Source organism: Pinus tabuliformis, chromosome 8 (genome assembly GCF_031772625.1).
Source record: "Pinus tabuliformis cultivar Carrire ecotype Pingquan chromosome 8, CPIR1, whole genome shotgun sequence".
NCBI lineage: Eukaryota > Viridiplantae > Streptophyta > Pinopsida > Pinales > Pinaceae > Pinus > Pinus tabuliformis.
This window is the reverse complement of record NC_142294.1, coordinates 600868667-600940755: the sequence shown is the minus strand read 5'-3', so window position 1 is coordinate 600940755 and position 72089 is coordinate 600868667. Positions and strand designations below refer to the sequence as shown.

Genomic DNA, 72089 nt, shown 5'->3' with positions numbered 1-72089 from the left:
AGTTTCTGTGATCATAGAATCTTTTGACATTGTTTACTTGTTGGTTGTGGCTTCTATTGATATTCATCCTTGGAGTAAATTGAGTATGATTTACCTGATGAGTAGTTTTAGGCCTTTGCTGACGATTGACATATTGTTCACTTGTCTTTTCTGCATTAAGATAGCTTCTGGTGGAGGTTGACGACTTCTGTGATTGAGATGATTCTTCAGTATATCCAAGAACTGTCTTTATTAGAGGAGAACGTTGAACTTTGATAATTTCATTTAAAGTTTATGATCCTTTAGCAAATCTAAGATTGAGAGATTTTGTCTTCTCAAGATCTTTTCTTAGACCCACAATTTCACATTCTAGATTTTCATTGTGCTTCTCTCTTTTAGCAAGTTGGTGTGGCAAAGTATCTATGATCATATTCTTTTCTTCTAAACAGATTTTGAGTTTAGTGATTTCTTCAAGAAAATCTTCCTCTTCTAATGCATCCAGAAAATCATCATTGTATAGGCCATGAGAAGGCTATAATTTTGTTCAGTTTCATTTTCATCACTATTGGATAAACCATCACTATCTTGATGCATATAGTAACTCCTTCTATTCACAACTTGTTTTCTATTGCCTTTTGCATATTCCTTCCCTTTTTCATATTTATCTTTATGAGGACATTTGGCAGCATAGTGACCAACTTTACCACAAGCAAAGCATTTGAAAGGTAGCTTACCTCTGAATCTTCCAGAACCTAATTGAAGCTTCTTGACAAAATTTACCTCATCTTCTTCTTCTGAAATGTGTCCTGATTCATGGTGCTCTTCCTTTTCTTTTCCTTTTGTTTATGCTTTAAATGCAGCTTCTCTCATATTTGATGGACCTCCTTTTCTCATTTCAAAGGCAGTTAGGATTCCATGGAGTTGAGTCATTGTAATAGTTTGAAGATTCTATTTTTCTTCTATGGTAGACACTTTTGACTCAAATTTAGAAGACAAAGATCTCAAAATTTTCTTCACTAATGTAACTTCCTTTATCTCTTCACCCAGATTCTTCATACAATTAACAATCTCATCTATACATAAGAAGTAACTAACAACACTCTCATCACTATGCATCTTAAGAATTTTTTACTCAATTCTAAGAGTTTGAAGCTTAGCACATTTTACCTGAGAGACTCCTTCATAGCTTTGAATGATTTTGTACCATATTTCTTTGGCTGTCTTGAGTTGCATGAATTTGACAAATTCTAATTCTGACAGACTTCCCAATAATGTATTGACAGCTTTGGCATTGGTTTTGTATAACTTCTTACCTGCAGAGTCTATAGGAATTGTTGCTGGAAATTATTATCCTTCTTTTACAATTTCCCAAACATTTGCTCCAAGTGATTGTAGATAATCTCTGGTTCTTATTTTCCAATATACTAAGTTGCTCCCATTGAATATTTGTGGTCTGATGGATCCCATGCCTTCGTGATTATTCATCTTGAAATATCTTCCTTCAAGCGATCAAGCTTCTTCAGAAGGATATGCTCGATACCAATTGTTGGAAATAGTACTGAGAGGGGGGTGAATCAATATTATCTGATCAATAATTTTTCTTTTCTCAAACAAATTTATATACGCTACTTTTGTAAAGTGAACTAGCGTGTACACGCAACTATGCTTAGAGAAACCAGCATACACCTAGAAAACTTGTGATTTAGACAATTTATCATGTGTTGATCTTTAACCAGTACATAAGTAACTTATTAGACAGAGCAGTAAAAATAGAATAAACCATCACAGATAAGCAACACACATGAACACCAAGATTTAAGGTGGAAACCCAATGTGGGTGAAAACCACCTGCTGCTGTCATTTCTGTCTTCTTTTAATAATAAGAAAATCTATTTACAATCTTGTACTAGTGCAGACTCATACCAGTACACATGCACCCACTTACAGAAGGCTACAATGTTCTCTCATTTTCCAACTTCTACTGGAAGGGAGCTGCAACCCCCTAGCTCTTGTACTAGCCAATGTGATTACTAGTACGTAGGCACCATCCTACAGAAGGCTACGACCTTCTCTCTTCCTCCATGGACCACGTTTCATAAATTTTCAGACTGGATGCTCCTGGTACACAACAATACACATGAAGGCCTCGTTTCATCAAATTTTCATATTGGACCCTTCAGGAACTTTGAAACTCAAACTTCATTAACTAACAATCAGTTAATCTGAACAATCAGATCACTGTCACCGGAACACTGTATTGAACCCAGAAACCTACATCATCATTCAAAACCACCTGCAACCTAAAAAATCATGCATCAGAATGTATATGCTACTTTATTGAACCCAACTTGCATGTATATGCTACTTCCTGTAATCAAACTTGCGTATACCTTCAAGACTACTGAAACATAACATTTCTGAATCAAGTCTGTACCAACTAGTAGTATGTTGACCATCTACTATCTATTTACAGAGCTTTACATAGACATTAGCAGAGATCACCCTTCTCACTTATTCAATTAATCAATCAGATACCAAACTCCTTATGCATTCAGTTTTACATTCAGATCTAAGAAGACTTCATTGACAGACAACAGTAAAACAACAAAATTTATCAGATAGATCAGTCAGATCTAAAGAAGAGGATTTTCTTTTGTATACACTATTTTGAAAGTAGAACCTACGTGTACACACGCTTTTGTAGAGACGAACCAACGTACAGATCTGCAAATATTAACTCAAACTTCCCTGAACTTCCAGACTTCAGACCAACCCAAATCACAACATTTAAAGAATAAAACATGTGTACATAATCAAATCTAGCCCAACCAATATCAGATCATTCAATAATAAGTCATTTTAGGTCTCATGATCCTGATCCAACATTCAATTCAAGGTGCACAAAGTATTTCAGACCAAATCACAAACCTAGCCCCTGCAACATAAAATATACTTTAGATAGAAGTATTCCTTAGAAACCCATAGACTTGCATAATTTGGTTATGATCTTAGCCTCTTTATATAGCTTTAGGCCGTTTGTCAATACCTTGGACCAAAACCACTTAGGACCAATACCTTGGGTCAATACCTCCGAAAAAATACCTTGGACCAAATACCTCGGACCAAAACCTTGGTTTTCCAACATGTACGTGCTTTTCCTCCCGTGGAAGTGCGTGTATACGTATACACTCTTTTTGTTCTGTGGACCAGTGTGTATACGTTGTTTTGACTAAGTGGACCTGCATATACTTCTTAAACTACATTTCATCAACCTTTTCCTTTACCTTCTTTATTCTGATCAGTAGACCTTAGTTCCATCTTCCTGTTCTTCTGTACCACTGCCCTGTTACCTCTGAATATACATATTGTACTGTGAGTTTCCTTTTACCAAAAATGAATTGACCTGTGAGTGAGTTGCCATAAAGAACAACACTTGTATCATAATTCCAACAGTCACTTGTGTGTTTGTTTTCTTTCAGCTTTTGATTTGTAGATGTTGAGACTATATTGTGTTTATTTCATTATTTATATGTTTTAAATAACTTGTTCAGAATTAACAAGTAGAAGAAATAAACTAGAATATTACAAATTAAATTTCTAACGGATAGACTTAGAAATTTCAACAGAATGAAGTAGGAGAACTAAACAATCTCCTTGCTCAACAAAAAATTTCTTTCTGTCATAAATTGGACATTATCCAAGACTTGTGTCAATCAAGCGATTCACTGGTGAATCAATTGTCTGATTTGAGGACATACTATAGGGAATTCGAGGAGAAGATTTCTGATTTTATAGACTCATAGGATAGTACTGAGGGAAGATCGACTGATCTCCCTAAAATTGAAGAATAAAAGAAAAGAGATTGTTTTCCAGGAGTGGGAAATAAGACTCAAACATGCACAAATGAGTATCTTCAGTGCCAGAGACATTTCAAACAATATCATAGAATTAATCAGTGACAACCTATTATAGGCCAACCAGATTTCAGACTGCCTTGAGGATACTTTACCTGATTTAAAATTGTTGACTAAAACATGGAAACAATCATCAAAAAAGAAGGCTGAGAGGATAAAAAATTTGTCAATGGTTGACTTGGAATGCCATTGGAATTTCCTAGATAAATCGCATAGTCAGTGGTTGATGTTGAGGTGTCTCTCCAATGCAACCACTCATATGCTTCCAGCACTCAACGATGCATTATTCACTGCATGAATGTGCATACAACCTAATCATCCATATGAATTAAAGCCAATAATAGATACATATGAGCTTCAGTAGCACATGTAAGAGAACCCTTCATCTTGGTCATAGTCAAGTTGTTGGAACTGCAATCTATTATTTTTTTTACTTTATTTAAGTGTGGTTTGTTATCCACTTCAGTATTTTATGGAAATTTTCTATATTTGAATTTCAATTACAAACTATAAATCCCCTTCATTGTTATGAAGAAGGGGGTTCTAAATTTTTGCAAGAAAGCTTTTGGTTTGCACTACTATAGCTTGAAGGGATCTTAATAGAAAGAGGAACCACTACTATTTCACTTATTAGAAGAGTTAACATTTATCGAGTACTGCTATCTGTATACTAGTACTGTGTTTATGAGTTGAAGGGTTACCGCATTTGTGTTTATCATTTATGTTTTTGCAAGCAATTGAGCATTTATCATGATTAATGTGTTTAATTAAAATATTTATAGTATATGCATGAACAATGATATCTTAAATGTGCAATGTGTTTCAATGACTAATTTAATTAAATTAGTTATATATTTTTTTTGTAACCTCATGAATGATTTGATGATCTATATTATCATGTCAAAAGTGAGATCTTTCTAAAGTAACATATATAGAGAAAAATTTTCCCGGGATAAATATTATAAGTTTATTTATTATTTTCTGGGTTTTATTCACATAATTACCATCACACTTATATATTTCTCATCCATATTTATATATTTTATTAAGGGAAACTGGTCCCACAAACCTAGTCAGAGCCAACATTCAAAACCTAAAAGGAGCTGCCCTAAGTTCTTGACAGGGTGGTTTTCCTTGAGATTGAGGTAGAGAATTTCGAGCCATCAACATTTATGGTGCTAGAAGGAGGGCCTTTAGACTATGAATGGTAAGAAGATCCACTCTTAAACTAAAATGTCATTCTAAGAGCCAGTCTCCCTTAAAATCACCACCAACTTCTAGATCACATTCCAAATCTCCTAACCCATGGTTTGAAGTTGTTCAAAAAGCCACTAAAACATCTAGCACACTTCCAAAGTCAGTTGGCCAAACTTCCTCTCAGATACCAACCAAGCCTCTTGAATTTTAGTCTTTGATCCAAAAATTGGAAGAAATTTCTATTTCTAGAGAAAAATATGTCCAAAGCGATATATCTAAAGGAAGTGTTTCCTCATCCTTACAGTCTTCTGGTGTATTAACTAGATCCCAAAGTGAAAAACTTGGATTTAAACGTTTTGAATTTCCATTAACACTCATCAGAGAAAGAAAACTACTCTAGAAACTATTAGCGAGATCACATCGCCATCTCCCCCTCTTACTCCTTCTCTTGGTCCTTCCTCTTCCTCTACCTCTTTACCTTCTTCTAATCAACCTCTCATCCCATCAATTCACATTCCTCAAACAAAATTGTCTCGTGAAACTATAATCAATAGCACTATAGGAGAAAATTCTACTATGGCACAATATCCACCATCCCCCTCATCTTCTACTACTTCCTCTGCTCCTAGTACTCCTAGAATGTCCCAAAGACCAAGGAATAACCCTGGGGAAGTATAGATGGCTCCACCATTACCCCCTCTTCTCAAACACCCAAAGAGATGGCTTCCTAAGTTTAATCTTGATGATGGCCTCCCTGCCAAGGAACATCTTCACAATTTCATGTTAGCCATCAATCTAAATGGAGTCAGAAAAAAAGATCGTGTTATCAAACTTTTTTCCTACACTTTTGAAGGATTTGCAGGATCCTGGTATTTTTCTCTCCCTGCTAGGTTAATAACAAATTGGGATATGTTCAAAGAGAAATTTTTGTTGAAATTTTGTGATGACTAAACAACTACCACTTTGATTAATGACTTATCAAATATTAAGACCAATCCAAATGAAATAATCAAAGATTTTAATTCCAGATTCAACAAATTGTTGAATAAGATCTGAGACACTTATAGACTAGGGATCGATGTACAGATTGAATAGTATGCCTCTACTCTTCCTTCAAACATTTCTATGTTCATAGATAGAACCAAAAAAACAATATTGCTTGATAACATGAAATAAGCTCTAGATGTAGAAAAGAGAATCCTTGCTCTTGAAAAGAAAATAACCCTAGATGAAAGAAAGCAAACCAAAAAAGTTACTTTCAAGGATGAATCCAAGAAGAAAGCTCCCAAAGATCCTTTTGACTTAGAAGGATTACAAAAGGTTATGAAGACAATGTCTAATGAAATGGTAGAAATTAAAAAGAAAGTAGTTGAAACCTCCAAAATTCCATTTCAGCCTTTCAAAAGGACTCATCTATCATAGTCCCAACCACCTGCCATTATATCAAATGTCGAATCTGATCAAGAGGATGAAGAGGAAGAATGAGGTTTATCTACTAAAGAATCCCAAGAAGAAGAATTAGCAGAAGCACATGCTTTATGGGATTTCATCCTAACCAGTTTAGAAAATCAAGGAGAAGAAGAGTCCCTGTTTGGTCAATTTAGTGTGTGCTAAATTACTACATTAATTATCAATCCGGGAGTTGTAAACTGATGAAGTGTGGCACACTATATGTGCAAGATAGCCTCTTTCTTATGTTTTTGTCGTTTTTCAGTTTTTATTTTGTTTTGGGGGTTTTTATTTTCATTTATCTCCTAATGTGAATGGAATTCCTATTCCTGAGTCTATAGAAGGCAAGTATGGTTATAGATTTTAAGGCGGTTGTGTCCTCTATAATGGTTCCCAAAACTTAACACTTCAGAAGGTCTTAGAACATACTAGTGATAAAAGTAATACTTGAACAAGAATGAAAATGTGATGCTATTTAAAATAAGTAAATAATGAACTACTGATCATGAAACTATCATCTCTGCTGCTGTCTAAATACAGAAAAATGATTTAAGCTACTGCACTCAAAGAAATTAAAAATTGCAAGGAAAGTAAAACTAAAATCAAATCACAACATTCATAATCTGATTCCTCGCCAGTTAGTCTAGCTATGGCTTTTGGAGATAATCATCAATGACATGAGCAATCTGATATCTAATTGCAGAAAAGTAAAACTAAAATCAAATTACACATTCATAATTCGATCCCTCGACAGTAGTCCAGCTAGGGATTTCGAAGGTAACCGACAATGATATGAGCAATTTAATATCTAATTGCAGAAAAGTAAAACTAAAATCAAATTACACATTCATAATTCGATCCCTCACTAGTAGTCTAGCTATGGCTTTCGGAGGTAACAGTCAATGATGTGAGCAATTTAATATCTAATTGTAGAAAAGTAAAACTAAAATCAAATCACACATTCCTAATTCGATCCCTCGCCAGTTAGTCTAGCTATGGCTTTCGGAGGTAACCATCAATGATATGAGCAATTTAATATCTAAGCTAACTAATAAAGCAAGGAAACAAAACTGAAATCAACAAAACAAAACTAGAATTAAAAACTAGGAAAAGCAAAGTCAGCAAAGAATTAATCCCATGTCATTAGTCATTGTGAAAATTATATGTAGATGCCCGGGCTGCCTACTCTATCCTGAAACATACATGCATTGATCAGTGTTATACAAAGCTGTAAAATCATGAACAGAAGTGGAATGTTAATACCATGACAATTGAAATATACACAGGTGGAATATATGCAAATGGAAATAAGAAAACAATGCAGGAAACTTTACAGCAACAAGAGAAACAAAACCTCAGCGTACAGGGGCCCTTTGCACAGCCTCGGTCAACAGGCTATGAATCCAAGATTATGTTCACGTAATCATGTAGAAACAGAGTCTTCTCATATGTTTCTAACACAGTTACAACAATAAAACTAGTGTCACGGCATAGTGGGCTTGAACAGCAAAAATTACATTCACAAAGACTAAGACTATGCATTATAGAAACGTGTTATTTATAACAAAGTTTACATAACTATTTTCTTGTAGAACTGCGTGAACATGGGACACATAAAAGACAACGTCCATGGATTTAGTGTACTGGTTGTCAAAAATATTAAATCTATCAACTGTGGCTGTTAGATTCTCGTCATGGGTCAGTCTACAGGTGGCAACAGACCCTAGAGAGTTAGGAACGACCACGCATCCTTCAGAATCCTTCACGTGCTAGAAAACAGAGTCTGGTTGCCGTAGGACTCTTACGTAGGACCACCGTTTGACCACCGTTGACCACAACTTCCCTTGATGAATTCGGCTGAGCCAATAGGACTTGATCCATGTCTAGGTCATTTCTAACTTGCCCATGTGGCTTGTTTTTCCTAGTGACACCTGCAACATAGAGTTTAACAAAAACAACTGCGGAAAGTTGAATCAGCTACGGAAAGTGACTGGATTCCGCAGCTAATGAGCAAAATCTAGTTCAAACAACAAACACAAAAACATAGTTAGAAAACCACTTAAATGCTCTTTTAAAATCAATATGCAATGATATCTGTTAGCTTATGGAGTGCTGGTGAGGGAAAAAGTCTGGGAAAAATGTGTAGGAGCAATATAATTTCAAAGCTCTACATACCCCCACTGTGAAGGTGTTGCATTTCCCCATGCAACCAAAACTTTGATCATCCTCCTTCAGTTCATGTGTTCTGAGACCTCTACCAATACATCCAGCCTTCTTTTCTTCTTTCTTGGGACCACTACCATCCTCGGCTTCCTCATTAGACACCTGAACTTGAGGTTGATGAGAGCCCTGTTCAACCTTCTGTTCTTTCTCTTTAATTTTCTATTTTTCTTCTGCCATAGCCCAAGATGCAACATGGTGTTGTCATGAATGATCTTATCTAGCCTTCTTTGTTCCTTCAATGTTTCATTTTCATTTTTAATGTGTCTATTTAAGACCTCCAGCTCAAAAACTTCTTGTTTCAGTGATTGGATTTGAGCTTCTTGAGCTGTATTAGGCTGGGCAGATGAAGTGCCTGGGTCTCCGGCCGTTTTCTCCAAGGACTCTATATAATCATACATTTCTTGCTGGTTCGGGTCTATCTCAGGTGTGGTCTTTCTTGGGCTGACCCCAAAATCCTGTTGAGAAGGGTTGATTTCAAAATCTGGCCGAGAAGGACTCATGTCAAAATCTGGCTGAGAGATAGGAGTATGGTGGGGACCACGGCCAGGAGGGATTGCTGAAGGCTGCTCCGGTGTTTCCCCTCCTAAATCAATAAAGTGGGGTCCTTTAGTTTGTATTTTTCTCAACTTCCCCTTAAGTCTAGAACTTCTCCTTAAGTTTTGTGGGCTGGTGTCCTCTTTCTTCCCACTCTGTTTTTCTTTCCCTTTCTTCTTTGCTGCAGCTGACTGTTCCTGAAGGTAAACTAGTCTTTCAGACAGTATTTGGTGGTCCTCTTCTGAGGAAGGTTCTGGGGTTTGATGGACAACCTCAATACTTCTTTTCCCTTTTGATTTTCTTGGCTTCTTACCCTCAGTCTTTTCCTTCCTACTTTCAGATAGTCTTTCTTCCCTACTAGTTTCTTCAACTATGTTAGTAGGAGTACCTTGAATTTTATCACTTGTTCTCTTTCTTCTACTTCTCCTTAATGTGCTGCTTTTAGGGGTTTCTTGTGGCTCTTTAAAGAAATTTTTGACCAAAAACTGCTCCCATGTGTCCTTCTTTTCTTTTAATTGTTTTTCTATCAAGATTTTCACAAGGCTGTGGTGATACAAGTGGGGTTCTACGTCCCCTAGATTCTTTTGGACTGAGGTGGACATTTTCTTTAGGCTATTTAGCAAGAAATAGGGAAAATTAAGAGTTTGGTTCTCTAGAAAATTCATCAGCAACCGGGTGTGATACATGTACATTGACCCGAATCGTCCCTCACAGGTAATGGATTTCTGGATTATTAATAGTAAACTAGCCCATTTTTCTTGTAAAGCAGAGACAGGGATTCCTTTATTAAAGATGCTTACATCCATACCTGGATTTTGTAGGATAACCCTCCATGCTCTCTCATCAAAGCTCTTATTTTTGAACCACTGTTCTCCCTCTTGTGGAAGTTCGGTTGCAGCTGCTATGGATGCCTCCATGACTATGAATTTAAGGTCTCCAATCTCCGCTTCTACACCGTCAAAGGACCTCGCAAAAGTCTTCGTAACTTCCTTGTTGTAGCCTCTGAATTTTTGAATAAATTGTAACCACCGGGCCTTTCTTAGCATGCCTTTCACTTGTGGATACCCTTCCATAAATTTGGGCCCTTCCGGTTCTGCTCTCAACAGAGGACCCATTCTTTCCTCCTGTCTTAAACATGTCTGCATGGGTATTGGATGAACGGAAGTGAGACGACTGGGTTAGCGTGAAATGGACAGGATTTATGGAGAAAAACCAGTGACTGTAAATGGAAAACAGAGAATAGGTAGCAGGAGTGAGTTTATGGAATGGAGCAGAGGCTTATGTGAATAGGGTAGGAATGCAAACACGACTTCAATAGAATAGTAGGGGAGTAAAGTGAGCTCGGTAGAGTTTTAAACTGAATGTATATGAAGTAGACGTAAACATTCTCAAGAAATGGCTGCGGAATTTGTGCGGCGGAGAAAAATCATGATCAAATCAACCACGTCCCATAATTATAGGTGGAGTGTCAAAGTACAACCGAACACGAGTTAAATCTGGAGGCTTGATCATGAGGCCGTTTGAAAATAAATGCAAGGTTTGTGGAGGAATCATATAAAGGTCGTGGAATGGTTATGGGGCTATCAACGCCAATCATTGCATATAATGGAGCCATGGTTTCAAAACTATATAAAATGTGCTCTAAATGCTATTTGAAATAAATCTTACCCATACCTTGGAATTTTTGCCACTTTTCATCCATTAACCTTTGATCAGCTGCTCCTTGTTGATGCTCTTAGGTGCCTCATATCTTCAAAATAGGTCCTTGGTCATACCTGCATTTGATTTCATGATCATTTAACTAACATCTGACTGTCAGTTTTGAAAAACAGAGTGATGGCTGCGGAAACTGCTTCTGCTGTGGAAACTGCTTTTGCTGCGGAAACTGACACAACAATCATATGACTAAATGGAGATGGATAAATGATGACTGACTAAATGAAAATGGTCATGAAAAAAAAACTTTTATTGGCGGAATGAAACGAAATGGATGAAATGGAGTGGAATGAAATGAAGTGGAGTGAAATGAAATGAAGTGGAGTGGAATGAAGTGGAGTGTCACAAAACTGTGAAATGAGAGAGAGAATTTTTTTTTTTGGAAAATATAGGGCGTCAGGAGTTCCTGATTTTTGCCCTGTATTTTCTGTATAAGACTGCCAATCAGTGATTGGTTTTCAGGCTTATACATTTTTTTTTTTTTAGAAACAAAAAGGAACAGAGGCTAGGCTGGTGGAGAAGAAGGATTCTTCTTCACCAGCCTTATTGCAGAATTATCCTGAAATATTTTGACAAATTCCTCTTTTGAGAGTGGCTTATGATAGATCTTTAATCTATGGCCATTCACAATAAGAGGAGTTTGATGTTCATCAATAGTTTTGATTCTTACCGCTCCATTGCTAAAGATTTTGTCAATCTCATATGGCCCAAGCCAATGAGTCTGAAATTTTCCTTTAAAATCTTTAAACTTGGAATCAAATAGCAATGCCCAATCTCCTTCTTGAAACTTTTTCTCCTTGATGTATTTGTTATGCCACTTAGCTCTTTGATATTGAACTAGATCAATTTTAGGATTGCCTCTTGTCTGATCTCATCTAGCTCATTCAACTGCTCCATTCTATGCTTTTGGGCTTTTGATAGATCCATTCTCAACTGAACTGCCATCTTGAAAGTTTTGACTTGGAACTCAATGGGGAGCAGGACTTCTTTTCCATAAACAAGTTCATAGGGAGAATGTCCTGTTGTATTCCTCCATGTAGTTCTGTAGGCCCACAAGACTTCAGGAAGCCTTTCTGCCCAATCTCTTCTGTGTAGATGAACAGTTTTGGTGATGATGCCTTCAATAACTTTGTTTGTAGACTCCACTTGGCCATTTGCTTGCGGATGGTAAGGAGTAGATTTTCTGTGCTTGATTTTGTATTCTTCCATCAGCTTCTCCACCAGGTTGGATGTGAATTGACTTCCCTGATCTGTCACAATTTCTCTTGGAACACCAAAGTGAGTAAAAATATCCTCATAAAGAAAACTAACAACTGAATTTTCAGTAGCAGAAAATAATGCTTTGGCTTCTACCCATTTAGTGACATAATCAGTACATACCAATATATACTTTCTTTGTTTATATGGTGGATTAATAGGTCCAATGAAATCTAAAGCCCATTTTTCAAAGGGTTCGATGAGTACCTGTGGTTGCAATGGCATTTTGTTTGAAAGGGTAGGTTTCCCTACTCTTTGGCAACTATCACACCTTTTGACATATTGTTTTGCATCTTTGAAGAGGGATGGCCAAAAATATCCTAAAGAGAGGATTTTATAGGCTGTCCTTTTGTCAACAAAGTGTCCGCCGCATGGTTCATCATGACATGCTTTGAGGATATCAGGCATTTCATCTTCCCTAACACACCTTCTGATCACAAGATCTGGCCCTGTTTTAAACAATTCGTTAGAAATCCATTAATATTTTGAACTCTCATGAATAATCTTTCTTCCTTCACTAGGAAATAAATGTGGAGGTAGTTTCCCTGTAACCAAATAGTTAGCTATATCTGCATACCAAGGAGTCTTAGTAGTTACTGCAAATAAATATTCATCAGGAAACTTATCCTCTAAAGGAGAATCCTCTTTAGTATTATGAATCCTAGACAAGAAATCAGCTACTGTATTTTGTTTCCCTGGTCTATCCAACACAGTAATATTGAATTCCTGTAAAAGTAGGAGCCATCTTGTAACTCTGCCATTAGTAACAGGTTTGTTCATTAGATATCTAATCGCATAATGATCAGTATGAATAAAAGTTTCATAGCCTGTTATATAGTGTCTAAACTTATTGATTGCATGAACAACAGCTAAGAACTCTTTTTCAGTTACAGTATAGTTCAACTCAGTGGGAGTCAAATTTTTACTGGTATAGTAAATGGCATAAGGAACTAAATATTTTTGACCCAACACAGCTCCTAGAGCTGTATCTAAAGCATCTGTAGAAATATGGAAAGGGAGTTTCCAATTTGGTCCTCTAGAGATAGGCGCTTCATATATTCTTGTTTTCAAAGTTTCAAATGCTGATTGAAAATCAGGATCCCATTTGAATTCACAGTCTTTTGTAAGCAGTTTGAAGAGTGGAGATGCTATTTTAGTGAAGTTTTCTATAAATATTCTATAGTATCCAGTAAATCCTAGAAAACTTCTAACATCTTTTTGACAATTTGGAATAGGCAATTCGGAGATGACTTCAACTTTTGATCTATCAACTTTAATCCCATCCCCTGAAATATGATGTCCTAAAACAATACCTTCAGTAAACATCATAAAGAATTTTTCATGGCTTAATGAAAGGTTTGTCTCTTTACATCTTATAAGGACTTTTTCCAAATTTTCTAATGCCTCTTCAAACGAAATACCATAAACTGTAAAATCATCCATATAAACCTCTACACAATCATGGATTAGATCAGAAAAGATTCCTAGTACTACTCTTTGGAATGTTGCGGGTGCATTACATAATCCAAAAGGAAGCATTCGACAAGCAAAAGTTCCCCATGGACAGGTAAATGTGGTCTTGTCCTGATCCTCAGGTGCTACTTGAATTTGATTATAACTACTAAAACCATCCAGAAATGAAAAGTACTTTTTGCTTGCTAATGTATCTAATACTTGATCGATAAAGGGCAAAGGAAAGTGATACTTCAAGGTTGCTTTGTTCAATTCCCTGTAATCAATGCATACCCTCCATTTACCATTCTTTTTGGGTACTATAACCAAAGGATAAACCCATCGGCTATCTGAAATTGGATAAATGAAGTTTACATTGAGTAGTTTTTGGAGCTCTTCTTTCACTATCTCCCTAAGATTTGGATTCATCCTTCTCTGAGGTTGTCTGATTGGTCTAATGTTTTCCTCAATATAGATATGATGGATGCAAGTCTTAGGGTCAATACCTTTCATATCAGTATACTCCCATGCAAATGCAGTAGAATGTTTTTGCAAGATTTTGGTTAGCTCTCCCTGTTGTGATTTTTCCAAGTTTTTGTTGATATTCAATGTTTGACCTAGAAAAATCTCAATGGTAGAACTACCAAACTCTTCCATAGAGTAAAGAGACATTTGTCTTGATGATAAATACTCAATGTCAGAATCTAATTGAAATTGTGTGTGGTCATATTCTGAAGATGTTTCAAAATTTTCTAACGTGTTCAGAATTTGACTATCTTCACTGATTTCAGAAATGGTAAAGACAAGTTGTATAGTGTCCTCATCATCGACCCATTCATTGTCTCCTACTTCTGTAATTGCTTTTGCTGGAGGATACAAATTGAATTTCTTTATCGAACTACCATCAGAAATGTACATATCCCCAGATCTACAACTAATGAAAGCATCAGCTGTGGCTAGCCAAGGTCTTCCTAAGATGAGTGGGTGCCCTCCTAAATTACTCTTGGGAGTCAAAATCATGAAATCTACTAGATATTCCCAAGAATCTAAGGAGACTGAAATATCTTCTAATACACCATCTGGTTTGATTATTGATCTATCTGCAAGTTGCAGTAAGGTAGGTGTAAAAAGAAGATTAGGAAGTTTTAGCTGTTCCATAGTCTGTCTACTCATAATGTTGATAGTAGCCCGTAAGTCAATCAAAGTATTTGGAATTTCTATCCCATTTATATGTGTCTTGACAATTGGACTTCCTGGATCTACATATTTCTGCATGGTAATTTTTCCCATCATGATATCTGCAATTTTTCCTACCAAGTGAATTCTTCTTGTATCTCTTGGTTTCCTTCCTGGTCTTTTAAGACTCAACTCCTTTATTTTTTTTGCTAGAATAGGAATCTCTCTAATGGCTTGTAGCAATGGAATCTTGATACAGAAATTCTTTAATTCATCTAGGAAATCATAGTCAGGCAACAAGATTTGTTTTTCCACCCCTTTGTCAATTTGTAATCTTTCAGGGAAAGGAGGTGTAGACGAAGATGCAGGTTGCTCAACTATAGGAGTTGTGGGGGTTGACTCTTTTTCTTTTTCCTTTTGAATGGTTGGGTTTTGAAGAGATGCTTCTTCAGAACCTTTATTGGCTTTAAGAGAATCCTCCTCAGAGGTATCTTGCTCTTGAACATCTATAGAAGGTTTTTATAAAACTCTACCAGACCTGAGTTGTACATCATTGAGGGGAACAATCATATAGGTAGGAAATTGTTGTCCTTCTACCATGTAAGCATTCTGAGGATTTTTGTTGTTAGGATTTGGCAATGGCTGGGCTGGTAGTTGATTGGTCTTTTGTTGAAATGGAAGCAAGAGTTGAGAATTTGGATTTTGTTGGGAAGGTTGTTGTTGCGGAAATGGTGATGAAAGTTGTGGGTTTTGATTTGGAATTTGTGGATTTTGTTGATTTTGAAAAGATGGAGGATATTGATAAAATTGAGCAAATCTCCCATAAGGATTTTGCATCCCTTGTGCCCATGATTGGTATGGATTTTGAGATTGGGGCCAAGGTTGTTGCCAAGAATTCCAATTTGGTGGGAGCTAAAAGTTCATAGGATTGTTAAATCCTTGATTTTGTGGCCCCTGCCATGGTCTTCTTGAAACAAAACAAAGGGATTCTACTGAATTTGGATCTTCCTGAAAGACAGCTTTGAGCCCAGGAATTGAAGGACAATCCTTGGTCTCATGGCTTTCTGAGAAAATCACACATGTCTCTACAACTTTTGCATCCAAGGGACATTCCCTTAAAGCATGTTTCTTTCTACATTTTGGACAAAAGATGGCTAAGGCTTCGGCTTCTGCTTTCTGTTTTTTTTGTATTTTAAGGGTGTCTAGTTGTTCACTAAGGCTCCCTAAAATATCAGTTTTGAATTCATCAAGCATATTGCCAATCTCTGCCCTACTTACTGATCCAGTTGCAGATTTGTTTGCTCTAATAAGAGAAGGATCTCTAGGCCCTTTTCCAATTTTAGATTTTCCCCTTGAGAGATGGACACATAGTTCTGCTATGTCATGAAGTGGAAGTTGAGAAATATCTCCCTTCCCCATTATGTTTAAAATATCTATCCATTCATCTCTAATGGCTTTTAATAGAAGGGCTTTCAAGGTTTCCTCATCTAAATTACTCATTTTTGCTCTCTTTAAGTTGTATTGAAATCTTTCAAGTAGATCCTCCAAGTTTTCATCTTCTTTTTGCATCATCTTGAATACCTCATCCTTATGATTGGTGGGCGTACAATAATCCAAGTATCTATCCAAAAATGTTTGTTTCATATCATTCCAAGTTCTAATAGATTGAGTGACTAATCCCATGAACCATTTCAAAGCTGCTCCTTTCAATGTTGAAGGAAACAATTTGAGTTTTTGAGAGTCTTCCATATAATCATAGGTTCGGCACAAGACTTCAAACTCAAATAGAAATGTTTCAGGATCCTCACTTCGCAACCCATAAAAGTTTGGGAGGACAGATGGTGAAATATTTTTCATTGTTGTATGGGTCTCCTCATCGGCTATAGGAAATCCAAATGAGTTATCTCCATCCCTATTTCCCCCATTGTTACCTCTACCTCCTCCATTGTTTCCTCCTCCTCTACCTCTACCTCTACCCCCTCCTCCAAATCCGTTTACTACTTCCTCTGTCATGATAGTTTCCTCAAAGTTCTCAGAGTCCTCTGGTTCTTCTATTAATGGCGAATGAGGAGGAATTTCTCCCTCTTCTTCTTCAGGTGATTCTACTTCTTTGATTACAATATGTTCCCCCATAGAAGTGAAGAAAGGTTCTTTTCCTAGGTTAGATTTAATGGATAGTGTGGGAGAGTCTCCTAATTCAGCTGCTGCCCCTTGAATTCCAGGAATCCTAAGGCTGGGAGTGTGAGTTGGAGATGATGGAGGTGTATCTTGTCTATGCCTTGAAGTAGCTGGAGTTGTAAAAATCGAACTTTTGGCCCTAGCTATAAACCTTCCCCTAGAATCTCTTGCTCTATGCATGTCCTTTTTTTTTTATATTTTTATATTTTATTTTTCAAGTTGGGCTAATAATTCTCTTTCTGATCTTCCAGGTCACACTAGGTGCAAGAAGAGAGCATAATCAAGAAATTATTAAACTAACAACTCTCTTTTCTATTCCTCCAGATCACACTAGGTGCAAGAGGAGAGCATACTTCAAGAAGTTATCAATTTTTCCCTTTTTTTTTTTAAGAGATTGGCTACCTAGTTACACTTCCCCGGCAACAACGCCAAAATGTTTGGTCAATTTAGTGTGTGCTAAATTGCTACATTAATTATCAATCCGGGAGTTGTAAACTGATGAAGTGTGGCGCACTATATGTGCAAGATAGCCTCTTTCTTATGTTTTTGTCATTTTTCAGATTTTATTTTGTTTTGGGGGTTTTTATTTTCGTCTATCTCCTAATGTGAATGGAATTCCTATTCCTGAGTCTCTAGAAGGCAAGTATGGTTATAGATTTTAAGGCGGTTGTGTCCTCTATAATGGTTCCCAAAACTTAACACTTCAAAAGGTCTTAGAACATATTAGTGATGAAAGTAATACTTGAACAAGAATGAAAATGTGTTGCTATTTAAAATAAGTAAATAATGAACTACTGATCATGAAACTATCATCTTTGCTGCTGTCTAAATACATAAAAATGATTTAAGCTATTGCACTCAAAGAAATTAAAAATTGCAAGGAAAGTAAAACTAAAATCAAATCACAACATTCATAATCTGATTCCTCACCAGTTAGTCTAGCTATGGCTTTTAGAGATAATCATCAATGACATGAGCAATATGATATCTAATTATAGAAAAGTAAAACTAAAATCAAATTACACATTCATAATTCGATCCCTCGCCAGTAGTCCAGCTATGGCTTTCGGAGGTAACCGACAATGATATGAGCAATTTAATATCTAATTACAGAAAAGTAAAACTAAAATCAAATTACACATTCATAATTCGATCCCTCGCCAGTAGTCTAGCTATGGCTTTCGGAGGTAACCATCAATGATATGAGCAATTTAATATCTAATTGCAGAAAAGTAAAACTAAAATAAAATCACACATTCATAATTCAATCCCTCACCAGTTAGTCTAGCTATGGCTTTCAGAGGTAACCATCAATGATATGAGCAATTTAATATCTAAGCTAACTAATAAAGCAAGGAAACAAAACTGAAATCAACAAAACAGAACTGGAATTAAAAACTAGGAAAATCAATGTCAGCAGAGAATTAATCCCATGTCATTAGTCATTGTGAAAATTATATGCAAATGCCCGGGTTGCCTACTCTATCCTAAAACATACATGCACTGATCAGAGTTATACAAAGCTATAAAATCATGAACAGAAGTGGAATGTTAATACCATGACAATTGAAATATACACAGGTGGAATATATGCAAATAGAAATAAGAAAACAATGCAGGAAACTTTACAGCAACAAGAGAAACAAAACCTCAGCGTATAGGGGCCCTCTGCACAGCCTCGGTCAACAAGCTATCAATCCAAGATTATGTTCACGCAATCATGTAGAAACAGAGTCTTCTCATATATTTCATAACACAGTTACAACAATAAAACTAGTGTCACGGCACAGTGGGCTTGAACAACAAAAATTACATTCACAAAGACTAAGACTATGCATTATAGAAATGCGTTATTTATAACAAAGTTTACATAACTGTTTTCTTGTAGAACTGCGTGAACAGGGGACATGTAAAAGACAACGTCCATGGATTTAGCGTACTGGTTGTCAAAAATATTAAATCTATCAATTGTGGTTGTTAGATTCTCGTCATGGGTCAGTCTACAGGTGGCAACAGACCCTAGAGAGTTAGGAATGGCCACACATCCTTCAGAATCCTTCATGTGCTGGAAAACAGAGTCTGGCTGCCGTAGGACTCTTACGTAGGACCACCGTTTGACCATTGTTGACCACAACTTCCCTTGATGAATTCGGCTGAACCAATAGGACCTGATCCATGTCCAGGTCATTTCTAACTTGCCCATGTGGCTTGTTTTGCCTGGTGACACCTGCAACATAGAGTTTAACAAAAACAGCTGCGGAAAGTTGAATCAGCTGCGGAAAGTGACTGGATTCCGCAGCTAATGAGCAAAATCTAGTTCAAACAGAAAACACAAAAACATAGTCAGAAAACCACTTAAATGCTCTTTTAAAATCAATATGCAATGATATCTGATAGCTTATGGAGTGCTGGTGAGGGAAAAAGTCTGGGAAAAATGTGTAGGAGCGGTGTAATTTCAAAGCTCTACATTCCCTACTAGTAATTACTAGAAGTAAGGGACTTGCTAATTCATCTCTAGCAAATAAAAAACAGAAGTCCTTGGCTCTCCGTAATAAGGACAAAAGTGTGATTAAGAAGTCTTCTACTTCTTCTTCAGATTCTCTTCCAACTACTTCTAAATCTCCTTCTTCATCCAAGACTTTGATAATCTCCGACACTATGGAATATAATATTTTTGAAGACATGGAAAAGGTCAAAGCCAAGATTTCTCTTTATGAGGCTAGCAAATTAAAACAACAGCAGAAGCTTTTACTTAACGAATTGAATGCAACTCCTTCATCTCCATTACCTGTTGTTGTCACTGCAAAGGCCTCAAAAGGGAAGGGAAAACCTCCTAATGTCTCTTCAGATAAGATTGAATCATCAGATGCCATTTTGATAGGAGATAGATCAAATTCCCACACTCCTCCCTTTTTATTGACTTTTCAGATTTTTAAAAAGAATGTTCATAACTGTCTAGTGGATTTTGGCGCATCATCAAATGTCATGCCTTATGTGGTATGTCTTAAATTAAATATTTCACCACAAAAATATGTTGTTCAGATTGTTCAATTAGATCTCATAAAAGTCAAAGTTTTTGGAGAAATGAATTCTATTTTAATAAGATTAGCTTCCAATTCAAAGGTTTGTCAAATAATAGATATATTAGTTATAGACATTCCTGAATTCTATGGTCTTATTCTCAGCAGAGATTGGTCTGAAAAACTACATGGTTACTTCGGATTTGATTGATCACATATGTGGCTTCCCTACAATGGAGACCCCAATCAAATCCATGTTGATAGGAAAATACACATGAAACATTCAGTGACTGATTTTGATGAAGAGAATGAACCTTTAGTTTTTACAAACAATATTATTGGAAGTTACTCCTTTGAGTCTTTCTTTGGAAATTTTCAAGCACAAGAATCTCCCTTTTTAGTTGACTCTGTTTCATCTCAAATTGAAAATTTCTCTAAAACAGATTCTTCTAAGTGTATTAATATTGTAGAAAACCTTATAAATAAGCACGATAATTTATTTTGGACCCTTTATTTTGATGGATCCAAATCTAATGAAGGCGCAAGAGCTGGTTGCATTTTGGTTAATCCTTATGGAGAAAAAATTATGCTAGCTTACAAAATAGAGTTTGATTGTACCAATAATGTTGTCGAATATGAAGCATTGGTAAATGGCTTACATAAGGTTATTAGTCTTGATATCAAATACCTTAAAGGTTTTGGCGACTCAAAGATTGTTATCAAACACGTTAGAAATATCATCCATTGTGTTTATAGTCACCTTAAGCATTACCAATCTTCGTTCCAAGACCTCACTTTTCATTTCACTGCATTCATCAAAACTCCTATCCCAAGAATACAAAATGCTAGTGCTGACTTCCTAGCAAATGTTGCTTCCAAACTCATTCCACCTAAAGATTTTAGTCCAAATAGGTTTTCTATTGAATTATTTTTTCACCCCTACATTCTAGAAAACATTACTAATTAGCAAGTGTTTAATGATGACAATGACATTTTAAGTGTTCTGACATCTGAAGGGTCTTACTCTGATTATATTATTGATGAAGATGAGCATGACAAGCAGTTGAATAAGTATTCTGAGGAAAATTATTTACCTAAACCTGTAGTGAAATCAGAAGATTTATATGATTTGAAAGATAGGTTCAAAAGGGTAACTAATTGCAAGCTTCAAAGTTCAACTCCGAGTTTTGAATTGGTTAACTTAGGATTTGATAATAAGCCTCAAAACATTAATTTAGGCCTTGGGCTTTCACCGGATGAAAGATCTTATTTCATTCATTTGTTGAAAAGATACATGGATATATTTGCATGGAATTATGATGATCTGAAAACCTATGACACACCCATCATTCAACACACTAGTCTTATGCTTCCAGATGTCAAGCCAATTCAACAAAATCTTAGGAAGATCCACCCTAACTTGGAAGCTCAAATTAAAATTGAACTGAATAAGATTCTTAAAGCTAAAATCATTTTTCCAATTAGACATTCCAAGTGGGTCTCAAAGCTTGTGCCAGTTAGAAAGAACATAGAGATATTCATATTTGTATAGATTTTAGAAATTTAAACAAAGGCTGTGAAAAAATATAATTTTCTTTTACCTCCAATGGAACAAATTTTACAAACTCTTGCTAGTTCTAAATTAATGTCTTCTTTAGATGGTTTTTTAGGTTACAATCAGATTCTTGTACATCCCGATGATAGAATGAAAACCAAATTCAGGACTAAGCGGGGGACCAATGCTTATCAAAAAATGGCTCTCAAACTAATTAATGTTGGGGCTACTTTCCAAAGAGCTATGGATATAGCTTTCAGAGATTCAATCAATAAGACAGTTATAGTATATCTAGATGACATTAAAATTTATTCCAAACAAAGAGGTAATTATTTACATGATTTAAATCAACTCTTTGAAATATGTAGAAAGTTTGGAATCTCCCTAAATCCTAAAAAGTCAATTTTGCTCTTGGCGAAGGAAAACTTCTAGACTTTAGAGTGTCCAAAGAAGGAACATGCATAGATCCAGAAAAATTAAGGCGATATCTGAAATCTCCTTACCATACAACAACACATCCATGCAATCCTTCCTTGGGCAGATTAATTTTGTTAAAATATTTGTTCCATACTTGTCTCAAATTGTACTTCCCTTATAAGCTATGATTAAGAAGAAGTCAATTCTCAAATGGGGGCTGATCAAAGGAAAATAATTTGAGTCAACAAAATAGGCAATCATTGATGCCCCATTCATTATCAACCCCTATTTTTTCCAAACAATTCCTTCTTTATACTTTTGCTTCTAAACAATCCTATGCAAGAGTTTTGACTCAACCAAATGAATGACAAATTGAAGCTCCAATTTTCTTCTTTAGTTCCAATTTACAAGGAGATGAGCTAAATTATTTAGAGGTTGAGAAGCAAGCCTTCAAAATATTTAAGTCCATAAAGCATTTCAAGCCTTTCCTCTTGAAAACACATACAAATTTAATTGTTCCTTTCCCTACAGTTAGGAAATTTCTTATCCAGAAAGAATTAGGAGAGAAAATATAAAATTGGGTTACTGTCCTGCAAGAGTATGATCTAGATATCAAACCATCTAAAATAGTAAGAGGTTAAGGTTTTTGCAAATTGATAACTGGAGCTTATGGCAGTTCAACTTATGAAGATTCAAGTAATAATGTTCAAATCACAGAGGTATGTCCCATCGATACAAAATCTCAATATGTTGATCTATTTTTTTACATGAAAAATGGTTATGCTACATTGGACCTAAATTATAAGAAGAAGAGAGCTCTTATGATTTGTTAAGATGTATAGAAAATTCTGAAGATGAAAAGGTCTTTCAGGAGCTACATGATGGACCAGTTTTCGGACACTATGGTGGAGACACCACTACTCATAAAATTATGCATGTTGGATACTATTGATAGAATTTATTTAGTGACACTCATGCCTATGTCAGAAAATGTAAATTCTGCCAGACTGCTTCAGTAAGACAAAAGAAACCAATCTTACCTTTGCAACTAGTTAACATTGAGCAACATTTTGAACAATGGGGACTGGATATAATAGGTGATATTGTTCCTAACTCTTCCAAGCAACATAAATACATCTTGACTGCTACGGACTATTTCACCAAATGGGTTGAAGCAATACCCCTAAAGGTGGCTAATTATGAAAACATTATTGAATTTATTGATCAATTTATTGTTACCAAGTTTGGTCTTTCTCATGCACTTATTTTTTACAATTCATCTTGTTTTTTTCAGGAAACACCATTACTGAATTTTCTCTTAAAAGAGGTTTTAAACTTAAGTATTTTGAAAATTATTACCCTCAAGGAAATGGCTTAGTAGAGTCTATGAATAAAAACCTCATTAGAATAATCAAAATAACAGTTTACCAAAATCAAAGAAATTGACACAAAGCTCTAGTTTTTTCTTTATGGGTTGGCAAAATCACACAGAAGGTTTCTATAGGTACTTTTCCTTTTCAATTAGTGTATGGAAAAGAAGGTATTCTACCTCCTAATCTAGCTATTCCATCACTAGCCCTAGTGAAATCCATTGAAGAAAAACCTTCTTCTACCTTACAATTAAGAATGTCCCAAATTCTTAAGCTAGAGGAAGAAAGAGATAAAGCTATACAAGTCCATGCCCATCATCAACAATTGGTTAAATCTTCATTTGATGCAAGTTCAGTTGACAACAAAATTTTTGAAGTTGGCGATATAGTTCTGAAATAGGACAAAGCCCACGAAGAGAAAGGCGGACATACAAAATTCCAGAAATTATGGCTAGGCCCATTTCAAATCATTGAAAAGATAGGCCTATCAACCTTTATCCTCCAAGATTTACAGGGAAAGAGGGATGCTTTTCCCACTAATGGTCTAGTTTAAAAATAATATTTTTCTTAAGGATACCTAACCTCCTCTAAATATGTAAATAATCACATGTATATACCATTTTTTGTAGCTTTGGTAATGTTAGGGAATACACCTTTTCCTTGAAATTGGGGTCTCTCATCATTTACATGAAATTTGAATGATCAAAGAAGAGATATTCGAAAACTAATTATAACATTGAAGTTTAGTATTGCATCTATTACAAAGCTTTGAAATATTTATATCCATTAAATTGTAAATGTTTCATAACTCGAAAACTTTATAAAGTCTGGTTATCCTATTATTGGTCATGAAAAGGTTTTCTTTAAAAAGTAAATACTATTTTGAAGTTTTAGCATTTTTTGGCTTCAATTGTCATTCATTACTCTTAAGGAGTGATTATCCCTCCCCATCCACTAATTTTAATATTTTTAGAGTGTAATTCAAAAATATATAAAACTTGAAAGATAAGAGGTCTCAACATGAGCCGATGTACCATAATCATGGGAAACCAATGATATTGACATTATCAACACTGGTCACCAAACCATGATAATGGCTTTCAATTATATAACTATAAGACAAGAGGTCTCAACGTGATCCGACTTGTTCAATATCATTATAACCAATGTGTTAGAAAATTATATATTACAGAGCAATGGAACACATAAAATATATTGCAGAAATATAAACACAGAAAATACATAAAACAAGAGAGACACAGATATACGTGGTTGACTCAATTTGGGCTATGTCCATGGAGAAATAGCCAGTCCTTCCTTTTATATTATCCAGCAAAATGAAGAGATACAACCTACAAAAAATCCACTATAATTCCCTCTTCGCTCTCACACAATCTCCTCTCTCTTTCTCACTCAGAATACAAATCTACATATGCGCAATACAATTCCCTCATATATAGCGAGGGGTTTCCTTCTAGGGCAAAAAACCCTAAATTAAATGTAACTTCTAATGTCATATCTCCACCTAATGAATGACCCAGATTGACTATGAAATTACAACATTTTACAAGGTAATTTTACATCTATTTTTAGCTTCGAGGGTGTTGCCCCCGATCCCCCACTAGGGGGAGCTCCAAATAATTATCGTCGGCCCCCCTGGACCTCCCTGGAAGCGTAAATTTTATGGGCGGTGTTGCCGCCACAGTACGAATTGGGGTCAAATGCGACAATACCTCTGAATAAAGAAGATAATCTGGCTCCACACCGAACACTGTGAATGGCATTGTCCTCATTTGGTTACCAAGCTAGGACAATGACTTTCAAGTAAGATAAAAAACAAAATTCTAAAAGAAAAGATCAAATACTTCTAAGGATATTACTAAAAGTGGATGGGATACTGGTATATCTTTGGTTATATGGTAATCCTGTCGAGGCTATGGATGCCTGCTGGCAGCACTGGCTTTGCCAGTGACAAATAGGTTTATATTAAAAGCTAAGCTTCTATAGTTCTTGACTTTATCTTTATAACTAATTAAATGACCAACAAGGGTAATAGAAAATTTCATCAATAAACAAGTTATGGGATAATTCACAAAATGATGAGTTCTTTTATTCAGAGTAACCTTTATCAAACAAAGCTTCAAGTATTTTTATCTTTCTAAGTCTTTTTATTTAATAGTTTAAAACTTCATTTATTTTTATTAGAGATAACTGTTTTGCCCAGTGTGTTGCTAATTGTTGTACTACTAAACAACCTCCTCATTAATCTTAATAGTAGAACAAATAAATAATGGGAGACCTTTTAAATTTAGGATAAAATCATTTAAGTTTAAATAAAATAAGACAATATTAGTTTCACTTTTCCAAAAAACTTAACTAAATGAGAAATATCCCTTATTAGATCCTTCCTATCAGAGCTTAGGCCCATGAGGCATATTCACAAATATTGGCTTTTGCTTAAAATCCATTATCGATAGAAATTTATCGAGATATTTTAAATATTGTAACATGTCCCCTTAGGAAAATTTGTAATTAGACCTTACCCGATTAAATTTTTCATTTGTTTTAAGCCTAAAAGTAATAAAGTGCTTATTTTATGAATATAATAATAAAGGGTTGACCCCACAACACTGCCACGTAGCATTATCAAAGCTCATGAGGATCGAAATTTTTAATCTGAACCTCATATCACTGGTCTCCAATATTGTGATCCCCCAATCCTCCCATATACCTTTTCGCCCATCCTGCGATATCAGGGAAAATTTTAGGGGCTAATATTCGCAAGTGGGCTAATTTTCCATGCTTTCTCCAAAAAAAAAGATTCGTTAATTTCCATTTTTTCTAAAAATTATTCGTCTAAATTTTATAGTATAAAATTGTTTAACCTTAAAAATCACCAAAAATTTATATAGAAACTATATAAAATTATTAGAAATTTGAATACTTTTACAAAAACATTGCCAAACATTTTACAAATTAGATATTATGTACTAGTGAGATTCGCCAAGGTTTATAAACTTTAAAATAAATTTCCATCCTTAAAATTTTCCCTGGCCGATATACAACATCGCTGATATTGTGATAGTCACAAAGCTTTGATCCTCTGATATTCCAAATCCTTCGATCTCCGATAAACTCCCGCTACTCATATCAAATTTTTCATATTCGCACTTCCAATAAGCTGTTATCCTTTCACACCTCCGATATCAAAACTATGATACAGGATCTCCGATATCTCTTCCCGCTTATATTTTTAGCCCTTACACTCTAAAATCCTATCGGAGGATGAGAATATCGCATGTTTTAATGATACAACCATAAGATTTCTCTGATAAAACCCTCTGATATATTGTCGTGTACCAAAGCACATGTGAATCCACGTTTAGTCATTTAATGGTAAGATGTAATGCATTTATTGAAGTTATTAATGGTTTCATTATTGCGAAACGATATCATAATATTTTTCTCATAAAAAACACAGATTCATATGAAATTGGTTATTCTCTCTGTTGGCATTATGACGTAGGTCTGGCACTATGAAACAGGTGTTGTCCTTGATGGCAACTCACTCAGATGACAGCTCTTAGTTCAGGCTCTTAGAATGAAGGAAAAAGATATATACGCAGTTTCCCCTTAACCAAGCCGCGTATACACGCGAGATCATCGATCAAAAAGCGTGTATGCGTATGCACGCACTTTCATGCACGTAAAAGCGCATACATGTGGGAAAACTTATTTTTTAGTCCATGGTATTTGGTCCTTGGTATTTGGACCTATGGTTTTGGACCTTGGTATTGCGTCCGAAGTGTTGAACCCAGGTATTGGGTCCCTAGTATTGGTTCTAAATGGTTTTGGACCATGGTATTGAGTAAGGCCTAAGACTATAAAAGGGGAAGGAAATCTTTAGGCAAAGGCATTCACTCAAGTATTGAATATCTTATGAAGAGCAAGATCTAGAATTGGATTATGGTGCATAGTTGGATTTGAACCAAGGAGGTACCTGAGCACTAGAAGAAGGATAAGTCCTATGGATGGGTTAAGATCTTAAGGATTGAATAGTAGTATCTTTGTGTGATTTTGATCTGTTATATTTGGCGCATGACTTGATCTATAAATCTGATAATCTGGGTGTAACTGATGTCTAAATATTTGAAAGGGTGAATTATCTTTTATAGATCTGTATGCAGGTTCGGCACATCAGAGGCGCGTATACACGCTGGTTTAGTAAGTAAAAAATTGTGTATACGCTGGTTGGCCTTAATACAGAAGCGTATGCACGCAGGGTCTACATATTGAAGTAGCGTACATCTCATGAAATATGTTTTAGCTACTTCTATTTATTGCTGCAATGGTCTGGGTTTAGGATTGTTTTTTGGTTACTGTTAATGTATTCTGGTTACAGAATTCAGAGAAGTAATTATTCGATTCAGTTTTTGATTGGAGCAAAGGAGATTGATAGATGCAGATATATTTGATGATTGACTATTGTTATTGATGGATCCAGTATGAAAATTTGTGAAACATGGTCCCTGGAAGTAAAGAGAAGGTTGTAGCCTTCTGTAGGTCAGCACCTACGTACTAGTACCTTAGCTAGTACAAGAGATAAGGGGGTTGTAGCTCCCTTTCAGGAGAAGCTGGAGAATGAGAGAAGGTTGTAGCCTTCTGCAGGTAGCAACCTGCATACTGGTCTAAGACTGCACTAGTACAGAAACATTGTAAAAAGAAGTTTCTAATTAAAAGAAGATAGAGACGAATTGCAGTAGGTGGTTTTCACCCACATTGGGTTTCCACCTTATATCTTGTGTTCTTATGTGTGACTGCTTGTTCTGTTTTACTGTTCCTAGTTATTGTTTATATGGTTTGATGCACAGATTAATGATTAACATCTGAAGAATACTTTAAATTACAAGTTTGCTGGTTATACGCTAGTTTCCTTAACTGCAGTTGCGTAAATATGCAGTTTTTACTAACTGAAGTAGAGTATACTAATTTGATTGTAAAATGAAAAAAATTGACCTGATAATACTGATTCACCCCCCCTCTCAGTATTATTTCCAACAATTGGTATCAGAGCAGGTCCTTCAGAAGAAGCTTGATCGCTTGAAGGAAGATCTATCATCATGAGAAACTACAAAAAGGAGGCATCTATCAGGCCACCAATCTTTGATGGAAGCAACTTCGTCTATTGGAAGGTAAGAATCACAGCCTATCTTCATTCTCTTGGTACAGAAGTTTGGGATATCATGGAAATAGGATACACATTTCGATCAGCAACTCCTACAGATACGGCTGGTAAGAAGCAATATGAAACAACTGCAAAGGTTGTCAATACACTATTAGGGAGTTTATCTCAATTAGAATTCGTCAAGGTTATGCGGCTCAAAACTGCAAAAGAAATATGGGACAAGATCGTTCTGAGCTATGAAGGAGACCATCAGGTAAAACGTGCAAAACTACAAACTCTCAGAATTCAATATGAAAATCTCATAATGCACAATGATGAAAGTGTGGCTAATTATTTCTTACGTATAGATGAGATTGTTAATCATATGAAAAACTTAGGTGAAGAGATAAAAGAAGTTACTTTGTTGAAAAGGTTCTAAGATCTTCGTCTTCTAAGTTTGAATCAAAAGTTTCTGCCATAGAAGAAAAGCAAAATCTACAGAGCATTACCATGTCACAGCTGCACGGAATCCTAACTGCTTTCAAAATGAGAAAAGGGGGACCATCAGATATGAGAGAATCTGCATTCAAAGCCTCAGGAAAAGGAGAATACAATGAGTCAGGACATATGTCAGAAGGAGAGGAAGAATCAAACTTTATCAAGAACCTTCAATGGGGTTCTAGAAGATTCAGAGGTAAGATGCCTTTTAAATGCCTTGCTTGTGGAAGAGTTGGTCACTATGCAGCCAAGTGTCCTCATAAAGATAAGCTTGACAAAGGTAAGGAACCAGTTAGATGGAACAAAAAACATAATGTAAGTAAGAAGAGCTATTATACACATGAAGACAATGATGGATTTTCAAATAGTGATGAAGATGAACAATGTAATGATTATAGACTTTTGATGGCTTTTTAAGATGATGATTTCTTGGATGCTATAGATGAAGAAGGTCTTTATGAAGAAATTTCTAAACTCAAAGTTTGTTTAGAAGAAAAGAATATGATTATGGATACTCTGACATTCCAACTTGCTGAAAGGGAAAAACACAATGAAAAGTTAGAATGTGAAATTGTGGGACTTAGAAAAGATATTAAGAAAACAAAAGCTCTTAATCTTAGATTTGCTAAAGGATCTGAAACTTTAGATGAGATTATCAAAGTGCAACATTCTCCTCTAATCAAGACAGGTCTTGGATATATTGAAGAAGCATCTCAAGCACAGAAGTCATCCACCTTCAAAAGTTATCTTGATGCAGCAAGGAGAAGTGAATAGGGCGACAATCGACAACAAAGGCATAATGAAGATCACCAAGTAAATCAGGGACAATTTACTTCAAAAATGAACAGAGATCACCAAGTAAATCGGGGGCAATCTACTTCAAGGATGAATAGAAGCTACAACCAACCATAGGTAAATCATTCTCAATTTGCCTCAAGAATGGATGTCAATGGAAACTACAATCATTTGGTTGGTAGGTTTGATAATCACAGGAATTTCTTCAATGGCCAATGTTTCTCTTGTCATAACTTTGGACACAAAGCTACTCAATGTGTTGCCTACAAGACCATCATGACTAGAGAAGCTCAAAAACAAAGGAGTATGACTGGGATCATGAAAAGGACCTACAATAACTTTTCTGCTCTTGAAAATGAAATAGAATGTTCTATTTGTAACAACTTCGGTCATGAAGATTCTGAATGCAGGAGTAGGTTTTGGCAAACAACTCAGAAGGAGCAAGCTTCATTGAGTCCCAAAACATGGAGAAAGAAAGAACCGCAACCAGAAAGATGTGGTATAGCCTTATATGCGGAAGGATAGGAAAATCAGTGGTACATCGACAATGGATGCTCAAAACATATGACAAGTGATAAAGAAAAAATTCAGTCATATAGTGCCTTAGAAAAGGAAAGGAAGGTCTCATTTGGAAATGACACCCCTGCACTCATAAAAGGTAAAGGTTCTGTTCTTTTGAAAGAAAAGGTCAAAGCTGGAAATTTTATGTATGTTGATGGCTTAAAGCATAATCTATTGAGTGTCAGTCAAATGTGTGATCAAGGAAATGAGGTAATATTTTGATCAAATGGATGTATTGTTCGTGAGCTTGATACAGGAGAAACAGTGATCAAAGGCATAAGAACTCCAAATAATTTATACATACTCAAGGGAGGACAACAACAATGCTATCTAAGCAAGAATGATGAACATTGGCTATGGCACAGAAGATTGGGGCATCTAAGCTTCTCACAGATAAGGAAAGCATGCAAATATCAGGCGGTTCGTGATCTCCCTGACATTAGAATTCCAGACAATACAATATGCAAATCATGTCAGTTTGGCAAGCAAACCAGAACTAATTTCCCTGAGAAGGAAGGATCAGCTAGTAAGCCACTTGAACTTGTCCATACTGATGTATGTGGTCCATCCAAGAAAAGGTCACCTTGAGGAGAAGAATACTTCATATTGTTCATTGACGACTTTTCCAGGATGTGTTGGATAGGACTTCTGAAGCATAAAGAAAAAGCTTTCGAAAAGTTTAAATCATTCAAAGCCTTGGTTGAAAACGAATCAGATTGCAGAATCAAATGCCTCAGGGTTGATCGAGGAGGGGAATTTGCCTCAGATGAATTTTTCGATTTCTGTGAAGAACATGGAATAAGAAGGGAATTCTCTACTACAAGGACTCCTCAGCAAAATGGAGTAGTGGAAAGGATGAATAGAATGGTTCAACAAATGGCTCGTGCTATGCTTGATGAGTCTGGAACTCCCGCAACCTTCTGGGGTGAAGCTGCATTTGCTGCAGTTACTATTCTCAACAAGACAAACGTCCGGGTGAACAACACTCAAACTCCTCATGAACTTTGGTATGGTACGGCTCCCATGGTAAAATACTTCAAAATTTTTGGAAGAAAATGTTACATCAAAAGGATTGATGAAAACCTTGGCAAGTTTGAACCTAGAGCAGATGAAGGCATTCTCCTTGGTTACTCTCCCCACAACAAAGGATATAAGTGTTACAATAAAAGACTTGGAAAAATTGTTGAAAGTATTGATGTAGTGGTTGATGAAGAAGGAAACATTCCTAGGCAGGTAAAATCCGAAGATTTCGAAGATGATGAGGACTATCCTTTAGCATCAAATTAGACTTATGATGAAGAAGAAACCCATGAGGCACCAGAAGAACATATAAGGATAGAAGAAAAGACTCCATCTAGGTACGTTCAGAAGAATCATCTAGAAACTCAAATTTTGGGGCAGAAAGAGGTAGGTGTACAAACAAGAAGAACTATCTCAGAAGCTTCAAGCTATCTAGCATTGCTTTCCTCCACTAAACCACGAAATGTAAGTGAAGCATGTAAAGATGAATGTTGGGTCAAGGCCATGAATGAAGAACTTGAGCAGATTGAAAAGAATAATACTTGGGAGTTGGTTCCTAGACCAAATGATAAGAATGTCATAGGGACAAAATGGATATTCAAAAACAAGCTGAATGAAAATGGAGATGTTATTAGAAATAAGGCCAGACTTGTTTGTAAAGGGTATGCTCAACAAGAAGGCATAGACTTTGAAGAAACTTTTGCACCGGTTTCTAGACTTGAGGCCATAAGAATGTTCCTTGCTCTTTCTAGCTTTCAGAAGTTCAAAGTATTTCAAATGGATGTGAAATCTGCCTTTTTAAATGGAGACTTAGAAGAAGAAGTGTATATTGAGCAACCAGATGGATTCATCCTTGGAAATGATCCAAAACTTGTATGCAGACTTAAGAAGGCACTCTATGGTCTTAAACAGGCTCTAAGGGTTTGGTATTATCGTCTAGACAAATACCTCCATCAACAAGGTTTTTCAAAAGGATCAACAGATAGAAATCTATATATAAAAATTGATAATGATAAATTGCTAATACTTGTTGTGTATGTTGATGATATCATCTTTGGTAGCAATGAAGAAACCATGAGTCAAAACTTTGCCTTGGTGATGCAGAAAGAATTTGAAATGTCATTGCTTGGTGAGCTGACATATTTTCTTGGTTTACAAGTCCAAAAAAATAAAAACGTTATCTTTCTATCACAAACCAAGTACCTCAAGCAGATCTTGAAGAAATATGGCATGGAAGATCCGAAACCAGTATGTACCCCTATGGTAACAGGATGCAACCTCAGCACAAATGATGAATCAGCAGCAATACATCAAACAACCTATAGATCCATGATTGGTAGTCTACTCTATCTGACAGGTACCCGACCAGACATCATGCATGCAGTGGGAATAGTTGGAAGATTCCAAGCAAGTCCAAAGGAAGCACACCTTCAGGCAGTTAAGAGGATTTTCAAATATCTTCAAGGAACACAAAACTATGGCTTATGGTATCCTAGAGATACAGATCTCACACTTCATGCATATACAGATGCAGATTGGGCAAGAAGCGTGGAGGACAGAAAAAGCACTAGTGGTGGTGCATTCTTTATGGGTTTCAGACTAGTATCTTGGTTTAGCAAGAAACAAAGTTCAATTGCTTTATCTACAGCTGAAGCAGAATATGTGGCTGTTGCATCTTGCTGCACACAACTCCTTTGGATGATGCAAACTTTGCAAGATTTTCAAATCACTTGTACTCCACCTATCTCCATTTTATGCGATAATACAAGTGCAATCAGTATTTCAGAGAATCATGTCACGCATTCAAAGACCAAGCAAATACCTATCAAATATCATTTTCTCCTGGAACAAGTGCTTGAACAAAAGGTAAAATTGGAGTATGTTCCCTCCAAGGAATAGGTTGCTGATATACTCACCAAACCACTGCCCAGGGAGACATTTGAACACCTCAGATAGAAGCTGGGAGTAGTTGATGCATCATCTTGCTGTTGAAACTTATCTGTTTCAGAGAAAAGTGGTTGTACATGAGTTTCATAAGGAGCATCCGCGTATATACACCGGTTTCTGTGGATATAGTCGCATATATGTTGGTTTGAAGGAAATCAGTGGGCCAGACTCAGGATGAAAAGAGTCTGATATGGGTCTGACAGAGACCATCTGGCACAAGTTCAGGGGGAGCATATACACTTCTAATAATGCATTGTTGGCATTATCTTAGAAGATCTTGGAGCAAGTTCATAGTTGTTTCTGGTTTCAAGTGGAATAGGTGCAAAGGGAGATCATGGTTGCTGGTCTGAATGATGATTGACAGATGCTGCTGATGATAGTTGTTGATGACTATCATAATCTTGTTGTAGATATTTCATCTCTATGTCATGTATTTATTTTCTTATTAAGGTCAGGTAACGGCCTATTTGGTTTCCCCTCTATGCCTGGGATGGATGATGTAATGTTCTTGTTTTATCATGTGTAAACTATTGGTATATCCCCACTTGGTTGGTAGATGGATGTATGTATGAGTCTTTGGTGATATAAAGGTCATTTATGATGTATAAAGTCACGTTTCTTCTTGTAGAACATATTATTATAGACCTTGCCTACAGTCAAGGGGAGCATGGACAACACAGGAAAGCAAAGATTTCAGCATGTATTTAGGGGGAGCATAACCCTTTGCCCTTGATGTCAAAGGGGGAGAATGACTTTGAGTGACTTGGGGTTGCCATCAAGTCCAAAGGGGGAGATTGTTGGCATTATGACGCAGGTTTGGCACTATGAAACAAGTGTTGTCCTTGATGGCAACTCACTCATATGACAGATCTCAGTTCAGGCTCTCAGAATGAAGGAAAAAGATATATACGCAGTTTCCCCTTAACCAAGCCGCGTATACACGTGGGATATTTAATCAAAAAGCGTGTATGCGTATGCACGTAAAAGCGCATACATGTGGGAAAACTTATTTTTTAGGCCATGGTATTTGGTCCTTGGTATTTGGACCTATGGTTTTGGACCTTGGTATTGTGTCCGAAGTGTTGAACCCAGGTATGGGGTCCCTAGTATTGGTTCTAAATGGTTTTGGACCATGGTATTGAGTAAGGCCTAAGACTATAAAAGGGAAGGAAATATTTAGGCAAAGGTATTCACTCAAGTATTGAATATCTTATGAAGAGCAAGATCTAGAATTGGGTTATGGTGCATAGCTAGATTTGAACCAAGGAGGTACCTAAGCGCTAGAAGAAGGATAAGTCCTATGGATGGGTTAAGATCTTAAGGCTTGAATAGTAGTATCTTTGTGTGATTTTGATCTGTTATATTTGGTGCATGACTTGATCTATAAATCTGATAATCTGGGTATAACTGATGTTTGAATATTTGAAAGGGTGAATTATCTTTTATAGATCTATATGCAGGTTCGGCACATCAGAGGCGCGTATACATGCTGGTTCAGTAAGTCAAAAACTGCGCATATGCTGGTTGGCCTTAATATAGAAGCGTATGCACGCAGGGTCTACATATTGAAGTAGCGTACATCTCATGAAATATGTTTTAGCTACTTCTGTTTGTTGCTACAGTGGTCTAGGTTCAGGATTGGTTTCTGGTTACTGTTAATGTATTCTGGTTACAGCATTCAGAGAAGTAATTGTTTGATTCAGTTTTTGATTGGAGCAAAGGAGATTGATAGATGCAAATATATTTGATGATTGACTATTGTTATTGATGGGTCTAGTTTGAAAATTTATGAAACGTGGTCCCTGGAAGTAAAGAGAAGGTTGTAGCCTTCTGTAGGTCAGCACCTACATACTAGTACCTCAGCTAGTACAAGAGCTAAGGGGGTTGTAGCTCCCTTCTAGGAGAAGCTAGAGAATGAGAAAAGGTTGTAGCCTTCTGCAGGTAGCAACATGCATACTGGTATAAGACTACACCAGTACAGAAACATTGTAAAAAGAAGTTTCTAATTAAAAGAAGATAGAGACGAATTGCAGTAGGTGGTTTTCACCCACATTGGGTTTCCACCTTATATCTTGTGTTCTTATGTGTGACTACCTGTTTTGTTTTACTATTCCTGGTTACTGTTTATATGGTTTGATGCACAGATTAATGATCAACATCTGAAGAATAATTTAAATTACAAGTCTGCTGGTTATACGCTAGTTTCCTTAACTGCAGTTGCGTACATACGCAGTTTTTACTAACTGAAGTAGCATATACTAATCTGATTGTAAAATGAAAAATAATTGACCTAATAATACTGATTCACCCCCCCTCTCAGTATTATTTCCAACACTCTCCAAGTAATTCTTCAGTAAGAAAGTTTCGACTTATTCTTGTATTTATCTTTCCAGATTAGTCACGATAATAAAAACTTAACACAAATGTCTAGGGAAACTAAAGCCAAGAAGAAAGCAGTTTCTCAACAACAACCAGTCTCTCCTCCACCTGAGGCTACTGAAATTCCTACGTTATTCTCAGATACAACCTACACACCTGATGCTAGAAGTTATTCTTGGGAAGCCAATTACAATCTCTTTGAAGACGAGTAACCTAGAGTGACAAGAAAAACAATCACAACAGAGGATTATGTCCCTGTTTCTGAAACTACATATAACAACGTCACCAATTCATTCCTGCACAAAATTGCGGCCTGACCCAACATTTTTACCTATACAAACATGGTGAAATGGGTCATTAACCATTTGAACATTGTAGAGAGAAATTTCATGAATAAAAGGAACATTGTTATTGGGTCGTTTACCAGTAATGACTTGAGAAAGATGTATCAGCTACCATCGCCCTAAAAAAAATATGAAAAACAATTTTTAAGAAATTCATGAAAGAGAATGAGGATTTGTCAAAGGTCATCAAAGGATGGAGAAGGGATTCCAACAAACACAAGCGTGAGGACAAGGATATGTATGCAATTACTTCGAAAATCTGGACCATATTGTTATATAGATGTTATGATATGTAGAATGTTTGGTTATGTTAATACCCAAACATTCTCAGACCAATGGGTACCCTTAATTGATGCTGATTCTGATGGCTATGTTATGGACTGGGGAATAATATTGTCTGATAATATAAGTACCCAAATCTTGAATTATAGGAAAAAAGGCAATTTTTCTAAGAACATTGTTCCCCCTTTCTACATGAGTGCTTATATTATGGATGTTATCTATTTTACTTCTGATTTTACGTCTATGGGATGGAAATGGACCATAGAAGACCCTATGCCTATCCATATCTATCACAACATACTATGGGAATCCAAATACCAACCTCATCTCTAAAATATTTACCATGGCATTATGCTACCAATCCACCAAAATGTCTTTAATGAGAGAGCTCCTAAGCTTTCACCTGAAGCCAATAATGATTTATTATCAATTGGAATATGGTTTGGTGAAGAATCCTTCACCTAAATCCAGATCTTTGGCAGTCTTGCACACCCTCATGTGTTTCCCCTTTACTTTCCTGATAAACTCATATCCCGAGAGATAGCCTACCAAACTGTAGGAAATGGCCTTTCAAAGGTCATGAAAGATAATAAAAAGACAATGTGGCCTACCTTTCCCCTTCAATGTGGTGTCTATTCTCTTGAAAATTTCAACATGCTATTGTTGAGATAGAAGAAATTCAACATTTAAATTTCCCAACCATTCCAAATAGACATTATGATCCTAATGATACAACCAAGAATGTTACTATACAAGCTAAGCTCAGTCAATTCACAAATGAGCCAGATAGATTTGATGACCTATTTGAATCAGTCTCCATTTATTCAGATGTTGAGAAACATGCAGCAACATAGCTAAGTCCTGAAGAAATAATTCATTTTAAATGGTATCAGGATAAAATCAATTCTCACTTGCCTATGGACCGGTTAAAGCTTCATCAAAAAAATACAGAGTAGGATAAAATTTCAGCTAGTACATCACAGGTCCTAATGTATTTGAGACAAAAGAGATAGGTAGTTCTTATTTCTCACAGACAGAAGAAACAAACATAAATCTAGATGCAATTTGGGAGCAGTTTACTAAAGAAACAAATCCTAAGAATCTAAAGACTCCATTCTAGATGAAGATCACACAGACTCCTAAAGTCATAGAGAAGACGTCACTTACTATTGAGGCTTTTGATAAACCTTTGGACACAGATGATTTGGAAATAATCCCAGTATTCCCGACCTCTAAAGTTGTTCTAAAGATTGAGGAAATTTGTCCCCTTGATGTATTTACAGTCTGAAACATAAAATAGTGGTCAACATACAAAGAAAAAGGAAGAGAACTGAACAAACCCGGGCCTTAGTCCCTGGTAATGCTTCCTTTGAAGTACTTTAGAAATATTCTCAAGCTACTCCTGCTAAGGATCTAGGAAGAGTTTCACAATTTGCAGGAAAATATGCCAGTGAAACTATTGATAAAGCCTCTGAAGTGAAACAACTCCTAAAAGAGAAACATAAAATGATTTGTCAGTTAGAACAGGTTTTGAAATTGAAAAACAAGTAATTACTCAATAGTGGCAAGAACATCTTGCAGAGCTATAGAAGAACTTCAATGACTTAAAGATTCAACATGAATCTGATATAAAAAGAAGGGATATTCAAATCCCAAAACTTCAACAAAATATTGAGCAATTAAAAGTCAATCCCAAGATAGTTGAGTTCAAGAAGGAAGCATGAGAGCTAAACAATCTTTTTTATCAACAAGAAGTTTATTTCTAGCATAAAATGGCCATTATCCAAGACTTGTGTCAATCAAGCAATTCACCGGTGAATCAATTTTTTGATCAAAGGACATAGTGTAAGGAAGTCGAGGAGAATTTTTTTTTATTTTATAGACTGGCGGGATAAAACTTAGGGAAGATCGGATGATCTCCCTAAAATTGAAGAATAACAAAAAGATATTGTTTTCCAGGAGTGGGAAATAAGACTCAAACATGGAAAAATGGGAATCTTCAGTGCCAGAGACATTTCAAACAATATCACATAATCAATCAATGACATCCTATTATAGGCCAACCTAATTTCAAACTGCATTGAGGATACTTTATCCGATGTAAAATTGTTGATTAAAGCATGGCAAGAATCATCGAAAAATAATGTTGATAGGATCAAAAATCTGTCAAAGATTGACTTGGAATGCCATTGGAATTCCCTAGTTAAACCACATAGTCGGTGGTTGATGTTGAGGTGTCTCTCCAACACAACCACTCATCTTCTTCTAGCACTCAATGATGCGTTATTCACTGCATGAATGCTCACACAACCTCATCATCCACTTGAATTAAAGTCAATGCCATATATATGTGAGCTTCAATAGCATATGGAAGAGAACGCTTCATCTCGATCATAGTCAAGTTGTTGCAACTACAATCTATTATTGTCTTTTACTCTATTTTAAATGTGGTTTGTTAAAACCAATTTAGTATTTTATGGCACTTTTATATATTTTCATTTTGATTGCAAACTATAAATCCCCTTCATTGTTATGAAGAAGGTGGTTCTAAATCCCCTTCATTGATCATAAAGCTTGACCCACACACCAACACTGACCAATGCCAATCTGCACATGATTCATAATTTGGCCTTGATCTTGCATTTGATGTTGATATGTCTATTGTCAACTTTTCTTTGCAAGGATTTCAAGACGATTATTTTTATGACCCCATTATGGATTGGTTAGAGTATTAATGTGCAATGAGTTCAATGGCTCATAGTAAGTACCTTCATGCATTCAAATTGGCTTTGTATTGCTATGAGTCGAAGAAGTGTTATTGTGGTGTCTTTTGTTTGATAGAGCAATCACTTACCTTGCACTGTTGTGCTTGCACTTCATGTATTCATGTTTATGTGTAGATGATTTGGTTTCTTATCTTTATTGTTGCACTTTATGTTTTGTTTCTTGTACTAAATGATATATTTTGACATAAGGGGCAAGAGCAACTTTTATGGATGCATTGAAAATTCCAATTCACTTAGTCCTGATTTGACAACTGTTAGTTTAGGTTAGGTTAGTTGCAGTTAGTTAGTCTGCATTGCATCATTTCCTTTTGTTTACATTTGTAATGTTTTATTATCTTGTTGTTTTTCTACTTCATGTTTTGTTTGTAATAAGACTATGCAAGGAATTTGTTTCATGGCCTTCGAGATGATGTGGCTAAACTTTGGGAAAGACAAATTGTAGTGACATGCAACCCTTGGCTAACCTGTTACTTTTCTTCCTTGTTTGGGCCTTTACATATTTCATAGTTGATGATTTCATGATGGAAAATAAAATCCATTTCGACTGGGAAACTGTAAGCAAAACCATGATGCCTACATCTATTTAGTATCTTTATTCCTAGACTTTGTTTATTAATTGATTGTGTTATTATTGTTGATTCAATCAAGTAGAAAAAGGAAAGGGGAAAACCAATAGCAAGCAAACCGATATCAGAGGTATATGTAATCTTCTCTAAAGGAGAAACCTCTTTTTCTCTTAGAAAGTTGTGATCCCTATTCCACACATGAAAAATAATAAATGCCTAAGAAAAATTCTATAAATGAAATAAAATAAAGGGTGAGAAGACAAAGGCTTTATACATAGAGAAGAGAAGCAAGTAACTTTGTCCAGGTACTGAATAAGCTCGTTGGTAGTGAAGTGATTCTTATGTTCATGTAGTGACTCCACTGAGGTACTGAACAAGTCTATTGGCAGTAGAACTACAACAGAGATGAAAGATAAGACACTGATAATATTTAACTCGTCATTACTATATTACCATCTCTTGAATATAACTAATTGTGATTTGCTAAGCTTTGTAATGTATTTGATTGACTAGGGAATAGAAGAGTATATATATGTATCAATATGAATGGGAAAGTCGAGGCAATCCACTGAGTGAATAAATAATTCCTCAAGGGCTACAACTGCATGTATAAAGATAAGACCTATACAAAGAAGATGGAGTTCTTATAATTTGTCACCAAGTGTTTTTGTTGTGGCAATGGCCATCCAAATTTTCTCATTAGTCAAATTTAGAGCCTACATGAACTATCATCTCAAGTTTTCTTGTGTCGTCTTGTTGTTTTCTCATGTTTTCTGAAGTGTCGACTATCCTTGCATATTCATAAGTGTCACTTTTTCTCCTAGGTCAAATTTTCCTAAGTGTCATCTTCTTATCTTTATAAGTGTTATGTCATCTTTCTAAAGATAGGAAAAATACTAGCTTTCTTTGACTTAGTGTTAGCTTCTCTTCACTTGGCATGCATCTTACACAAAAGCACGAAAGTGCAAATTTTACTCATAGAAAAGGCACTCTTTCCAAAATTAATAGTCACATAAGACAATATTGGAGGAAACTGCACCCTTCTAGGCATCAACACACTTCAAGCTCTTAGTTGAGTGCACTTTCTTCACTTAATTGAGCACACTCTCAATCAACAAGGAGATAAAACTCCTTGTTATCAGTGACTATGCCCTTATGGTCCTTAACTCCAATGCACTCCTTGACATTAGTGATTGCGCCCTCTTATTTCTTTTGCTTGCGCCCTTGTTTGCATGTTGAGCACACCCGTAGAAAATAGGAGGCCACTCCACTTCTTGTAATTAACTCACTCATCAATCGATAAGTGGCGATCATGCATGAACTTTCTTTGCAAGTCGATTTTATTTATAAACAAAGCCCAGATCATCACTCATTCTCACAACCATTGTTCGCTCTCGGCTAAGTACATTCCATCACCACAAGGAGTTTTTCTTCAATATTAATCTCAAGTGCATGGATTCTCGGTAAGTTTTGCACAATGTCATTTTTTGTCTCCTATGTTGTTTTTAGTGGCACTTATATTTTCCTTAGTGGCGTTTCAGATTATTTTCACGTATTAAGTGGTGTTTTCATCCATATTGCCTCATACAAGTGTCATATTTCTATCGTAAGTGGCGTTTCTTGTGATTCTTCGCATTCCATGATCTTTCACCTTCCACTAATGATTTTGACAGAACTTATAAACACTTCTAGCTATTTTATTTTGTTGTTATTATGTTTAACACTTTTGTTGCCCTTCACTTAGCCATTTTGAGCCCATCTTTGAGAATAACACATTTCTAGAAAAAAAGGACCTTCTATCCACCAAAATTGTGCCCACTAGAAGAATATTTCTTCGTAGTGCACTTTCCAGAAATAGGGATCCTTTGTCTTGAAATACTACAGCCAACAAGCAAAAATACCTTCTCTTGATCGCATAGCACATCGACAAGCAACATATGTCATCCTTTTCCACTATTACTATGCCCTGCCCCCTCAACGGCCTTTCCAGAGTGCACAACACACTCTCAGTGATCTACGTGCCCCCTCCTTGTCCCTTGTGACTGCGCCTTGCACCCAAGTAGTCTATCCCTCTCTTCATGAGCACATAACACATCCATAAGCCTAAGTCAAGCCCTTTCTATCTAGTGATGTCCTGACATGCACCCTATTCTTTGTCATGGCATAGTGCTCACTTCCAATGGCTATTTGAGTCACCTTGTCTCACTTGTGACAGGTTTGTGCTCCCAATTTTCCCAGTTATGCCCTTGATCACTTCCTTTTGATTTGTTTCCATGTGATAGTTAGGAAATTTATTGAAACTAATTGTTGTTTTCCATGAGTGAATTTATACTTTCAAGTGCTCTAGATACATAATACATCATTCTCTCATCATCTGCTGAGACAATGCCTCCTACCACCCATCAAGCTACATCAAAAGAAATCTCAAAATCTAGTATTGAGGAGGTAGTGGAAATCATCAAGTCAACTCTCCCTATTCTTTCAGATACATAATGTTCCACAAAAAAATCCTTAGTCTCATGGAAGGACATCAAATATGCTTTCATGTAAAAGAAATTCACAAAATACTTGGAAGACAAGGAAGTTTATATAAACATCAAAAGGTCTAGGATACACAGAGGTGCATGCATATACCGAGTGATGCCTTATGCAAAAGCAATCGAATGGATCCTGTCACACATGGATAATAAAAATTTGGTCCTTTGCAGTGAAAGAGGGAATGAGATTTCCACTTATCATCTACATGATATACATTATTATTACAAGATGATAAGGTCTAGGTAGTATGCAAAAACAGTTTTATGCAACTTAGGCTAATCTCGATACTAAGAAAGTCATCAAATCCTGGTGCCAGAAGGCTACAAGATTCTGCCCGAGACCAAGTGTAATCTATAAGACTAAATCAATGAGAATGGTCAATCAATATCTCGTAGAGATGTGACACATATTGTATGGATGAAAGAATGCATAATACTTTGAGGATAACTTGATTTTCTTGCTCAAATTAGTCGTCTCAAGAGGTAAGGTTTTCAACTGGGAATATATCCTCTCTCACAAACTTTAACTTCAGATACAACAAGCTAAGAAAGTACCAAGGTTTTACATGTACGCTTATCTTCTAGATGGAATTTTTGCCCATTACTAGTTCATCAAGATGAAATGGATCTGGACCCCACAAGAACAAGAACCTATCTACTTTCATTACAGTCTGTTATTAGAAGTCAGTTTTTGAGGAGTTCATGATAAGATAGAAAAACACTTCTTAGCAGTATTATACATGATGATCTTTGTGATAAAACCTCCTTGCATGATAGATCAAGTGAAGTAGGAACTTTATGATATTTTCCATTGGTTTTCTTCACCATAGGCCACATACACCAGATGTTTTGGTTGTGAGAAAACCCCTCAACTTATGCCGAGGTATGTGACTAATAAGGTGGTCTTGAAAGTGGTAGCTTATCAGTGAAATAATGGATTGTTTGTACAACTCCATAGGAGGAAAATGGCTCCTTGGCCAACTCTCCCTTTATGGATTGGACTCCATGAGTTGAAGAGCCTTAAGGAGGTCGATGCTAAAATTAAAGAACTCAATTGCCTTCATTTTTTATTGAGGAGCTTCCACATATACGATCCTAGAAAAGTATGCCCACAACAATGTGATAAGATACAATATACTTGGTTGTATAGACTTATGACCATACTAGAAGATGAAAAGATTAAGAATTGGTACAATTCATTGAGAAAGAATAGGAAAGGAGATGAAGCAGATCCCTCCCAAGTTCCACAGGTACCCGATGATTAGATGGAGTAGATTCGACAGGAAGAAACTACTAGAGTGGACACTATAGCACCCAAGAAGAAGCTGAAATGTGATCCAGTGACAAAGAGCAGTAGAAAGTTTAAGATGGATCCTCTAAGAAAATTTGTGATTGAGGTAGAACAGTAGAGGAGAAAAAAGGAGGAGGAGAATAGAAGGTTATACGAAGAGTGAAAAAGAGAGGAGGAGTGCATACAAAAAGAAGAAGAAGAAAACAAGAAGCAAGATGACTTGTTGAAGTTGAGAGAAGAGGAGGAGAGGAGAAGAGTAGCATAAGAGGAACTACTAAAGTAGCCATAGGAAGAACAAATGAAGAACATACACAAGGAAGAATCCACACGGATAGTGGAGGAAGAACATATGGCCCATGAATAAGAGGAAGAGTTAGAGGAGGAGGATGCCATTGAACCAATTGCAGATGAAGTAGACACTTAGCCAGAGCCTCCTCTCATCGATGGCCATCTCCCATTTAATGAAATGGGAATTTCTCCTCCACCAGACGACACGGTCATGGATGTGGGTCAACCTCACGTTTGACCATATGAAGAAGAATATTTTACAAGAAAGGAAAATGTGCTTTCCTAGTGGTCCCACCCATCGTGTTTCAATATCCACATAAAAGGTGATAACATATAACACCAAGAGAAATCCCATATCAGTCATGGGAGAAAATGTGGCTTTTGTGACAACATCTCAAGATAACAGATAATATCTTATGAGCAAGGTTTCATAATTATGTAAAGGTGTAGTTGAGATAATAGATAATGTCTTATGAGCGAGGTTTCATAATTATGTAAAGGTGTAGCTGTCGCAAAATAATAGGTTGATCATCCTACCATCGAGAATCAACGGTTGTCTTTCGCTAGTATCAGCACAACAGATCTAGAGTCATCCATATCTGAAGAACTGAAGCCAATGGAAGACATCATGAGGCAACTATACAGTGACATGATTCTCTTGCATGAGATGACGACACCCCTTGTTCAAATTCAAAAGAAATCTCAAGAGATCGTGAAGCTTATCAAGGTGGCAATCATAGTTTTAGACTTAATACAAGATTGGGGAGGTCAAGTATCTATATGTTCCTCACAAGTTAGTCAAGAATAATTCCCGAGATGGATAGAGAACAGTTAATACTTCATACTTAGAACTATGCCCACCTTATTGAACAAGCAACCAACACCATTCTTGCTTATGTTCGACTGCTTAGAGGTTTAGAGTCTTTGGCACAAAAACACAAATTACCTTATATTGGTTCACTTGGAGAGATAAGAGGTAATGGTGCCATCATGTAGAAGATAACAGAGTTTATTGAACAAATCAAGCCTAGGAAACAGATCAAGAAGGCTTGGAGATCACCAATAATACTATTTTGCAGTGTGCAATTGAGCCAACTAAAGTTCACATGAAATTATCATGCCCATGGAATAACATACAGTCATGCTCCAAATTCATATTATCAGAGGCTTGGGAGGCGAATATGTAGTATGTTACAGAGATGCCAATTAGAGTCAATTTTATTGCAACATAGTTCATAGCATGGCACTCCTATATCACAAATCAAATCCATGTTCCAACTACTGATTTGAGATTTTCTTCTTCATGAAAAATATTTTATCTTATTAGAGTTGTCCTATATAGCCACCATTATCATATAACTTTTTCTGTTATGAATAAATGTAATGTAAAGGAAGTCTAAGAGACACATGGGGAATGTGAAAAGACACATGTGGAATGTAAATAGATGTATGTAGAATATGATGAGTCACATGGAATCCCATAGGTTATCGAAGTCAAAGAGTCATGAGGAAACTCGAGTCATGGTAATTTGTTATAAATAAGGCCTCATAACTCAAGTAAAGAGCTTGGACCTTGGCTTCTCAAGTTATGCATAAGGGAGAAGATCATTCTTTTGGAGAAGCAAGTTGTAGCTTCATGTTCCACTGTTGGATCTAGTGTTTCATCAATGTAACAATGTACTTGGATCTTTCATTAATCATCAAAAGCTAGGGGAGCCAATACTCTTTCATGCATGTATTGAAAATGTTGTAAGACTATTTTTTAGATGTTTACAATATATGTTTTGTTACACATAATAAAGATAATGAACCGTTTCATTCTTTTAGCTACGAATCTTGTTGAATGGGTGTTTTTATGTGTTTATATGATTGTTGTTATCTTGTGAATTGATTTGCAGGTTAATTAATGAATCTTCTCAATTTCTCTCGTGTGTCTCTCTTAGAATAGTACTAATACTTTTCTATTTTTTCACCTTACACTTGATGCCTCGCAAAGCTTACATCCTTGCTACCCCAAAGTTATGTGCATGATATCTTGTGTATGTTTTGTAGCCAAGGCATTCTTTTAAGATCACTTGTAATGGTGGCTAGACCTTATATCTAGATGGGGCTCCTACACCAAATGGTGTGAGGTCTAATTGTGACTTCACATTAGGGAGACCTGCTATATGTTGGCAGCATCCAACATCGTCAACAAAACCTTAAAAAAAACATAATTTTTCATTTTTAGATATCAACCATTCATCAACATTTACCTCGCCCATCTTCTCTTCAACCTTATGTAGCAAACCCTCTCTTGCAACCAAAACCCTAAATCATTTATCATAGTTTCCTCTTTGTATGCATTGCTAAAATATTCTTAAAATCTCTTTCTTTGGAATGGGTGACACATATTGCAATCCTTCTTTCTTTAGTGCATGTATTTACCAAATGTCTTTCTTTAGTGCATGGATTTGCCAAATGTCATTCTTTTGTTGCTCGTTAATAGATGTCAAACAAAAAAATAAACCCTTCTTCGATAGGAAAGTAATGATGGATAAATGACAATGGTAGAAGAGAAAATAGACAAGTTATTTACACCTATTTTCACACAAAAATACCTGAATACCTGTCTTCTTTTAATTTCTTAATATATATTTTAATATTTATAATAATTGTATTTTCTTAATATATATTTTAATATTTATAATAATTGTATTTTTATTTTCTTTGGATTATATATATATATAGAAGACTTAGGTCAAACTAGTAGCGGGAATAGTGATTACTACTTACTATTTTGCGCAATTCTAGAATACGCCCGATCTTAGATGATTTTGACTAAGACACTGAGAAAACACGAGATAATTTGGAAAACGACGAATAAAGAAATATAAAAAACTAAATCGAATCAGGAAATAGATATGAGCATGTTAGGGAACGCTGAAACAGATAGGCTCTGTCCTACGAAAGGACTAATGAATATTTAAACAGTACACTCAAGTCTAGAATACCCCGAAACTATCACGAGATCACCCCGAAACTACCAGCAAAGATATCGATATCACGAGATCATCCCGAAACTACCAGCAAAGATATCGATATCAGAAAAGAGAATTTGGTGAGAACTGAACAGCAGGCGGTTTTTAGAGATATTTTCGTGTTAGAATGATTGTTGGGGTTTTTGGATATATTTTCGTGTTAAATTGATTGTTGAATTTGTTTAAGAGTTGGTCGAAATTACCAGTTTGAATTCTGAACTCTTCTGCAATCAAAATGCCTCACAGTTTTTTCAAAATAGGGAATATCCCATTATAATGAAAAATCTATATATAATAAAAATTCATTGAAACCGAAAAAAAAACACTACAAAACTTAGCACGAGGAAGGCATGGAGGTGGATATTCCAATGCGCTGTGGCAGCAAAATCTATATATAATAAAAATTCATTGAAACCGAAAATAAAACACTCCAAAACTTAGCACGAGGAAGGCATGGAGGTGGGGCGAAGAATTGGGCAGCCTGACCCCATATTCCAATGCGCTGTGTCAGCTTTTTAAACATTTCCTGCCATATTTGTTTGTCGTCCACATGATACTTTATGTCAAGTCGTTATTCCCACTGTGGAAGCCCCGCCAAAGTAGTTCCTTTTCATGAATGAATGAGGATGCTTGGAGTATATACTTGGCATACAATGAGGATGCTTGGAGTATATGCTTGGCATTCAATTATTCCACTTTCCTTTTCCCGCCTGAGAGACACCTAAGCAGAATCCCATACATATTCATATAGGTATAGATACATATACAAATATATATACACTAAACTTGATGTTCCCCATCGTCTTCATCTTCCATGGCTTCCCTTCCGCTCATTCAGCACCACAATCTCGACTTCCTCTGCGATTTGCAGTCGACCACAGCCGACAGCTATGACGAGATATCAAAGCAATTCGCAGGGCACGGGGAAACGTTGGATGTGAAGCAAGAGAGGCAACTTAACTTCGAAGCATGGAGGTTGGGTGTAGAAACAAACACTCTGCGCTCATGGACCGTGGTGCCTCCTGAATTCGTGGAATACGTGAAAAAATATATGGTTGGGAGTGGAAGCCAATATGCGAGGGACTCACAAATGGTAGCCAACGAATCCATGGCCTACGTTAACTCTCTCACACTCTCAGGCGATGGGAGGGACGCGTGGGTTTTTGACGTGGACGAGACACTGCTCTCCAGCCTGCCCTTTTTCGAAGGGCGTCAGTATGGGTAAGATGAACTTGGAACGCACGCCATTCTCCTCTACTGCTTTTTTTTTTTTTTTTTTTCCTTTTTTGGCCCACTGTTTGCAGATTTAGAGATGGTCGATGCTGTTTTTACAAAGTGGGCAGATTTGGCAGAACTGACAAACAAACGCCTTCCCCCTCTGCTTTATTTTCATATTTTTAGGCCTCCCTGTTTGCAGAGGAGACGGGGTCGACGATGAAGCTTTTATAAAGTGGGCGGATTTGGCAGAGGCCCCGCCATTGCTTGCCAGTCGTAGCTTGTACGTCCATCTGCTGGAATTGGGGTTCAAGATCTTTCTATTAACTGGAAGGTACGACTACGAGAGGAATGCCACAGAGAAGAATCTGGCCCGGGCTGGTTGCTGGTTATCATTCATGGGAGGCCCTTTTCTTGAGGTGATCACTGCAACCCGTTCCCTGAGTTTAAGTTGATGGCTGCTTTCTGAAATATTTCCTTGATGGTTGATTTCCTCAATATTTCTGATCAGATAGACCTGGGTGAAGTCAATTATTTTGGGATCCTATTTAGTCGAATAATGAACTCACGTGTGTCCTGCAGTGAATTATTTCCTATAAACGTGTGTCCCCGCATTTGCCACTTTAGTTTCTTTGATGTCTCTTTGTGAATTTGGATTGTTTACTTCTTTTTATGGGTACTAGGTAACGCGTTGTGTTCATGAGGTTAATGCGCAATTTGTGTTGCAGGGAACCGGAAGATTATTGGATTGTTTACTTCTTTTTATGGGTACTAGGTAACGCGTTGTGTTCATGAGGTTAATGCGCAATTTGTGTTGCAGGGAGCCGGAAGATTATGAGAAGCGCGCTGTGGTTTATAAATCTGAGAAGAGACTGAAGCTTGAGCAAGATGGGTTTAGGATTCTGGGGAACACGGGTGATCAGTGGAGCGATCTGACTGGATATTCCGTTGGGCAAAGGACTTTCAAGCTGCCCAATCCCCTGTATTACGTTGCCTGATATTAATGTTTTGTTTCTTGCACCGAGACATGGAACGTGACAATACATCAGCTCTGATTGGATTGTCCCACATATTTTACTCAGAAGTGCTGTCATCGATATGCATAACTCTGTACTGAAGATCAAAAACATATTTTCTTTTATGTGTATTTCTTTGTCCTGAAATCCAATATTTTGGTAAATCTACGTAACATAAAATTATTAATTACATCGTTCAAAACTTTTAATTGGCTTCGTCTCTTTAATCCTTGCATTTCATCGTACACAACAAGTACCTCTCCTCCTTTTTCACTCATTACCAGATGCATTGCACAATGGAAAATCAGTTTTTGATTCATGATTTCAAATGTTCATGCGACAATAGTTCTCACATGAAAGCATATTTGGTTCAATATCTCAATGATTTAAAAAACCTGATTTTATTTTAATGATGTGGTTGTTGAGTAAATTATTCATATATCAAAATAGAATCCTATCTAATAGTAATTCCACAACATTAATTTATCAATAGTAAGTGAATTTAGTAATTTATTATTATACTTAAAGTTTTTATATGCAAAGTATCTTGCTTTAAGAAAAGTTTTGAATGAGATATATATATTTTTAATATTATTCTGTTTTGGTTATTAGTGTATCCATTTTTTTTTAATGTAATGTTATTTATATTTAGATTTTTATTTATTTTTATATTTTTAGAAACTAGAATAGTTTTGGTTATTAGTGTATCCATTTTTTTTAATGTAATGTTATTTATATTTTTATTTATATTTATTTTTATATTTTTAGAAACTAGAATAGTTTTATAGGGGAAAAAAATTATAATATTTTTTAAATTAAAAATAAGTATATTTAAATCTCATAAAAAATTAAAAAATATAGTTAAATCGTTTAAAAAACAACACACATCAAATATGATGATCTTTCCAAACAGGGACAAGCTTATCACAAATGTCTCTTTTATTAAGAAGATCACTTGGGCGAGAAGCTTATCTGGGAGATGTTTTCTATTTGCATTCATGTCTTTTGGAAAGAGCAGCTAAATTAAGTTCCCAGTTAGCTCATGGTTCCGGACTGTGAAGTCAAGGGTTCAAATCCCTTCTAGCCCAAAAGATCTCGTATTTTAAATGAAAATTCTTTTCCATCACGGTATAGGAGAGAATCTTTCTTTATAACAGAATAAATGATTCTATCATAATTCTGTAACCATACTTAAGATTCCTAATCAATAATGAATGGAGATGATTTCTCAATGATTCATTCCATTAATAATTTTTGTCATTGTATTTATACTTATACGACTTCTCTTCATACAAAATAAGATAGGAAAAGTAACAATTTTCTTGAGCATAAGTTCAATTCCAAACCCCGGTTCGAACAAACAGGAGGAGTACGCCATGTTGATGTACCTTGGATGATCCACACTCCGCGTCAGGCGCTGATGAGTACATTGAACTATCCATGTGCCCGAGGGCCTTCACAGCCCACACACAACAACGCATTCTTTTTTCTTGAAAGTTTCGGAAATAACTAGAAATTGAAATCTAATCAGGATCTTCTCTTCTCGATTTTCGGAGAATCCATAATTCTAATATTGTCTCTTCGCTATCGTCAATCCCCTCCTAATTCGTAATATGAATCTTTTTGTAATATGTTGGTATTGCATTATGCATAAGTAATTTTGTGAATTGCATTTAATTCGGAATGAAAATGATTTTTGTCGGTGGAAAATATCTAATGGAAATAGATAAAATTCTACTTAATTATAATCAAATTAAAAATATTTTTTTTTTTTTTTTTAAATTAAGAAATATTTTAAATTCATGACAATTTTGATGTCAAATGAATTTGTAAATAAGTGAAAAGATGATCAAATTAAAAATAAATCTAATTTTTTTTTAAATTAAGAAATATTTTAAATTCATGACAATTTTGATGTCAAATAAATTTGTAAATAAGTGAAAATATGAACTACAATAGAGATTGAATCCTTAAATTCCTAGGAATAACATCAAAGTAGTCTTGAGATGCTAACCATTATGCTAAGAGAAAGACTAAGTTGTTAAGGATCACCAAAACATATAAAAAGGTGTATTAGGTCACACAAAGACTTACAAGGTTAAGTAAAATCTATGGGGAGATCAAAAATTAATTTTAGCAACATTTCATTAAGGCTAGAGGAAGTTATGATTAAGTTATAGAAAAGTTAACATTTATAGAGTAGATAATGAAGGTGGACCATCAAATTCATGGGACTAGAGTCCCATATAAAATGGTTGTAACATGGAGGGAAACAAGAAAAAGACATGTAGGCATTGTGGTAGGCATGGGAAGCACTAATTGGGAGAGGATGAGGTTGCAAGATGTATAAGATGATAGAAAGGAAAATAACATATATCAATATACAAGGTTAATGAAGCAAGGGCATTTGGACTTGTCATGATTTAATCTTTTCTAGTACTTTTCTTCAATGTGGCAGGACATGCTCAAACACACAATCATAAGGGATGAAAAGGTTCCAAAAGGCACATGACAATCAATGTAAAAGTGATAATGATAAGTAGAATAGTGTTGGTTTGGTCCACGTGAAGAAATCAACATAGATTCTCAAGGTGGTGGTTTCCAACTCAATGAGAATAACTTTGCATAATTAAAATGACAATTACTAATTTTCAACTAGCATCATGTGCTATTATTACATTTGGAGCCTCCAATATCTGAATTGAGGTTTTTTAGGAAAGCATCTTTTAACATGGAAAATTAATTACAAGAGGTGAAATTCGTTTATTTTTTTCTTTGGAAAATGTTGGCTTATGAACATTAAAGAAAAAACCTAAACCTAGTTAAAAAGAAATTAATGCATTTCTTAATCAATATTAAATGTTCATAATCATAACTTTAATATTTTCAATATACCTACATGTAGGTTAATTGATTTTTGTGGAAAAAATAATAGGTTACTAATAGTTTATGTTTTGTGGCATTAATAGATTTTGTATATACGTGTCATGTAAGAGTTACGATAAGATGTCATAACAATACATGCAATTTTTTCTATCTATAATTAAATTCTTACTACCCATATTTAAAATTTTAGTGGGCTAAAATTTGTAATTTCCATTTGAATTCTATATTTGTAATTTTTTTAAAAGCATAATAGCGAATTAGTTGAATTTTTTGTTGTAATAGAAAATAACATTCAACAATTTTAACTAGATCACTATTTTATCTAACAAATTGGTTTATATAGAAAATATAATAAAAAAACATTTAGCAAATTGATTTCTAAACAAACATAATAAAAATAATAAAAAAAATTATCTCTCACCAAGATTGTTGAGATAAATGAAATCATATTATCATATAAATAAAACAATCATACAAAGCCATCATATAAAACCATCTTTAAATCATCCTAAACTTCCTAATATCGGTGATGGAAGATATTATTAATCTTAAAAAAAATATATATGTCAACCACCAAAATTGTTGAGATAAATGCAATCATATTATCATATAAATAAAACAATCATATAAAACCATCTTTAAATCATCCTAAACTTCCTAATATTGATGATGGAAGATATTATTAATCTTAAAAAAGAAAAAAATTTGACAACCACCAAAATTGTTGAGATAAATACAATCATATTATCGTATAAATTAAACAATCATATAAAACCATCTTTAAATCATCTTAAACTTCTTAATATTAGTAACGGAGGATATTATTAATCTTAAAAAAAAAAAATGCCAATCACCAAAATTGTTTAGATAAATGCAATCATATTATCATATAAATAAAACAATCATATAAAACCATCTTTAAATCATCCTAATCTTCTTAATATTAGTGATAAAAAATATTATTAATCTTAAAAAAAAAATGCCAACCATCAAAATACATTTCTTAAACTTTTAAACCATGGACATATGGGAGCATTTCTTAGACCATGTAAATTCACCATCGTAAAACTATAACATCATTCAATACTTTTAATGGTCTCCAAATCGGGGACAGGGATTTATTTCTTTAATTCTTGCATTTCATTGTCTAGAAACAACGACGCCACACAACATAATTAGTTTACAATCTCATTTTTTTCGTTTATCAACACGACAAAATATGTTTGGTTAACAATCTCAATGATTAAGACAAGCTGATGGTTATTGATTACATTTATTCATATATTAAAAATGGAATCCCATGTAATTATAGTTCACAACATTAATTTATTAATAATAGGTTAATTGAGTAACTTATAATTATATTTAAAATTTTTGTAGGTTTGTAAGATTATGTGAAATCTTTTAAATGCATAGCAATTTTATCTTTTCTTTTCTCAATGAGTTAGTGGAAGTACTTTTTACTTAGATATACACTTTTCGTTGTTATAATAATTTTATAGATGGTAGAAAATGTATTATATATCTTTGAAGCACGAAAATAAAATATATTTAAATTTAAAAAAAATTAAAGTAAATATAGTTAAATGGTATGGTTTTTGTATATGGTTTTGTTATGAATTTTTTGTAATAGGTTAGTATTCTAATATATATTAAAAAATAAATGTGTAAATTGCTTTCAATTTAGAGTAAAAATGTTTTTTTTGAAATATTCAATGAAAATAATGAATTTCCACTTAATTAAAGAGAAATCTATTTTTTAAGTAAGGAAAATTTCATATGTTAATATTGATGTTAAATAAACATATAAACAAGTGAAACAATAAATTAAATCTATTTTTTTTAAAGTAAGGAAAATTTCATATGTTAATATTGATGTTAAATAAACATATAAACAAGTGAAACAATAAACTAAGTGCAATTGGGATTGAATCCTTATATTCCTAAAAATTACATCAAAGAAGTAGCTTTGAGATAATAAACCATTATGCGGAGAGAAAGACTAAGTTATTAAGGATCATCAAAACATGTACAAAGGTGTCTTGAGCCACATGAAGACATGCTACATTAGAAAAGATTTGAGGTAAAAAATGAGTTTCAAAATAAAAATGTATAACAAAATCAACATTATAAGAACCAATAGGATTCAATATGATAATGTCAACTATGGATGGTGATTCGCCATTTTTGGAGTAAAAATGTAAAATGATAAAAATAATTAAAAAAATAAAAAAACTACATTTTCAAATCATATTTTCACATACTTTCGCATTTTCGTGTAGTATGGTCCATCGAAAGTATGCAACATAGGTACTCCTTGGAAGAAAAATTAAATTAAGCATCCAACGAGTGCTCATGTTTGAAATTTGAGCAAAATCGTAGGGAGATAAGTTGAAAATACGAGTTGAAAAGATAGTCTTTCCCCCCCTCAAAAAATTGATGAGGTAATCTATTCTTTTTTTATTATTTCCACTATTATTTTATAATATTCCTTAGGAGACCCATTTTAAACATAAAAATTTCTCTAATGTTATGTTAAAAAAGATCATATAGAGATCACAAAGTAGTTTTAGCAACATCTCATTAAGTTTAGAGAAGCTCATGATTGAGCTAAGGTAAGGTTAACATTTATAGATTAAATATGAAGGTGGACCATCAAATTGATGGGGTAGGAGGGCCATATGAAATAGTTGTGAGATGGAGGAAAAAAGGAAAGAAGGCACATGTGCATTGTGGTAGGTGAGTTGGAGTGAGCCTATAATGATGACAGATATGAAGCATGAATTGGGATAGGAGGAGTTTTCATGATATATAGGGCAATGAAAAGGGAAGAGAATACATATCAATATATAAGGTTAATGAACCAAGGGTAGTTGATATTGCCATCATTTAGCCTTATCTAGAACTTTTCTTCAATGTGGCATGCCATGATGAAAACAAATCATGAAGGGTGACAAAGTTGCAAAGACACATGAAAATATATGTAAATGTGACAGCCATAAGTATAATAGTGTTGGTTTGTTCCATGTGAAGGAATCAACATAGGTTCTCTAGGTGGTAGTTTCCAACAATGAAATTAACTTTGCATAATTAAGATGTCAATTGTTAATCATCAAATCTAGGAGGTAAATAGGTGCCACATGACAGTAATACATTTGGAGTCTCCAATTTCTCAATTGAGGTTTGTTGGGAAAAACAAATGTTAACATTAAAAATTAATTAAGATGATTGGATTTTGTCTCTTGCTATTGTTTTTCTATTACATTTCCTTGAAACCTAGTAAATTGATTCATACTTTTCTATGTAAAAACCAAAAATAAAAACTGTTGATATTTTGGAAACATAAATCACAAACAAATTGATTTTTTTAACTTAGTATGCATAGTAGAAAATAAACTAGAATACAAACACATCAACGATAGAACACAAGATACGATGTGTGTATTTTATTATTCTTCTGTGGTAAAATATTTTCTTCTAAGAATTACAACAAGGGAGAAACTTCCTAGTTTATCACATAAATAAAAATAATCAATCCTTCATCATAAATCAATATAACCACTGCCTCCTCTATTTGCCAAAAGTCTGTGCAGATTTGCCTGTCTGCTCACACCTGCGAGCACAAATGCTCTCCTCCAATGCACACATGTGAACTGGATCTACGCAACTAATCTTAGAGCTAAGGAAATTCTACCTTTACTTGATTTGAATCTCTTCTAGAAGTTGAACCTCTATGAATTGTTGAACTCTCAACCATCCGTTTGCTGCGTTCTCACACCTGCTTGTGCTCAACTAAATTGCCACTAACTTGCTTTTATCTCCTCCTATAGTTTTGATCTAAACTGTAATCTCCTTCTCAATGACTGAGATGAAACCATGATCAATGGTTAATATTAAATCATAATTTAAATTAGGATTTTTTTTTTTTTTCCTAAGTCTAGCTTTAGGAAATAGTTAAATAAATTTATATTATGCCAAAGTTGTAGTTCTCTATTCTTTTGGTAGTGTTGGTACTTAGACAAGAAAATGTCTTATCTACTATAATCAACACTCCCTCTTAGAGAGGAAGGTGTTCTACACTACACCCAACTTCTTTTTGAGGTAAACAAATATAGTCACTGACAAAACCTTGGTTAGAGTGTCTGTTGTCTTCTCCTTTGTTGGTACGTATTTTAGTGTAATGACAACTCTTTGAATAATATATCTAATGTGGTGATAATGTATGTTGATGTGTTTGGAGTGATAATGAAATACTAGAATTTCAGATATCTTGATACTACTTTGATTGTCACAATGTATCACTGTAGGCTCCAACTCTTTCTTGAATCAGCCCATGAGAAGCTTCCTCAACCAAATATCTTCATACCACACCAAACTGGCAGCCATGTACTCATTATCATTGAACTCAATGCAACTAATCTCTACTTCAAGCTAAACCAAGAAATAGTTGTTGATCCAACACTGAACATGTATCCTGATGTGCTCTTCCTGTTTGTAGAGCTCCCTTCCCAATGTACATCAGTGAATCCCTCAAGCTTCAACTCATCAATTTGTCTATACCATAATCCATGCATTATTCCCCCCTTGATATATCTCAACATGTGCTTTGCAAAAATCTATTTTCGTTGCGATGAACAACCTCCAAATTTTTTCCTACACTTGAATTCTGAAGCCTATTGCTGATCTTGCGATCAGTCGTTTCATAGTCACTTCTTGGATAGTTTATTCTTTTGAGCTCCCTTCTTGGATTGGAAGTATCGAGGGTACTTTCTCAAACATGCTCAGTCCGCAACAAGTTCATGAGAGAATTAGTTTACGCAAGCTTGAACAAGCATATCACAGTCCATCAAGACTATGCCCGTGAGATGTCAAATCCATGTTGACAGTCAGTGCGCAATGAAATTGACAATTTCTCACTTCTATTTGCATTTGTATTTTTATTTCGGTGAATTTTATAAAATGTCGTTTTCACACACCTTTATTTTTGTGAATGTCATTTTCATGTTTTCGATTGTCACATTTTCTTTCTTTCACTCTAATTAGTGTCATTTTAATGTTATTCTCAGTTTGGCATGTGTTTATTTCACTGTTGTTTGCATATCGCAAGTGTCGTTCACACTTTAGAACTTGTCATGTTTTAGCATGCTAAGTGTTGCATAATGTATATAAGCATGATTTGGTGGTTTAAAGAGATTATACTTGTGTAAATGAGTCGATATTACCATGTAAACCTATGTAGCACTCATTTCCAAAGTTTTAAGCATTGTCGCACAAGTGTCGTCATGGTCGTCATAAAGTGTATCTTTAGTGTCATACTTGTCGTAATTTGTGTAAAGGTTATCGCACCGAGGGACTTATGTTGTTAATGTGTTTCAGATGATCTATGTTTTGTCATCAAATATTCTATGTGTGATCACAGTCAAATCCTAGTATGACTATTCACATCAGTTTCACTGATCCCACGCTTAGCCAAATTTCAGAAAATTCCCAGCAACGTAGCCTCATCCGACCTTCCTGAACTGCACATTGCGTAGTCCTTGTTGGGCATGGAATCCCCCCACAGCATGGTTTGGGGCTCAAAGCCCAAGTTTTGAGTAATATTATTGTAAAAACTTCGTGAATTGCAGGTGCAGAGTGCAAATTGTATGTTAGAGTCATAGGGTTGTCTGCCTTAAGTTTTGAATGTAGTGTCAACCTACCGGACCATGGGATTGTATAAATAGATTGAGGCTCTAAGTTGTAAAGAATGAAGAAAAGGTAACTAGTGGATGGATTCAAACAGATAGAGAGAATAGAGCAAGAGTCTAGTGTCTTGGGTCGTAGTAGTAGGAAGAGGCTCTGCAGCTGAGTGCATAGAGGCCTAGTAGAGTCCGCAGCTGAGTGCACGAACCTCTACAGCTAAGTGCACAAGACGGAGTCGAGTCTGTAACCAAGGAAGAAGAATAATGAAGAGAAGTTTATCTGAATTCTGTGTATCTGTTCTTATGTTATTACATGTTTGATATCAATTACAATTATACTGTTTATTTACTGTGCGCTGTTGTATGAATGGTGAATATTGGTAAGTATAAATGAAAGCATATAGATACGCTAAGTTAATCAACTAATAAGGATTTGGGTAATAACATTATTCGGCTAGGGCTGCACGAAGGTAACATCTCAAGCTGCGAGATATGGGTAAGTGCGCGTAGCGACATGCATGCAGGGTCGAACCGCGAACCACTAGAAAACATCAGACATCTCCAGGGTGTGGAAACCTGGTTCTAGCACCCTCCTATACTACTTTAGGTGAGACCTTAGTCCACGCTCCATGGATTGTTTCTGAAAGGGCGAGTAGTACCGGGATTCTTTTGGCTAAATCACCTCTGAACCTGGGTCAGGCCCTAACAAGCCAACAAATGGTTCTGTTGCCGGGACCAGGATCTGCATAAGGGATGTCTGATGTCGTGTCGCTAGAATCCGGCGAAGAAAGAAATTTAAGGGTGGTTGGATAGAAAGATTCACGAGTTCGTGGTGCAGGAAAATAGGAATCTGCGAGTATCAAAGGAACAATGGTTAGAGTGCTACTTATATATGGAAATCCATGAAATTTTCTTTGCATCCTTTCCCTTTGAGTTATATGAGTGGATCGCAAAGCTAGCAGACAGTCAGGGAAGGTGTAGGCTCGACAAACCAATTGTGTGGACTCCAGAATTAGTGTGCAGACTAGAAGCATCGGAAGAGAAGATCACGCGCACCATGGACCATTGGCTCGATCAAATTATCGGGGGGTTTATCACTGAGTTCACAATAGATACGAATGTCAGCTACAACAAGGCAGAACGACGCTTCCTCAAGGACCACGAGGTAAGTACATTAAATCATTGAACACTTGGATTAAAATACTATCGTGTGAAAAGCAGGCTATGCAAATAAATTAATGTTTGGGACTACGTGAAGTGCGAGGATCTATAGAAACGAAGGTAGCGCAGAGATAGAAAAACAATCCCTTGATTTCGCCGCAGTGGGAAAGTGAAGAAGATCTAGAAAAAGTTTCACCGAGAAGCGTGATTAGTCTGATAAGGCAACGAATTCTGCGCATACCACCCCCACATACACCGCCACTAGTCTAACCACTGTCACCTCCATCTCCGCCCACACCACCTCTGCCACCACCACAGTTCAATATGGTGAGCATGATAAAATTGTCGGTATTCAGAGGAGTAGGACATGAAGATTCAGACCAATTTTGGTTCGTGGTAAAGGCCGTATGGGAAGCACAAGGAGTTGTGGATAATAATATAAATAAGGCAACGTTGGTGTTGGTCACTTTAATTGCTTATTAATTCAAACAACTAAGTGCTACATAAATTGTCAACCCAAGGAAGTTCGTTTATTTCAAAGGCAACTACACATTGTATGTGCTCAACCTTAAAAGCAGTAAAAGTTGTAGTAAAAAATATACTTAATCACACCTTGCTCTAAGAAAATTGAAGTTCTACTCTGAGTTACAGCAAAAACAATCTATTGAAAACAATCACCAAAGAATGCTTAATTTATCAAAAGAGCAATCTAATGGAAGGAATCAATCCACAAAGGAAAGCACTAGCTATGCTGTAACAGAGCAGGACCCTATTCCCTAAACAGGAATCTTCAACACCTATTTCTGATTACCATGCTTGCCAATTCACAAATTAACTGTAGATAAATTCGAAAAAGTAATGTAGCAATCAAACAGAGTTCAGTAATAATACATAAGCAACATTCAATAAACATAGCTTTTAACAAGGTATGGATAGAAAACACACTTAACACATTGCAGAAATATAATGGGTGAATCTTGTGATGAAGGTGGGCCCTGTCCTTCTCACAAGATTCCCCAGGAAATGAGAACTAGAAAGAAATGTTCAAAACAATATTTTATTCATCCATCAATATGTCATGTTACAAAAAGATTCCAGCTCCTTTCCTTCAGCTAGACCTTTCCGCAGTCTGTCCGTCCCCTTCTAATGTAGATGTATCCTCTTTTTAAAGAGGAGACATCTATTACAATTGATTACATTGTAAGTCCTATCTTTAACCCAATATGCCAAAATAGGGAAATCAGTTTCCCATTAACAAAATGCTGTTACAATGGTTATGGTAATGCTGACTTTGGAGTGTGGTCATTACAGCCAATGTAACAGCTCTTTCGATGATCTTCTTTTGTTGCTGTTGAATCTAGAATGCAAATCACCGCTGCTTCAGCAACGAGATTTGCGCAATGTTCTAATTGTTACAACAACATAACCTATAATGATAACCCTGCAGTCTCCAGGCTATTTCAGCAACGTAAACTGCAATGATAACTGTTTCAACAACTATCCGATTCAACAATTAACTACGAAAGTAATGTAATTATATGTAAAATAAATTAAATGTATAGTAATGAGAAGAAATATTGTATACCTTTGGGAAAAGTGGATTAAAGCAACAACATGGACTTTAAATATAGGTTGAAAAAGGATGACATAATAGCAAAATGTATGGTCAAAAAGGGACAATGTGAGGTCCTAACATCCCCCCCAAATGAAAGGGTTGCATGTCCTCATGCAACTTTACTCTGAATCTGAGTCCGAGTACTGGGCCTTGCAGTGCAAATTACTTAGGCAGTAAGTATAGGAGGTGTTATCAGCCAGATCTCTGAAGCCATAAACATTATGTAATCTCTTCCATGCTGCTGCTTCCTCCTTTTTGGACAACCTGTAATGAGCCCTATACTCTTGTACCCATGGAATTGCTGCTTCAACATTAGGAACAAAAGGGATGATACTCCTGCCTCTCCTTAGAAGACTGTTGCCAAAATAAGTTGTTTGCTTGTAAGGAAAGAGCTCCCTTAGCTTTAACATAATGTTGGTAGTCTTTTAAGACTGCTGCTTGTAACTGTCTGATGTGTTCATTGATTCCTAGTTCCTTCAAAAACTGACGATATTCAGCAACGAAAATGGCAGCATTGTGTGGCTCGAATCGAATCCACAGAAGATGATTATCTTCATTGTGCCTTGCTGAAAGAAAGGCATTCTGCCACGTGAGCTGATTGGCAAGGAAAGAGACAAAGACCCTAATCTGAATGTCACCAACCAGAGGGTTTAGATTGAGCTTCCTATCCTCAGGGATGGCTTCATTATGGAGGCACAATTTATAGAGTAAGTTTTGTTCATTGGTAGATGCTTCTGTGAAATTTTTCACAAACTGTTCAGATGCAGATACCTCATGAGGTCTGCCATCTCTTATTGCCTTTATTTGGAAGAACGCTAAGCGTTCTGCAAGAAAAAGAGAGTAATTGGAGGATGGTTTCCTGGTGGCCAGTAATCTTTGAACCAAATTAAACATGAGGAGCAATATAGTTTTTAATTCTTTATTCTCCTTGTTCTGAGCACAAGACTGTTCCAAAACATCCCAATTTGCATATATATGATTTTTCCATGATGATTTGTGCTCCTGCAAGATCCTCTCTTGTGACATAACATATTCCTTCTTCCATTTATCCTTTTGTGCTTGAGTGCTGCTGGTCTGAGTGAAGACAGTCTTTGTAGGCTGGGGTTCAGTCTAAATAAACACATTTTTGTAGACTGAAGTACAGGAATTTCAGTTTTAACAATCACAGTAGGCCGAGGCATTTGTGGTTTAACCTCTTTTTCAAAAATATTTGAAGGCCTTGCTGGTTCTTGTGTGACAGCAGGGCGTTCTTGTTTAATTGCAACAGAAGTAGATGCAGGGGTGGCTCTAGGTAGTGGAATTTCAACTATTTTATAACCGGCTTGATGATAAATGTTAGAGTCGGTCTGGTCAGTCCTCCGTAAGAGATCAAAACTCTTTATGCATTTCATTTTTTAGGAGTCCCGCTCCATTCATTCAGCTACATTCCGCTAGGGGCATGCCATAATCTGACGGAAAAGGTCATGCTAGTCATTTCCCCTCATGTCTGGCTCCTGCTGGCTTAGGTCTTTGGTCAATGATCACTAAAGTCCATGACAGTCAAGGTCTGGTCCTTTAATGGACAAAAGTCATTTTCGATCATTAGGTCTAGGGATTAATCAATTTGGTCTTTAAATATGTCCAGTAAAGCCATGCAGGCCAGAGTGATGCCCTTACAAAGTAATGATTCAGAGAGTTTCATCGTCATATTGATAAACTTCGACTGTTCTTCAAAACTCTGTTTTGAATAAAAGTCAAACAGTGTCATTTGTGATAAAATTTTCAAAAGGTCGCCAATTGATTTCTTCAGATGCAGTCATGTTTTCCATGGCCAAATGTCCTGTCATGCAATCCCTGCAAAAAGTGCCTAAAATTTCATCATTTGAGCTAAAATTTCAAAGGGAAAGTGAAAATCAGTGTTGCTTTAAGTCAGTGAAAAAGGGTCAAAACATAACATTAGAAAAATGGGTTTTGGAGAAGAAAAAATTTAACCCATCACTTCCAAGTCTTTATAAACAAGTTTCCACCAAAATCAAAGTCATTGTGCAAAGCAAGTGCATAGGGAAACATTGCAAAGTCTTTGAGTGTGCATCGTGTGTGTTTGGAACAAGGTTGGAGGCAGTTTTCAGGGCGCGACGCATATAGACAGGGGCGCGGTGCACACAGAGCCGGCCCACAGTGTATTTTTCTAACTGGCACGGTGCACACCCAGGGCGTGGCGTACTGGGTTTTGCGCATGGCGCACATAGACAAAGCGCTCAGAACCTTGCCAAACTTCCTCAAATCTTTTGTGAAGCCCGCCAAATTGCAAGGTAGGCTCTATAACATCACTTGTTTATCAAAGTTCATAAATGATATGGTGGTTTTATGCCTATGATTGAATGCAACAAAAACTCATAAAACCAACCACAAGAAAATGCCAAAAAGTCATTGTTGCTAGGGTTGTATAAGTGTGGTGTTGATGCCAAGGTTCCATTTCCCTTTCTTACCATCCCCCCTATGCCATTGTTTCCTATTTTCGCTACCCTAAAATAATACCAAACTCATACTCCTTATCCCCTCCAATATTTGGTCAATACAAACCCCAAACCCTACCTCGTCAAAACTCCAAAACCCTACCCTATTAAATACCCCAAACCCCCTACATATCCCCAAACAAACTTCTCCCCATAACCCCTATTCCCAACACATTACTTCCCTCCTAATACTCCCTTTGTTTCATTGTTCCCCTTGGTGGAAGATATCACAAAAACAACACCCAGCTTCACCATCATCAAAGGGCAGCCTAAGTACAGTGCATAAACAACAGTCATGGCATCTGAGGGTTCATCAAAGTATGAGGTGGAAACTCACAGTGATACAACTTCAGGAGAATAGGCTCCCAGGAGACATCACAAGAGTGGCAAACATGTTAGGGATGAGCCAAACACCCTCACTGAATTGCAGGCATGCCCTCTTGCTATGTCATGTTTCCAGCAACTAGCATGTTTTGAATTTTGTCAAAGGGTGGCTAACGTTAGAGTTCATCATGAGTTGGCCCGTCTTTTTGTGCTTCACCTACATGAAGGTCAGTCTATCTTGGCCAGGGTCACCTTCACATTGACACCTGAAACTATCTTAGTGGCAACAGGCATACCAAATGTTGGAGAACAGTGGCATAAGAAGAAGAAGGTGGATAGGCAATATTATGAGCCTTACATTAAGGCCAGTTGTTTGAGGCAGCTCACAAGAGTCTTTCCATTCCGATATTTGAGAAATGAGTATGCTCCACTCATAAGGTTGATCATGAAGTACTTCAGCTGTGAGGGGAGGTTCTCTCACCTATATGCTTATCACATCAGGTTGCTCATGCACTTTACCAGGGTGCGGATGATGAACCTCCCATTTTTCATTTGTAGGAACATAGAGAGGATGAACACTTTCATGCAGCATAAGACCCCTCAGCAGCAACTTAATAGTGTTTATCACTTTGCTCTTATCCAGATTTTGGTGGATCATCAGTTGGGATTGCAGGGCATTTCTTGGGAGGACTTCATCTCCCGTGACTTCTTCAGCACTTCACAGGTACTAGCAGAGGCAGAGCATGAGATAGCTGGTCCTTCTCACCAGTATGAGTGCCATGAGGCCGCTACTATGCCAGTATTCATCACCTATCAGAGAGGCAGTAGACATTTGTTTGCAGCGGCAAAGCGAGTGTTATCTCCACCCGGGGTGGAACGGGCCTCGCTTCCTACATCGACGACACAGGAACAAGACAGAGGTAAGGAGCCAATGCATGATGAGGGGCCTTTAGGTGAGCGATCAGGTGAACGAGAGACCAAATTCGTTCTCCTTCATGATGATGAGACAGATACAGAACCGACAAATGCAGAGCTTAGAGAGATCATCCAGGAGCAGCAATTAGAGATTGAAGCCTTGTCCCTTGATTTAGAAAAAGCCAAATGGAACATGAAATATCTGGAGTAGAGGAACAAACAGCTTGAGGATCAGCAAGCGATCATGGAGCTACAAAACATTTGTGAGCATAGCCAAGCTGCACAAAGGAGAAGAGTTGAGCTCACGTCATTGGAGCAAGAGATCAATGAGGACTGGGAGGCCAATCTTGAGAGAGTTAACATGCACTTGGAGAGCCTGCTGAACAAAGTCGACAAGGACCATGCCTTACTAAGACACATGGTTTTCCATTACAGGGCACGAAATATGAATGCAAAGGCCTGGATAAAGAGCTTGAAGGCAAAATGGAGCAAAGCAACAAAAGAGGAAAAAGAGGCCAAAGAGCAAGATTAGCTTCGAATCTTGGTTGAAGCCTCCTTGGCACAGCATAGCACTTCATAGAGGACCTCCAGCCCAAATTTCAAGAAATTTGGGGAAATTTTGGTCACATGACAAATTTTTGGGCAAAACACAGGTTTTTTCTCCCAATGGCGCGGCGCTAAAAATTGGGAGCTCCAAATGAAGAATGGTTTGCATTTTTGGATTCAACATGAAAAATCACGACTACTAGTGCTTGGACAAGAAATTTGGGCATGATTTGAGTCTCCAGGAGGTCAAAAACACCCAAAAAATGACCTCTCTGCCCCTATTTTTACACACAGGAAGCATTCTTGGGAGAATGAAGATTTGGAGGTGAAAATGAGCACCAAATTCAGAAATTCAACTTGGGTTAGAAAGTAGACAAGGCAGACTTTCCAACAAGCACACTTGGGCACATTTTGGACTCCTGCAAGTGCCTCAAAATAGGCTCCAAAGTGGCATGGCGCACACAGAAAATGGCACGATGCATACAAGAAAAAAGCCAAAATTTACCTCCGTTTCGCGAAATTTTGATTCGCGACTTCTCCAAGTGGGCCCGCTCATCTACATTTCAGTTTTTTGGCACCTAAGGTGGAATTTAAAGTATTTTCACTCCAGAATTGGTTTCTATCCAAGTGGCAAAGGAAGGAAAATGGTCGCCCAAGCCATTTGTCATGTTTGTAACGCTGCACCTGTAGCTAATGGTTGGCTTTCCACTTCCATTTTGTAATGATTTGAGTAACTCCCCAACCCCTGGGCATTCTATCTCTTCATGGCATATTCTATATATTGTAGGCAAACTATTTGCAAAGGGTTGGTTGGCTTGTAACTTCTGGGAGACTGTGGGAAAGAAACTCTGTTTCTTCATTGTATATTTTTGACAGAGAATTAATGAAAGGCAGCGGCTCTGTTTCATGAGATTCATGTGGTTGTGAGTGTAGTAAATGTGTCTCTTATGTTTCATATGTATTTTGTAATGTTCATAGTTCAATTCATATTCATTTCCAGTGAAATTTTCTGAGTTAGATAAGGTAGAATTCAATTTTATTGCTCTGCTTGTGGGAAAATTTCATGTTCAGTGTTCTTCTTTTGTTGAAAAGGATTCATGTACTTATGCCCTTTTCACTCTCCTAAGCAATCTCTCCATTCCGCTTTATTTTGAACTAAATTGCTACACTTTCCGCCTGTCTTGCCTCACAGAGTAATCTGTGCCTTTGTATTAAATTCTCTGTTCATTGCTGTCCGTTGGTCCCATAACATCCCAGAAGCTTAGTCATTCATAAAAATTGTTTCTTGTATCCATATTCACTTACTAGCCTAAGATAAATATTTCACTATAAGTCATCTCAGACTGTTTCGTTTATCCATTCACTGAGCATGACTCGGAGAGAGCCCTCTCCTGTTCTGGTAGGGCCAGCTACCATACTGAGCGTGGTTTGTGGTTACCCTGAATTTTTCCTTCCTTCATCCTAGGGAAAATTTAGGTGCTAACATAGTGGCGACTCCACTGGGGACGAAATAAAATCCCCTTACTTCTTGATAATTCTAAGCTTCTGGATGATAAGTTTAGGATTTGATAGGCTGAGTGAGTTGTTCATGTCCTTCTGATTTTTTCGAAAATAGCACACTGGCTTCAAGACGATATACCAGAGCCAATCCAGATCTGGATCCTCCTCATATTTACGAAAACCCCAACTTGATTCCAAGACTCCTTCGTCAAGAGAGCACTATAACTCCCGTGTTCAAATCCCATTCATGTCCTGACATTTTTGAGTATCTTGAAGAGCTTGAGTTTGACAAGTGTTTTGAAATATCATTGTTCGAGACCAAATCCGAAAGGGCTGTTGACTATACTATCCCCGATCCAAAATTTCTTGTATACCTAGAAACTGAAAGGGCTAACCGGTCAATTGATAATTATATTGCGACACAGCTTCAAACTCCAAGTGCTAGCCCCTTACAAACTGTGCTTCAAAATCCACCAAGAGTGATGGCTACCCGTTTTGCACCCCTAGTTCTGCCTCAAGTTCTAGATGATATGCCTGCAAATTATCAAAGCAAAATCCCGCTTTTTTGATGGCACTCCTAACAGCATTACTACTCAGCAACATGTGGACAGAATGGCAGATTTCTATGAACTTCATGAGATCGACGCGGAGAATGTGGCAATGAGACTCTTTGTACAGACATTTGCAGGTGATGTGAGGAAATGGTTCAAAGGTTTGCCGGTAGCAAGTATCGCTACCTTGGCCTACCTACAAAGACAATTTTTAAACCGATGGGAAGTGAAAAAGAATCCTCTTCAAATTCTGGCTGAATATGAGCAAATCAAATGAAACACTGGTGAGTCGGTCCAAGACTATTGCGTTAGATTCAATTCAATTTATAACGAAATTCCAGATCATTTAAGGCCACCTGTGGGACTAGCCATGGTGAAGTTCCCAAATGGTTTTGATGCTAACATGGCTTATCAATTAAGAGAGAGAGAACCAGAAACAATGGAAGACATGCAGAAAATCGTGGTTAGCGTTGAAGCAAATCTGCTGTCCAAAAGAGCTAGAGCGAAAGCAGAAAAGAAGGTCACAGTCAAGGAAGAGTCTTCCTCGATGGATAAATTACTCAAGAAGGTAGAGCAGATGCTTGAAAGGGTGAAACTTGACAAACCATAGCCACAAGTTAGAAATCCTAACTTTCATGGTCAGCAACAACCACAATATAGAATAAGACAGAGAGATCAGCGAGCCCAAGAGCAGACAGCACAACAGCCGGTACAAACACCTTTGCAACAAAATTTTGTGCATGGACCGGAGTCAGATGAGGATGGGAATATAATAGGTGAAGAAAACCACCTCTTTACTCCTGATGATTTGCCTACTTACATTACTGAAGAGGAGGAGTATGTGGAAAGTTCAGCTGCACACAAAGATGCAGATTTCATTCTAGCAAGTGACACTGTTTTAGAAGAAGAATCAGAGGAGTATCAAAGGGGGTATATGAATGCTCTGTCCGCACAGCAACAATGATATTCACTTAGAAACAGAGATGTGCCGGTCAAACCAATTCAGAAAAGGAAGGATGTTGAGGCATCAAAGAATGATTCATCAGCTACACAAAGGAAAGGAAAGGAGGCGGTTGGTCCGGAGAGTAGCAAATCACTATCAACAGAACAATCACATCAGCAAGTTGCATCGAAAGAAAAGGAGAAGAAATAAATCCCAGTCAAAGAGGTAGAAAAGATTCCCGCTTTTAATTTAGAGAATGAGATTTCTAAATTAAAGGTATCCATCCCCTTGACTGAAATAATGAGGAACAGCAGTTATAGAGGGCAAGTATCTAAAATGTTGAATTTGGACCCTATGTCCGACATGGTGAATGTCGAAGATGATCAACCTGAAATGATTTTTGGGCTAGCATCAAATGGTGAGTCTCCTGATAGTGATGTGCCACCCTTTTATATCAGTTTAAGAGTGCATGATTTTGTGTTACATAACACCATGTTCGATTTTGGAGCTTCTCACAATCTCATGCCCAAGGCTATCATGGATAAACTTGGTCTGGACATCACCCGGCAATACCACGATCTCTATTCATTTGATTCTAGCAGAGTAAGATGTATAGGACTCATCAAAGACTTGGTTGTGAGTCTGGATCAGCTCCCAATGAAGAATGTTTTGATGGATGTGGTTGTAGCAGATATTCCTCCAAGGTTTGGCATGCTTCTTTCCAGGTCTTGGGTAGCGAAATTGAAAGGGACACTACAACTAGATTTCTCCTATGCAACGATTCTGGTGTTTGGACAAATGAGGAAATTGTATCGGGAACAAAAAATGAAATACATGATCACAAGCAAGGAGAAACCAATAAATCATCCAATTAACTATGTACATACAGATTTAGAGTCTTTTGTTTTGTATTCAGATAGTTTTAATGATATAGATAGTCAGTTAGTTGAAGCAGATGATATTCCGGAAATAACAGAAAATTTCAGAGAAATTTTAAAGAAAGAAGGACAAGAACAGCAGAACAATGTTGGGCAATCAACTGAAAGTAATGGACAGCAAGCAGACAAGGCACAACAAACAGATTTCCAGCACTTGCAAGAGGAGGAAGAAGGTTTATGGACCATGGATTTCGATGGAGCAGTAGGAAATGATGGTGCTGGAATTGGAATTTGGGTATGCAGTCCTTTCTCCGCCCCGAACAAAGTGCCTAGTAACGTACGGGTATGCTCTTACAAGTTGCCTTTTGAGTGTTCAAACAATGAAGCTGAGTATGAAGCTTTGATTGTTGGCCTAAAGATTCTAAGGAAGCTGAATGCTAAGAGGATTTCAGTATATGGCGACTCCGAATTGGTAATTAAGCAGGTCAGAGGCGAGTATCAAGCAAAGCATCCTAGGATACGGGCTTACCGTAATGCAGTTCTAGACATCCTAAAATTATTTTTCAGAATATACCTTGACATGTGTGCCTCGTATACAAAATAGTATTGTTGATGCTCTTGCCAAGGCAGCAAGTAGTTTGAAGATCCCAATGAACTCTAGCAATAAATTTGAAATCCATGTCAAGCATCGTCCAACCGTTCCAGACAATCAGAGATATTGGCAAGTGTTCCAAGATGATGAGGAGATTGATGATTTTCTGCAAAACAAAAGCAAGTTCAAAGAGACCTCAATTGATGTAGAAAATGACGATGGTAAAGGTAATGGTACAGATGAGGTGCAGATCAATGAAATGGACGTGTTGCAGCTGAAGAATAACATTATTCCTAAAGGCTTGATACCTTTAGAAGAACTCTTCGATCAAGATGATGTAGCCTACAAGCCAACATTGCAGCCAACAGAGAAGGGCGTAGAAGAGGTCAACATCGGAACAACTACTAATCCTAAGTTGGTAAGATTGTCTAAAGAATTGCCACCAAAGATCAAGGACAAATATATTAGTTTGATGTCTTCATTTGCAGATGTGTTTGCTTGGGACTATTCTGATTTAAAGACATATGATACCAATATAATTTAGCACACTATACCCATCAAGCCCAATCAAAAACCATTCAGACAGAAGTTGAGAAGGATAAATCCAAAGTTGCTGCCATCTATTGAAAAGGAGGTAAACAGGTTGTACAATTCAGGGATCATTGTGCCCATCATATTTTCGGATTGGATCTCTAATTGGTGCCCATACAAAAGAAGACATGTGAGATCTGCTTATGCATTGATTTCAGAAATCTCAATAGAGTTTCATTGAAGGACAACTATCCACTGCCCAAAATGGACCATATACTTTAGCGAGTAGTGGGAGCATCTCGAATGTCACTACTTGATGGTTATTCCGGATATAACCAAATTTCTGTCCATGAAGATGACCGAGGCAAGACAGCATTCACCACTCCATGGGGAACATTTCATTACACTAAAATGCCTTTCGGTTTGAAGAATGCAGGTGCCACTTTTCAGCATGCAATGGACTTGGCTTTTGCAAATGAGAAGGATGTCTTTTTGGTGGTGTACCTGGATGATTTGACAGTGTTTTCCAAATCTGATGAAGAGCACATGTACCATCTAAAAATTGTCTTCCAAAAGTGCAGAAAATATGGTTTGTCGCTGAATCCGAAGAAGAGCTTGTTCGCCATGGAGGAAGGCAAACTACTCGGGCACATTATCTCAAAAGATGGCATTCGTATTGACCCAGCACGTGTGCAAGCAATTCAACAAATCGATCTGCCCCGGAATAAAAAAGAGATACAATCATTCAATGGTAAGATGAATTTCCTACGTCGCTTTGTGCCTAATCTCGCTGAAAACCTAAGAGAGATGACAAACATGCTTAAAAAGGCAACCAAGTGAAATGGACGGAAGAGGCTGTAAAATCTTTCAATTTAGTCAAATTGGCTCTTTCTTCAGCTCGCGTTCTAGTCAGCCCGGACTACACTCAGGATTTCATATTGTTTTCATTTCCTTCGGAGCACACTATGGCAGCTGTGTTATTGCAAAAAAGAGATGACCATGAAAGGCCCATTGCATTCTTCAGCAGAGCTATAAGAGATGCAGCCTTAAAGTATAACATCATTGAGAAGCAAGCCTTGGCACTTGTGAAAGCATTGAAAGATTTCCGGGTATATACTCTACATTCTCATATTGTGGCCTATGTTCCTAACGCTGCTGTAAAATATGTTTTAGTGCAGGCCGATCCAGAAGGAAGATGAGGCAAATGGATTGCAGCCTTGCTGGAATATGATTTTGAAATAAAGCCCACAAAGCTGGTTAAAGGACAGGGATTGGCGAAGTTAATGGCCGAATCAAACTTGCACGCCTTGGACATAAATCTGATCGCTGCTATGTCTGATGAGAATGAGGAAGGGTCTTCAATTCAGGTATCTGAAATGTTTTCTCTCTCTCCATGGTATTCATATATCATATATGTGCTTAAAAATTTGTCACCATCGCCCGACATGCCTAAAAACAAAGCGAGAACACTCAAATTGAAAGCTGCCAAGTTTTGCATTCTAAATTCTACACTGTATTGGAAAGATCCCAGTGGCGTTCTTTTGAATTGTTTGGTGGACGAAGAAGCACATAAATTTATGGAGGATTGCCATGGAGGAGAATGTGGTGGTCACCTTTTCTGGAAATCAACAGCAAATAAAATTCTAAGAGCAGGGTACTATTGGCCGACATTGTTTGCTGATGTATATAAGATGGTCAAGCGCTATCATAAATGTCAGATTTTTGAAGGGAAGCAGAATTTACAGCCTTTGCCACTTAAGCCTATCGAGGTGAGCGCTCCTTTCCAGCAATGGGGGTTGGATTTCATTGGTGAAATTCATCCCACTTCTTCCGGTCAGCACAGGTGGATCCTCACAGTGACAGATTATTTCACGAAATGGATCAAGGCAATTCCCACCAGACAAGCTACATATGCGGTAATCATTTCATTCCTTGAAAATAACATCTTGTCTCATTTTGGTTGCCCGAATAAGTTAATAACCGATAACGCAACAACTTTCAAATAAAAAAGGATGGTAGACTTTTGTCATAAATATCACATCATTTTGGGTCACTCAACTGCTTATCATCCACAAGGCAATGGATTGGCGGAGTCTTCGAACAAATCATTGGTCAACATCATCAAGAAGCTTGTGGAAATAAATAAGAAGAGCTGGCATAAGAGGTTGGTCCATGCACTTTGGGCAGATCGAGTCAGTAAAAAAAAATCCTTTGATATGTCACCATTTGAGCTTGTTTATGGAGTTGATACAATATTCCCTACCTCTCTCGCTGCCCTGGTAGTCAGACTTCTTCAGGAGGCCGGCAGTGAAGAATATCCCACGC

General features: G+C 36.4%; 1 pseudogene across 1 annotated transcript; it reads left to right on the top strand.

Moving 5' to 3' along the window:
- The first annotated feature begins 47661 nt into the window (after positions 1–47661).
- Positions 47662–49277, top strand: LOC149236914 (acid phosphatase 1-like; annotated as a pseudogene). The gene is made up of 3 exons (XR_016268451.1): positions 47662–48136; positions 48333–48549; positions 48951–49277. The product of XR_016268451.1 is annotated as an acid phosphatase 1-like (transcript).
- Positions 49278–72089: the final 22812 nt, after the last annotated feature.